Raw genomic sequence first — 72,089 nt, forward strand, 5'->3', positions numbered from 1 at the left:
TGTGTGTGTGTGTGTGTGTGTATGGAATATACACACAATGGAATATTACTCAGCCATAAAAAAGAATGAAATCTTGCCTTTTGCAATGACATGGCTGGAGCTAGAATGTATTATGCTAAGCGAAATAAGTAAGAGAAAGACAAATACCACATGATTTCACTCGTATGTGGAATTTAAGAAACAAAGGAGCAAAGAGGAAAAAAAAGAGAGAGAGGCAAACCAAGAAACAGACTCTTAACTGCACAGAACAAACTGGTGGTCACCAGAGGAGAGATGGACAGGGGTGAGGGGGTGACGCAGGTGATAAGGATTCAAGAGGCACTTGTCCTGATGAACAATGGGTGTTGTATGGAGATGTTAACTCACTAAACTGTACACCTGAGACTAATATAACACTGTATGTTAACTCACTGGAATTGAAATAAAAACTTGTATATGGGGGCGCCTGGGTGGCGCAGTCGGTTAAGCGTCCGACTTCAGCCAGGTCACGATCTCGCGGTCCGGGAGTTCAAGCCCCGCGTCAGGCTCTGGGCTGATGGCTCGGAGCCTGGAGCCTGTTTCCGATTCTGTGTCTCCCTCTCTCTCTGCCCCTCCCCCGTTCATGCTCTGTCTCTCTCTGTCCCAAAAAATAAATAAATGTTGAAAAAAAAATTTTAAAAAAATAAAAAAACAAAAACAAAAAACTTGTATATGAAAGATTTAGATCTGCTGATTGGACAGCTGAGGAAACTATGATCTGGAAGGGTGTGAATGGCACAGTGAGGGACTATTTTTGTTTCCTACTTCGGAGTTATTTGGCATTTCACATTTTTCACAGAAATGGGAAAAAGGGTGTCCACTGGTTAAGTATTTTGCTCTCAGTGTTCTAGAAGAGGAGTACCTTGGTGAGTAAATTTATGTCTTTCTCAAAAGCAAAAGTGAGAATTTGATGGGAGAAAGAAAGATCCAGCAGAGCTGGGGAGGGGAGTGGTCACTGGGCCAGGGCTCTAAGATGCTTCTGATGACTCCAGGTAGGGACTGTGTGACATCCACTGAGAAGCATGCCCAGTATTCATCACTCACAGTGGAGATGGTAGAGAGAATCACTCAATCTTGTGCTGAAAGAATCATGTGTTTAAAAACACTCTTCCTTGGGAATGCAAGCTGGTGCAGCCACTATGGAAAACGGTATGGAGGTTCCTCAAAAAACTAAAAACAGAACTACCCTACGACCCAGCAACTGCACTACTAGGTATTTATCCAAGGGATATAGGTGTGCTGTTTTGAAGGGACACATGCACCCCCATGTTTATAGCACTATCGACACTAGCCAAAGTATGGAAAGAGCCCAAATGTCTATTGACTGATGAATGGATAAAGAAGATGTGGTATATATATACAATGGAGTATTACTCAGCAATCAAAAAGAATGAAATCTTTCCATTTGCAACTACATGGGTGGAACTGGAGGGTATTATGCTAAGTGAAATTAGTCAGTCAGAGAAAGACAAGTATCATATGACTTCACTCATATGAGGACTTTAAGAGACAAAACAGAGGAACATAAGGGAAGGGAAACAAAAATAATACAAAAACAGGGAGGGGGACAAAACAGAAGAGACTCATAAATAGGGAGAACAAACAGCGGGTTACAGACGGGGGTGTGGGAGGGGGGATGGGCTAAATGGGTAAGGGGCATTAAGGAATGTATTCCTGAAATCATTGTTGCACTATATGCTAACTAATTCGGATGTAAATTTAAAAAAATTAATTAATTAATTAATTTTTAAAAAAAACCACTCTTATTTATGGATGAAGAAGCCAAAGTTCAGTGAAATTAAAAAAAAAAAAGTGTTCAAGGTCATACAGCCATTCAAAAAGAAACATACAAGTCTCACGACCTCCACCCAAAGTTTCCCTACTATGCACCATTAGTGACTTTAGTAGGTTTCCTGTGCAATTGCACTACTAGGTATTTATCCAAGGGATACAGGTGTGCTGTTTCGAAGGGACACATGCACCCCAATGTTTATAGCAGCACTATCGACAATAACCAAAGTATGGAAAGAGCCCAAATGTCCATCGATGGATGAATGGATAAAGAAGATGTGGTATATATACACAATGGAGTATTACTCGGCAATCAAAAAGAATGAAATCTTGCCATTTACAACTACATGGATGGAACTGGAGGGTATTATGCTAAGCAAACTTAGTCAGAGAAAGACAAAAATCAGATGACTTCACTCATATGAGGACTTTAAGAGGCAAAACAGATGAACATAAGGGAAGGGAAACAAAAATAATAAATAAAATAATAAAATAAAATAAATAATAATAAACCTGTAGAGGTTGGGAATGGAAATCCCAAACTCCTATATTATCCTAACCTAGATGTACTTTTTTAGAATTAATTCCAAACACATCCAGTTGACAGAAGTACAAGTTAGGATTTTCGCTAACAAAAATATTTGCGTGAAAACAATTACTCTGTTACTAGGTTAACTCCACATGAATTCAATGTAGAAAAACGTAAGCATTTTAACTTCACTGGCAAACTTTCCATGAGAGATCAGAGCCGAGTCCAAAGGTAGCATTCAAAACATAGTGTCAGGAAAATGCGTAAAAGACTTCGAAATGAGCAAATCTGCACTGCTGTGCAGGGCGCCGTTCCAGGTGATCTCCGCCTTTCCCTGTCTCTACAACTACGTAGGTGACACAGTAATGACACTGCTAGTGATTCACGCCCATAAGAAGCAACTGGCGTCTGGTGGAGAGGCGCTTGATTACTGACAGTTGACTACCTACCAGTTAGAACATCATACTGATTCCCTCGTTAATTAAGGAGTGAAATAAAATCTTTGATGCGTGTTAATTTTACGTCTTTGAGAATCATTATTTCACTGTTTCCTAAAATTATCATTTAAGAGCACATATAAAAGACAATGTCCGGTTTTCATCCAAAAGGCTAGAATCCAAGCCTTATCTCTAATTAATAAATGAAATGCTATCTCCCCCCAGAGCCCCTACAGCCTAAAGCTAATTCAGGTATAGGTGTGCTCACCACCCAAGCGATGACCACAGCCTTGCACAAAAGCAGGGTGGGGGGCTATGGACAACAAGGGTATTTCTGCAACGACAGTTTCAACATTCCAACTGGGGGAATCTGGAATTGAAACATGCCATGGTGCAACGGGAACAAAATCCTAGGCCGAGGGGAGTAGCCGAGTCTACCTGTTAGCCCTACTGTCTGATGCCACGACCATAAACTGCACGCTTCCTGTTTCCTCCCCACCACCGTCATCGCGCACAATAAGAAATGCCGTCTTCACCACCAGAAAGGAATCTACTGCACGTGAAACGCTTTATGAAACTGGTGAACATAGAGTCGTGAGGTTGTCGGTAATGGTTTAATCTCCAAGGTCCTTACTTCTTCCCCGTTTGTTAAAATAATCTCAAATAGGAGGGTCTCAAAGGAACCTTGCAACTCTACTCACAATTAATTCTATGGTCATATATAAGTGGCCATAGTCATATATGTTTTATTTGGTTTCTAAATCTGTGTGTGTGTGTGTGTGTGTGTGTGTGTGTGTGTATCATGTGAACCTGGATTAATCCAATGTCATTATGGTGCATGGAGGGATCATTTCTAACAAGTAGTTAAAAATGTACTTCTGCATGGAAGCTCCGTGAAAGAGGTATCAATCTGAAGTTCGTGTTAGAGAATATTTTCAATGGAAATAGAAAGCTAACCTAGAGTAATAAAATCCAGAGGATGGAAGTAATTCCACTTGTGATTGGCATTTCCATGGACCTTCACGTCACCCGGAAGGCAGGTACAGCTCCTCTTCCTGTGTTTAAAGGTTGTAAATGTCACTCATTCAGATGGAGGCAACAGCAAGTCGACAGCAGAAGTTCCCCAAGAGCTGGCAAAGATAATGATTATCTCAAACTCTGCTTATACACAGTGTCAGCTCTGTGTTTAAACAGTTAGAGAGTCATTTTGACCTCCTTTGGAATCTTACTGATAAGTTTTATTCGGAATATGAAAAGACTTTCTGGTCTTTTTAAATGTGGCTTGATGCACCAGGCAGAAGGGATCCAGTCTGATGGCAAATTGCCTATTTGAATCTCAAGGCGGCGGGATGCTCTCAGAAACAGATCTCAAGGACATGGCTTCCAAGACCTTTACTCTTGGGTTTCTGAGTCGGGATGCTTAGGATTATGGACAAGTCCCCCAAGACCATCCTAGCCCTAGACATTTCCAATTCCCCTATCAGGGGTCTGAACCTCAGAGACACCAGAAGGGGCTAACCTACCAAAGTCACTTTTCCTGGACAAGTGAGGGCCAAAAACTGGTAAGGGTCCCAACTGTTGCACAGAGGAATTCCATCTTCCCAGAGGGGCACCATTTCCTAGCTCATACACAGGACCATGAAGGTCTATACTCAACCTCCTCACCCGAGATCATGCCTTCCCCAGAACAGGATCACATCTAATGCCTGGTTGAGGCGAGGGTATAAATGACTGGCTACTTTAGCTAATTCAAGACAACTGTGATGGGCCATTTTTGCTTCAGAGCTCTCGTGGAGCTGGCCAAGGCCATCCTCGGGCTGCATTTCAACCCAGCTTTGCCCTCTGCCCAATCCTACTTCCCCCCCTTACCTTTCCACAGCTGTTGATCCCAAGGGACCTCCTCAATAAATGTCCTACACCCTGAAGTCTGTCTCAGAGTCAGCCTCCTGGAGAGACCAACCTGCAAAGGGAACAGGAGACGTGGGAGTCCACACGCTCAGACCCCAGCCTTGGGGCACGAGAGGAATTGCCCTGAGTAAGAGCCAGACAAAGCCTTCATTTCTTGCAGATCCCCCACTCGTTACCACTCTAGGGGGAGCCTGGAACAACCTTCACCCAGCATAGGATCTGGCACACAAGGATACTTTTTTGGAAGAAAATAATTTGGCACCTCTGCTCCAGCTGCTTCCTGATGAGAAAGCTGGGCTGCGAGAGATCTCTCTCTGCCCTTATGGCCCCCAAATGGGGGTCACTGCCGCGGTGGCTCTCCCAGATTCTCCAACACCTGCCCCTAACGTGGCAACTCAAGCAGTTTCTTAGGCTTTGCTTTTTCATTCTTTATAAAATAGAGATATGGAGAAAAAAATAATCTTTAATTACAATAATATTAGCTGATAACATACAGGAAAAACCAATTTCTCCTGAGCTAAAGACCACAGTATGAAGGGTCAATGGTCTCCAAAGCCATGCTATTCACTGAACAACACTAATAAATGGAAGCCATCGGTTTCTCCTATCTCAAATGCAAACAGCCAAGGTCAAAGACACATTCACTTTAGGAAAAACATATGTTGAGTAAAAGCTCACGCATCGTTATGTGACACATACAGACTCTGTATGTGTATAGATCTGTTAGCCATGGTCAGTAAAAAAGCCAGTGGTAAGCATCCATGATATTGTATGTCATTTGTGTTATTTACAATGCATAATAAGAAAGGTTTTATATTTCCATTGATATTGAGACTGTAGGAAATTTATTTCAACAGATACAATTCCTACGTATTATTTATATTACACAACCTCATAGGATAGTATTAAGAGCATCAAACAAAACAGCTTAGGCTAAAATGCTGTAGGAGCCATAAAACACAACAATCGTAGATTCTATCTGAAAGCATGTGTGTGGGTGAATAGCCCTATGTCACGTGAGAAAGCGCCGTGCGGTTGTAATCTGACAATTCTAGGGGAGGGTTGCCACTTACATATATTAACCTACTGATGCCATATATGCGTCACATCCTATTTTCAAAGTCCCAAGAGAAGAAAGGCACCTCTCCTGTACGCAGCGATACTCAACAGTCAGAGACCTATAGCAACCACACAGTGACTTCAATTCAACAAACACTTTCTGAATAAGGACACAGGAAAGGAAACATAAAGCAGAGGGAGGAAAACCCCCCTCAAACTTTAACGGGGAACAAGTTCTATCTCTTTAGAAAAAAACATGCAAAGTTTCATAAACAACAAACTATTTAGCAAGGTTTTGTAGGATGAGTTCTATTTCAAGGGGTAGAATGTTTTAGGGGAAAGGGGACGCATTTTAGGAAGGAGACATGGGTTAAACACAGTAAAGGTGAAAGCAAACTCAGGGAAGCTAATCCTTCCAGAAGGGCAGTGGGTTGGAAGTTGGGGGGAGGACATGAAAGGTGGTTTGGAATCATGCTGGAGAAGACTGCGTCTTGCCCTCTAGGATTTTAACCACAGAAGGCACAGGAGAAGTTCTAAAGGGTTTTGGTCAATAACCTGACATGATTACTTGAGATTATCAGAATACAGAATTAACTGGAGTGGGGCTAGCCTGGGAGACAGAAACTAAATAAGACGAAAAGGCAAATCTTAAGCAAGAGGTAATTAGAACGGTGCCTGGTTCATGACATAAACTCAAGAAATAGTTGTTGGTCACTGGAATTAGCGGTAGAAAAGGTGAGACAGATCCTAGGGAGACACTGAATTTGGGGGACCGCCCAAAATAATGCGACTAGAGCTATTTTGACTTGGGGAGTGGTCAGTCTTTCCAGGCTCCACATCCATCCTGTAGGACCTGGTATTGACAGTGATGTGATGGGTCTTTCATCAAGTAGCCATAGAAAAACTCTTCCAGAATCATTTTCTCTTCCTCAGCCTAAGCTCCAGCCCTCTATTACTGGTGTCACTTAGGAGCTGTTTGTTTTCCCTCGGGTTCCCAGAGCCCATTTACACGCTGTCTAAAAATGGTCACTTCATACAAAGGCAGGCAAAAGTTTTTGCCCAAAGCATAACCTGGACATATTCTGGAAGCAGCTGGAATGTAATTACAGTTGAGGAAGCAGAAACCTAATCTGTGGTATAGTGTTCTCTCCTGATAAACCACGTGGGCAGGAGAAAGTATTGTGCAGGGCTCTCACATCATGAGTGTGTCCAGCACCCCTGGTCAAAGCCCACCAGGTTGCTGGTAGGCCCCTCAGTAGTGATGGAAATAAAAACCACCCTATTCCTTTCCAAACACCTCCTACGAGGGCAATAAGTCTCCAAATAGGAGCCAGGAGCACACAAAAGCTAGGACAAAGATCCAGAAGGTAGCTGGGTTTGTCCACAGCTTTCCAAGGAAAAGACTCAAAATCCAAGGGAGACATGTTATTGCCACTGGGGAAGTGAGAAATTGGGTGATGCATCATGATTCGTCAAGTCTGTGGTGTGCAGATTTCTAAAATGACCCAGCAATGGCTCACACACGCCCTGTAGAACCCCCTCCTCTTGAGTTGGGAGGGCCCTGTAACTATGGTGGGGCAGTGGCCAACTGATGAGGTGTGGAAATGGCACCACTAACCTAATCAAGTGAGCCATTAACATGGATACGGTTCTTCCTAGAGAAGGATGTTCAAAGTTGAAAGGGATTTGATGCAAGAGAAATTCTTCTCTGCTGACTTTGAAGACGGAGAGGTCAAGTACAAAGGAACATGAGCACTGCTTCTGAGTGGATAATCCCCAGCTAACAGCCTGCAAGAGAATGGAGACCTCAGTCCCACAACCACAAAGAACTGGATTCTGCCATCAGTCTGGATGAGCTTGGAAGCAAGTCCCTGCCCACGTGTTGGCATGTGTCAGCGGCTCTTTTTTTCCATGAGGACCCAGCTGAGTTTGGGCTTCAGACCTACAGAGCTAGGACATAATATAAATGGGTGTTGTTCTCAAATACTAAGTTTGGTTTGTCATGCAGCAATAGAAAACTAAAACAAAGGTCTTGATGAAATAGTCTTCAAGAGAATTCACCTCATTTTGCTATAATAATAATAAATAATTACTAAAATACTATGTTAAATATTAATAATTATTATAATTTATGATTATGATTATGCTGCTCAACTATGTCAGTCTGGGTCCCCACAAGCAACAGCATGTCAACAAGTACTTGAAGAAAGCTTGGTAGGGAGGCATTTGCAGAGATGTGGGCAGAGGTAAGAAAACCCAACAGGGGAAGACCCGACACCCTGAGCCTGGGAGCACCAGGAGACCCTAACAACTAGACCCAAGGGCAAAGGGCTGGGGTGCTTCCAAAACCCAGAGAGAAGTTAACTGAGATGCTGAGTGAGACCTCCTAGGTGGGAACCAAAAGACCATCTGCCAGCGCCAGCGGCCAAATCCAGTGGGAAGACGGAGGAGAGCTGGTCTAAGTGGGTCCGTCTTCTCCAGCACGCGGCAGGTGGAGAAGGGTGGAGAGAGGAAACAGAAAACCAAGTAACAGCTGCCAGGATGGCAGAGACGCTGATGCCAAAAAGGGGCCTGAACTGAAGTAGTCAGAGCTCGGGAGATGTGTGGCATCTAAAGAGACAGGTGACCCGCTGTAAATGAAGAAACCAGCAGTGCGTGTGATGCACGTCACTCCTCTACAGCTTGCACAACCTTGGACAAGGGCAGAGTTGAAGGCCAGGCCCTGGCAACCCCAAGGCCAAGGGAATGCAGAGCTGCGGGGTCAGAGTAGACACGTCACAGCAGGACTCCCCTTTTCTGCCCCCAGGGGAGACCGGCAAAATGACTGAGAGTGGAGACAAAGGAGCGAGTCGTAGGAAAGAAGGGATACTGGCAAAAAACTTTGAGTTTGCAAGACACAGGAGGAGGGAAAGATAGTCCAGACAGAGGGGACAGTGTGTGCCTCTTCGGGCATCGCGGGGCCCAGTGTGATCGGAGCAGACAGCGCGTGCGTGGCTGTGTGCCGTGTGGGCGCCTGGTGGACGGAATGCTGGCGTTAGACCAGGGGGAGGTCAGGATTAACATCCCAAGATTCAATTCCCTTTCGCTCCTAAGTGAAAATCCAGAGAAAGGAAAATAAAAAATTTCTAAGCCAGAGGAATTAAAATCCAAAACCTAACCTCCAAGGAAAATTGTAAAAGCTGAAGAAATACTTTAAAGAAACACTTAAGTTTAAAGAATTTAGAATGGGGGAAAAATACTCTAGTTTGCTCCATTCTCTCTCAAATGCCAGCAACATCAGGCTCTTTCCGGAAGCCGGGCCTGAATCATTTGCCTTAAAAGTTGTCATGGGTCCTTCAAGACCTCAGAGACTGGGTCCGTTCAACCCCAATGTGCTCACAATCTTCACTCTTTAAAGAATCTGAAGAGGGGCGCCTGGGTGGGTCAGTCGGTTGAGCGTCCGACTTCGGCTCAGTACATGATCTCACTGTCTGTGGGTGCGAGCCCCCCGTAGGGCTCTGTGCTGACAGCTCAGAGCCTGGAGCCTGCTTCCGATTCTGTCTCCTTCCTTCTCTGCCCCTCCCCTGCTTGTGCTGTGTTTCTCTCTCTCAAAAATAAATAAACATTAAAAAAAAATTTTTTTTTTAAGAATCTAAAGAGTTAATCAAAGCCATACGACCATCTCAGCACTGGTGGCACACCAGAAAATTCAGAAAAGTCAGAAAACTCTCCCCACCCATGGAGAGTCCATGAGAATTCTGGCCTCGTGGGCTCAGCCAACATTACACGTGATGAAGGTGGCTGGGAACGGTGTGCTCGCCGCACAGATTTTCTCCATTCATATGCATGCTTCCCTGTCCCAACAGATTTCACTTACAAAGCGCACGTTCAAATATGAAATGATTAGTAATTCCAAACCAGTGACCACACAGAGCATCAGAACAAGTGCAGGCCCCTTCCGAGCACAGGGCACGTGCAGCCAGCCCTGAATGCCGAGTCTACAGCCTGTGACCTGAGCCCGCATGAATACAGTCCTCTATCATGCTTGCTTTGGACACCGCATTTACCAAACTTAGGGGGGGACATGTGTCCTGTCTCTTCATCTCAGACAGTCATATTTCAGACACATGTCCCTTCTGCAAAGATTAGAAATTGGCAGCGGTGGGGAACCCATCTCTGGGTCTCATCTGAGAGGCCCCTTCCCTTCCTGCACATACAAATGCTTTCAATCTCCATTTTCCTCCTGACGTCCCTCTCCTTCCCGTCCCAGGGTCCCAGCGATGATGGGCTCTGTCTCATATGTAATGGTTTCTCTTATGAGTTCGGCTGGGTCACAATGATGGCCGTCGTCCCTTCCTGCCGTGGAATTGGAAGACTGTGAAACACTCCCCACTGGACATCTTCCCCTCGTCCCCAGCTGTGCTCCTGCTGAAGAACCACCCCCAGTGGACTCATGAACCAGTTATCAGTGCCTCTGGAGTCTGCCCCCTCTAAGCCTAGAGACACCATGTGCTCTTAGAGACACGTCCTCCGCTCCCCGGTGGCTCTGTTTAGCATGTCTCCGTGACATCGGTTCTGTTCCTGAAATGGGGGGTGGGGGGGTAGGCCTCTTGTGTTTTATTTCCCTCTTCTCTTTGCCACTATTTTCAGGAAAGTTCAGCTGAGTTTCTAACACTTCAACTTGCTTCCTCGGTTATTTTTTGCCTTCCCCATGAAATGGAAAATTAGCACCGTTTTCCAGAAATCCATGTCTTCCTTCCTTTCACCTTCTCTTAGCATTCCACACTGCAACATTTGTTTTTCAAGCACATCCCACTAGATTTTGTCTGGTGAAGTATCCCACCGCGGAAGAGCTGAAATCAGGAAGTTAGGCATCTGCCGCTCACAGTAACAATGCCTACGTGTCCCCGAGTTAGATAATCCTACCGGGGACGGTCCCCGTCAGAGCCAATCCAATCCCTTCCTAATGTCATGTTACACATTCTGGTGCACCTTGAATGGCTCATCTTTATTGTGTCTCCTCTTGAGGTCCTAATTCCTGCCTTGGATAGGCCATTGCGGAGCAAAGACCTCAGAAGAACTGGATCCCACCGAGACTTTCTCAGACAAACTGTGCATATTATGCAGACCTCCCCAGTCTTGCCCTCTTAAATCCTCACTTTCTGGTTGCCCAGACTGACCCAGTCCCCCAGTGACCATCACCCCCAGTGACTCTGCCCAGACCTCCCAGCGGTGGCTCTGAGCCTTGGCCCCAGACCCCGGGCTGATTTCCCGAGGCCCCCCCTCTCCTGTCCCCTGTTAGATTCCTCTGTCACCATTCCTGCTTTGACAAAACCAAGGAATCTTATTTTAAATATTCTTCTTAGGAGAAGTTAGATTGAGGGCATCTCCTGCATAGCATGGCTCTGCTTCTGTCCCCTGCTGCTCCCCTCGTGACTCCCAGTCACAGGGACAGGCCCAGCGTCCCTGCGGGTTCTCGTTGGTCCCCGAGACAATGGACCACGGGCATGGCAGCTGTTTCTTAGCCTTTGGTGTTGCAATCACTTAATTCCATTTTTTGTCCCATCTTAACCACATCCTCTTTATTATCAGGACCTTGTAGTTTTATTTGTAGGTGAATGAAGTTGACCACCTTGTGTGGCTAAAGCAATCGTTTGGGGGCTGGGGTTTCTGAAGGCACAAAAGTCAAGCTCTCCATCTGTACCTTCTCCCACAACGACCCCTTCCAGGCCCAAGGCCTGGAACCGCACCCTCAGACTGGCAAGTCTCAACATTTCACCCGAGCACTACACCCAGGGCTGCCTTCTCAACCCGCCTGCCAGGACTCGTAATCAGCATCACAAATCAACATGCCCAGGACCACAGGCTTAATCCCCTCACTGCAGACTTGCCCCTCCCATGCCTGTCCCCCAGTGAGCTGTCCTCAGTTCCCAGTTGCTCAAGCCGAAAACTTAGGTTTCATCCTTGATGTTTTTCCTCCCACGTCTGCCATCATGTCTCTGGCGTGCCCTCTGCCCATCTCTGTCCCCTGTTCAAATCCCTCCCCTTCTTTCACCTGACTTGTCTCCCTGCGCCCACTGCTGCCTTCCTACAACCCCGGGGCCACAGAGGCTAGAGAGAATTTTTTTTTTTTAATTTTTTTTAACGTTTATTTATTTTTGAGACAGAGAGAGACAGAGCATGAACGGGGAAAAGGCAGAGAGATAGGGAGACACAGAATCGGAAACAGGCTCCAGGCTCCGAGCCATCAGCCCAGAGCCCGACGCGGGGCTCGAACTCACGGACCGCGGGATCGTGACCTGAGCCAAAGTCGGACGCTTAACCAACTGAGCCACCCAGGCACCCCTAGAGAGAATTTTTAAAAGCATAGATCAGATCAGGCTATTCCTCGAGGAAGTCTTCGATGGCTTTCTCCTCCCCCTAAAATATAACTCGTCATCCTCCTACGGCCAACCAGTCCACCCGGAATGTCTCCCATCTGATCTCACCTGCTGTCTCCCACCCGGTCCACCATTTTTCAGCCACGTGGATTTTCTCTCTGTTCCTATAATGTGCACCCGGTCTCACCTTCTTCTTGGGGGCTGTGCACGAGCCAGTCCCTTGTCTGAAATGTTCTTTCCTTGGATAGTTATATGGCTGGCTCTTCCCTGCAGATCTTGGCTCAAATGCCCCTCTTTAACGGGACTTGCAGTGACCTCTCAGTCAAGGTTACCCCTCTCCCACCCTCAGTCCCTTTCCATCAGATTACTTCACTGTGTGCCCGGCATCACGCTTATTCCACTAGCTAGAATGCTCTGGGCTGTTTATTGGTTCACTTGTTTATTACGTGTCTTAGAATTGCCAGCTTCAGGAGAGCGGTTAGCTGGCCATGATAGTTGCCTCCCATTGCCTACAACGGTGCCTGGCAGGGCAAGAAAGAAGGTCATCCTTGCAAATCTCAGACACAAAGGGCTACGTGAGCCGTGAGTATCCCAGTTGCAAGAAGTGAGGCAATTCAGGGAAGTTGTGCTAAGAAAGGAGAGGATCCAGAGAACCGAGGAGACAACACAGAAAGAGCCCAGAAGAAGAGCACCGAAAACGGGTGTGGTGACACTGCCACTGGAGGCCAAAAGAGCAAAGCCAAACCCCTTCCTGTGTTTCCTGTCCCAGGAACCAACCACGCGTCCACCCATCATCACAGAAACCTGCTCGTCACATACAGCCACCTCCTCCCCTCCTCCCAGCACCCCCGGTTCCTCCTCCCTTGATGCCGCTGACTTGGCCTCAGCCTCTTCATCTCCAGCCCGATCAGTGCCACAGTCGCACCTTTCCACACCCGTCCATCCTCTGCATAGGGGATCTTTCCAACACGGATCTTGTCACGTCAGGGGATTTCAGTCATGCCACTCACTGCTTAGAAAGCAAAGTTAGCGAGGGGCGAAGGAAGCACAACGCGACATGAGTCTGGAGCACTTTGTGGTGCCATGAGGTAAGAAAGTGCTCAAAAATGAAAGAAGGAAGGAAAGGAAAGGAGAGGGGAGGGGCGGGGAGGGGAGGGGAGGGGAGGGGAGGGGTGGGGAGGGAAAGCGATTTTATGAAATACCTGACCAATAGTCTCCAAACACGTCAGGGAGATGAACGAGGTATGAAGGATGGGGGAGCACGAGGACGAAAAGGTCATGAGCCCCTCACGGGATCCCGCTACAGAAAAGGACATACGTGTGAACCTGATGAAATCTGACTCATCTGTAGCTGAGCTAGTAACATCAGACCGGGGTTAATGTCTTTGTTGTGTGTGCCAGCCTCACACAGATGTGGACATTAGACGGAGTCAGAGGAGGGGTGTGCGGGAACTGAGTGCTATCTTTGCAACTCTCGCGTAAGTCCAAAATTACGTCAAGTGAAAAGCGTTTTACAAAGTTGAAAGGCCATCAACTAGCTTGCCAGGGTCACTAGAATAGAATCTGAATTGTTTGCTGTGGCACTGAAACCCCCCCCCCCGGGATCCCGCCTCCTGTTGCTGTCTGTCTGCTCCCCACCCGTCGCGATCCCTGATGAAGGGCCCCCCCCACACACACACATAAGCAAATGCTACCACTATCCCCAACCACACTAAGCTATTGACAGGCTCCCCGAAGGCAGCACCTGCTTCATGCCCGTGGTCCAGGGCCATCATCGCTCCTTCGTCTTGGGGCCTGGTGTTTCTCAAGTCCTTTCTCATAATTCGACCCAAAAGTCACTTCCGGGTAACTTTTCTGAGCCTCCGCTTCCACCAAAGGCAGAACTGACGACCCCCCCCCCACAGCCCCCACCGCTCAGAGCCTGTGCTGACTTGCGCCGTGGGCCCTACTGCCTCAACTGCACAATCTCCCTCCACCGACTAGACCCATGGTGCCTGACGACGGGACTGATGTGTATTTATCTCTGAGTCAGTGCTAACTGTGTGCATGGGGCTAGTTGGGCAGGAGGGTCTTCCTGGAGCTGGAAACTTCTCTAGCTAATCAGCAGGTGAGACGGCACCTCTGGGGGTTCTGGCAGTGGGTCCTGGGAGCTGGTGCTCATCCGTCACTGTCCTCGCCATCCAGAGCATGGGACTGCCAGCGGCCGTCTGCAAAGGGCTGGCACAAAAGGTCACTTCCTGGGGACCTGCGAAAAAGCAGTGTCTAAGCTAAAATGTGTAGATTATGAAGAAAAGCTTGCTACTCAAGAAAGTCAATTGTTCTCAGACGTATCTGAACAGGCCATTAATGTAAATAGGGTTGCCGAAATATGAACACGAATTAGAATTATTCCTCGTTAAGTCAAGCCCTGTAATTAAGTCAAGCACTTTCTCTGGCCAGCTGGGGCTAATCCATATATTTGAAAGTAGGAAGCCTGAGTTCTTTTATAAAAATCTGAGGTTCACTTTTTTGTCCAAATTTTTACTAGACCTGCTCCTTCATGCTCCCATGAGCCCCAGTGACAGCGGATTCTGGACCAACACCGCTCACGCACAGCACAGGACTCGGAGGTTCAGAAAGGAGGGCGTGGGTCTTGTGGTTCAGATTTGATCGCGGCATCACCCCCAGACCGCGCACCAACTGTGGGAACACTTTAAGTCTGGCGTTTTCAGGGGAGTGAAGAGATCTTTTAACGTTGTTCCCGGCGTATATACTTTTCCGTATTGATTTCTCACAATTCCAAAATAGAGTTCACGTAGCAGCGGGGCGATGGGTCTGGGATTTCAAAGCCTGCTCTTGATTCGAGGCACAGAACGTTTCATTTGCAGCTTCCACCTTGGCATCAGTTTCCCCAAGTGCACCTTCAGTATTTGATCACAGGCATGAGAACAACTATATCTATTACCCCAGACTGCAGTGCGAGGCTCACCCTTAATTCTGTTTCCTGTTGGTGCAGGATAAAAAGAGAAAGAAAGAAAACAAAGGAAATAGCATCTATTTCTCCGAAGAGAAGCCTGCCGCGTTTTGAAAGTGAAGCTTTTATTATTGAGTTTCTTTGTCCCACAAAGCATTGCAGCGAGACCTATGAACAACTCTGCTGCTGGTTCCTTGTGTCTCCTGCTCAGTCTCAGCAACACCCGACTCGTCCTGCCTGGTTCTCTGTCAAGGAGAAGGCAGACGAGAGAAGCCTGGCATCTACCTGCTCGCAAAATATCTCCCAGTGACCTGTTTCGATGGGCCCTTTCTCCACCCCCCTGAGGTCACCCTGTAAAATCACTGATGTGATCACGGCCATGCTTCTGTTTTAGCTGCAGCTGCCCGCTTGATATTCCCATCATTGTGGAAGTATCTACCCATTCATCAGATACGTTCAGGGCATACTTAACCAACGATCGGTCCACCCAAACAGCCTAAAGTCCTTTCTCCTACTTTGCCTATACCCCAGTCACCCTCCTCCCACCCCACTGGTCACCAAGTCCTGTGGCTGCCCCTCAGAAAGACCTCTGTGCTGTGTGTCCCCTTTTCCCGTTTTTAATACACTAACGCAAGATCAGCTTTGCTCTTTCTACCCTGGAACTACAATTAAGAATGGCTTTTATATCCCTTTCTGGAAGGCTACAAGGGAAGGGACTAGGGAGGGGAAACAGATGGGTACCAGCCCCAGAAGCAAAAGGAAGCTCGTGGAGGATTAAAGGCCAGGATGAGTGGGAACAAAACAAACGCGGCTGCTCTCAGTTCCGTCACTCCTAAGATCCAGACTAAGAGGGAGCCCAAATTCGGCGTAGCTGTGCAACTTTCTCCTTTGCTGAAAACCAAAAACTTTGCTTGGACCTAACAGAAACATTGAGGTGGAAGAAAAATTGATTGGACCATCCCCAAATCTGGAGAGACGGTCACAACCGGAGAGATGGGCAACCAAGATCTGTTTGCCTGGAGGAGGAGCCCTTGGAGCCGTCAGCCGGAAGACACGCTTACACGGCGATTTGAACTGCTGGAGGCGAAGTGTGGACTCCCAGAAGAGTAAGAAATCCCCGGAACCCACACCTTGGGGGGTGGGGGGAGCACACTCTCATGGGCTTTACTACCCGGAGCCACGCCAGGTTTTTACGGTGAGGCCCTGAGAAGGATCCCTCGCCAGGGCAGGGAGAAGGGAAGAATAATCATCACGAAATATGCCCAGACCTTCTCCCTGGCAAAGGTGTACTCCCCAGGGGACAATGCATCCCCAAAACTTTATCCCAAATGGGTCAGGTGCTTCTATCCTGCTCCAGACCCCTGCGAGCCTTTCTGCTTCACGAGGGGGAAAAGCAGCCAACAGGGCCAAACTTCCAGAAAACAAAATGAGGGAATCGAGGAAGAACCGGGGGGGGGGGGGGGGGGGAGGATGCGTCCACGGAGACACAGTGGTGAAAGTCACAGCCCCTAGACCCAGGCCGAGTCACCGAGACCCAAGCAGACCACACAACACGTGAACACTCCCGTCCCCTATGCCTTCCCCCCAACCGCACCGGGACCCCAGCGGAACGGCGGAACAGAGCCAAGACCACTGCGAAACAGACCCCAGGAAGAGTTCCAAGGGACGCTAGAGACAACAGCAGAGACAAAAACACCAAAACTAGAGGAATTTTCAGACCCTAACACCTACACTTAGAGCAAACATGGAAAAAGAAGCCCAACTCCTAACCCGTTTAACATAAACCTTCACACCCAAGACCTATTTGCCTCCATTCCTCTTACCCAGCCTTCAAAAAACAGGCAAGGTACGCAAAGGAGCGAGAGAAAGTAGTCGAAACAAGGAGAGCAACATCATGATCAGACTCAGATGTGACAAAGATGTTGGAATTAGCAGCCAGAGAATTTTAAATAACTGTGATTCGTATGTTGAGTATTAGCACGTTTCAACAACTCTGATTAGGATGTTAAGTGGGTAAAGAGACAACAGGCAGAAGTGGATGATTCTATGGGCTGAATGTTTGCGCTCTCCCAAAAGTCCTATGTGGAGATCTTAACCCTCCGTGTGATGGCGTCTGGAGGTGGGGTCTCTGGAAGGTGATCGGGTCATGAAGGCAGAGCCCTCCCAAGTGGCAGAGCTGCCCCGATAAGAGAGACTTTACACAGCTCCCTTGTTCCTTCCACTGCATGAAGTCATGGCAAAAAGATGCCATCCTGGGGGCAGGCTCTCATCAGACCCCGAATCTGCTGGTGCCTTGATCTCAGACGCCCAGCTTCCACAGCTGTGAGAAACGCATTTCTATTATTTAAAAGCCACACAATACACGGCATCTTGTTACAGCAGCCTGGAAAGACTAAGACAATGGCTAATGTAAGCAGAGAGATGGAAATTCTAAGAACTGAAAGGAAATGCTAGGAATCAGAAACACGGTAATAGAAATGAAAAAACACTTTTGATGGGCTCATCAGTAAACTAGACACAGTCAAGGAAACAATCAGTGAGCTTAAGAATGTGCAAACAGAGGGGCGCCTGGGTGGCTCAGTTAGTTAAGCGACTGACTTCGGCTCAGGTAATGATCTCATGGTCCATGAGTTCGAGACCCTCACCGAGCTCTGTGCTGACAGCTCGGAGCCTGGAACCTGCATCAGATTCTGTGTGTGTGTGTGTCTCTCTCTCTGCCCCTCGTTTGCTCATGCTCTCTCCTCTCTCTCTCTCTCTCCCTCAAAAATAAACAAACATTTAAAAATTTTTAATAAAAAAAATAAAAATAAAGTAAAAAAATAAATAAAAAAGAATATGTCAAGAGAAACTTCCCAAACTGAAAGAGGAAAAGAATTAAAAAAAAAAAAAAATGCAAACCAGAAAAGAACATCCAAAAGTTTTGAAACAATTTCAAAAGTTGTAATAGCAAGAGAAGAAAGAATTGGGCAGAAGAAATATATGAAGTAATAACGGCTCAGACGTTTTCAAAATTAATGTCAGTACCAAGCCACACATCGAGAAAACTCTGAAAGTACCACGCAGTACTAATACCAAAATACATGTGTACACACACACACACAGACACACACATGACACACACACCTTGACGTACCACACTGAACCTGTATAGAACCAAAGACAAAGAGAAAATCTTGAAAGAAGGCAGGGGGAAGTCTTGTCTCTATGAAAACATGGATAAGAATTGCAGTGCTTCTCATCAGAAAACAGAAGTGAGCTATTTCAAGGGTTGGAAGAAAAAAACCAACCAGACCTAGAAATCTGTCCTTCAAGGAAATTATCCTTCAAAAGAAAGGGAAAATGAAGACTTTCCTAGATAAACGAAAACTGAGGAAATTCACTGTCAGGAGATCAGCGCTGGAAAAAAACGTTACAAGAAGTTCTCTCTCAGGGGCGCCTGGATGGCTCAGTTGGTTAAGCGTCCGACTTCAGCCAGGTCACGATCTCGCGGTCCGTGAGTTCGAGCCCCGCGTCAGGCTCTGGGCTGATGGCTCAGAGCCTGGAGCCTGTTTCTGATTCTGTGTCTCCCTCTCTCTCTGCCCCTCCCCCATTCATGCTCTGTCTCTCTCTGTCCCAAAAATAAATAAACATTGAAAAAAAAAAGTTATCTCTCTAGGAAGAAAGAAAACAATATAGACTAGAAACTTGGGTCTATATTGTTTAAAAAGGAAGAGCATCTAAGAAGAAATAAACGACAGTATAATATTTTTATTATTCTGATTTTTGATCGATCTGAAAGGTAATTCTTTGCTTAAGGGAATAAGAGTAATTTGGTATTGTTGTGATTACAGCACTTAAGTGACACGAGTGTAGCAAGGGGTAGGTGTGAAGAATTACACTACCTATAAAAGTACCTGTCCTACACATAGAAGTATTTCTACTCTACATGGTAGGCTATAGTGCTGTTGGAAGATTGATTCAGTTTACTTAAAAATGTATATTGGAGGGGCACCTGGGCGGCTCAGTCAATTAAGCGTCCGACTTCAGCTCAGGTCATGATCTTGCAGCTCATGAGTTCAAGCCCCACGTCAAGTTCTGTGCTGACAGCTCAGAGCCTGGAGCCTGCTTCAGATTCTGTGTCTCCCCCTCTCTCTGCCCCTCCCCCACTTGCTCTCTCTCTCTTTCTCTCTCTCAAAAAAAAAATAATTAATCAATAAAGGAAAACAAAAATTTTTAATGTATATTTTAAATGCTAAGGCAGCCACTAAAAATTATTAAAAGAAGTAACACGCTGACATGCCCAGAGAGGAAATAAAATGCTCAATTAAAACTAGAGACGGCAGGAAAAGAGAGAAATAAAAGAAATAATAATAATAATAATAATAATAATAATAATAAATGGTTGAAAACAGTAAAAACTAAACCAAATATATCTATAATCACTTTACAGTGTATGGCCTCAAATTTAAGATGCTAAACAGATGAGTATAAGCGAAGGGAAACAAAAGTAATATAAAAATAGGGAAGGGGACAAAACATAAGAGACGCTTAATAGAGAACAAACAGAGGGTTGCTGGACAGGTTGTGGAAGGGGGGATGGGCTAAATGAGTAAAAGAAAAAGAAAATGAAAAAAACAAATAAAATAGAAAAAAAGTGGCTTCAGAAATTCCTTAAATGACAGAGATTCTCATATGGAATTAAAAAAAAAAACTCAACTCTATATATGTCTACAAAAAAGAAAACCTACATAAAATATAAAGAAAGACTCAAGTTAAAATTGAAGGGATGGAGAAAGTTATATCTTGCTAACACGAACAGGCGGAAAAGCTGGAATAGCTATAATACTTTCAGAGAAAGTAGGTTTCAGAACAAAGAAGATTAACAGAGATAAGGACATTAAATAGTGAGGAAGGAGCCAATTCTCTAGGAAGACATAATGATAAGCATGAATATGCCACATGACAAAGCATCAAAAGATGTGAGGAAAAAATGATAGAAATGAAAGAAGAAATAGTCAACTTCACTATTATAGTTGGAGACTTCAATACCCCCTGCCTGTAATTGATATATCAAGTGGGCAGAAAATCAGTAAATATATAGACAGCCTGAACAGCACCATCAATCAATTTGATCTAATTGACATGTTTTAGAATACTTCATTCAGTGATGCTAGAACACACATTCTTTTCAAGTTAATGGGAAACATTCACCAAGATAAGCCACATTCTGGCCATGAAAAATACCTTAACGAACTTAAAAAAATAGAAATCATACAAAGTATATTCTCAGACTACTATTAAATGAAATTAAAAATCAGTAACAGAAAGATAGCTGGAAATTTCCCCCAAACAATTGGAAATTAAACAGCATACTTCTTGAAGATACCAGGTTTGCTAATGGGTTAAAATATCATAATTGGATTTGACCTTGGCTACTGAGCTAGGGTGTTTGTTTTTTCTTTCTTTTTTTTTTTTTTTGGATAAACTTTGGAAATTGTTTTTAAATTTTTTCAGATTATACCTTATGGTCTTAAAATTAAGACTGGCAGCAAGAAAACATTAGATAATGTAAGATGTGATAATTTTATAACACGTTTGGACAAGATTGGTCTAACAGTCTCCCTGACTTTTTAGGTTTTTATTGTAAAAATTCTGGAATGTATTAAAAAAAAGAGACTCCCTCACTAAATATTCATCTTGCAGATCTTATGGTTTCAGTTCTGTCTCCCTCCTGACAAATGAATTTAAAAGCATGTGTAAGTCTTATATTTTAAGCTTTGTTTTTTATCATTATTTACAAAAGCATTTTTCTTGAGTTGCAAATATAGTTTCCCAACTTAAAGAATATCAAACTAAATGTATGTCTTTCTAGATGCACCTTTGTTCAGAAAAAAGAATATAAGTACATTTAAATTAAAATCTTAATTCTTCTATGAAAAATAAATAAACAAACAAACAGACAAACAAACAGCATACTTATAAAAAGCCCATAGACCAAAAAGAAGTCTCAGAAAAATTTTAAAATATTTTAAACTAAATAAAAACGAGAATTCAGCTCAGCAAAATTTGTGGGATTCAGAGAAAGCATCAATGAACCAAAATCAAAGAATCAAACAGCTGGTTTTTTGAGAAGATAAATAAAATTGATAAACCTTTAGCCAGGATAAGAGAGAGGAAGAGAGGGAGAAAAGAGAGAATTCAAGTCACCAATATAAGGCTGATTCCTTGGGCAATAAAAGGATAATAAAGGAATACTATTAACAACTCTTTGTCCCAAAATCTGATAACTTAGATGAAATGAATGAATTTTTTGAGAGGCACAAAATAACAAAACTCACACAAAGGGAATAGTCAACATCATTATCCTTATATGTACTAAAGAAATTGAATCAATAACTAATAATCTTTCAAAAAGGAAAGCACTGGTTCCAGATGGTTTCATTGGTAAATTCTACCAAACATTTATGGTAGAAATAATACTAATTCTCCATAATATCTTCTAGAAAATAAAATCAGAAGGAACACTTCATAACTTGTCTATGAGATCAACATTACTTTAATACCCAAACCAGATAAAACCATTTTAAAAAAGACAGTTAAGAAAAATATTTCTTATGAATATAGACACAAAAATGCTCAACAAAATGTTAGCTAATCAAACCCATCAATGTATAAAAAGAACTATATACCAAAACCAAGTGGGATTGATTGTAGGCAATATGAGTGTGGTTCAACATTCAAAAATCTATCAATGAATCAATACAATTCTCATATGAACATGCTAAAGAAGAAAAATCATTTGATCATAATTTAACAAAATCCAATGCCTATTCATGGTAAAATTATCAACAAACTAAGAAGAGAGAAGAACATCCTCCAATTGATCAAGAACCTCTATTAGGAAACTAAAGCTAACATCCTACTTAAGGATGAGAGACCAGACACTCTCCCCCTAGGACCAGGAACAAGGCAATGATGTCCTCTCTCACCATTCGTGTTCGGCATGGCGCTGGAAGTCTTAGCTGGTGCAACAATGAAAGACAAAGAAATATGCATATGCAGATTGGAAACAAATAAGTAAAACCGTCTTTATTTACAGACATAACTGCGTATGTAGAAAAGCGCAACAAAAACAGGCCTACAATTAATACACAAGTTAAACAAGGTCTCACAGTACATGCTTCAAACACAGAAGTCGATTGCTTTCCTATAAGCCGGCAATAAACAACCAGAGTTTCAAATCTAAAAGCACTCTGACGGTTAACTCCACTTGGCTGAGCCACAGTGTCTATATATGTGATCAAACATTATGCTGGATGTTTCTGTGAAGGTGTTTTGGGGGTGACATTAAGACTTAAGTCATTGCACTTTGAGTCAAAGCAGATCACCCTCCCTAAGATGGGCGGGCCTCATCCGATTAGCTGAGGCTTTAATAGAACACGGTTTGGGCTTCTCTGAGGAAGCAGGAACTCTAGCTGCGGACTGCCTTTGGACTCAAACTGCAACTCTTCCCTGGGTTCCCAGCCTGCCAGCCTACCCTTCACATTCTGGACTTAACAAGCTTCTACAATCACGTGGGCCAACTCCGTAAAATAAACCTCTCTCAATAGATGATAGGAAAATAGGTAGATGATGATGATGACGGATAGATACACAGAAACACAGATAATAGATATAGATAGGTGGTAATGACGAAGACTGAGAGAGATGATAGAGAGAGAGAGAGAGAGAGAGAGGAAGATAGATAGAGACACACACATCCTGTTGGTTCTACAAACCCTGATGAATATAAACACCAACTAATACAATACCAACAAAAAATTAAATAATTATGTATAAATTAACAAAAATATATATAGGGCCTACGTGCAAAAAGTTATAAAATACTGACGAAGGAAATCAAAAAATATCAAAATAAATGGAGAGATACCCCATGTCCCTGATGGCAGGTCTGAATATCATTAAGATGACAATTCTTTCCAACCCAATCCATAGATTCAAGTTACTTTCAATCAAAATCCCACTAGGCTATTTTGGGAATATCAACAAACTAATTGCAAAGTATACAGAAAAAGACAAAAAAACTAGAATAGGCAATACAATACTAAAAAAGAAGAATGAGGTTAGAGGACTCACACTATTTGATTTCAAGATTTACTATAAAACCACATAAGTTAAGACAGCATAGTATTAATAAAAAAAACAGACAAATAAGTCAATGGAACAGAACAGAAAGACAATAAATAGAGCTACAAAAATATAGTTACCTGATTTTTGACAAAAAAAGAAAGGGAAATTCAGTATTAAAAAGATAGTTTTGTTCAAAAATGATGCTAGAACGATTGGATGTCAATATTGAAAAAAATCTAACAGAGATCGTACAACTTTAACAATAATTAACTCATATTAGCTCTAAATGAAAAATGCAAAATCATAAAACTTTTCTAAGAGATTATAGGCGAAAAACCATGAAAACTTGAATTTGATGATAAGGTTTTAGATTCAACAGAAAAAGTATGATCCATGAAAGAGAAAGCTGAATTCCTAACTTGGACTTTATTAAAATTAAAAACTTCTGCTGTGATGGGGCGCCTGGGTGGTGCAGTCGGTGAAGCGTCCGACTTCAGCCAGGTCACGATCGCGCGGTCCGTGAGTTCGAGCCCCGCGTCGGGCTCTGGGCTGAAGGCTCGGAGCCTGGAGCCTGTTTCCGATTCTGTGTCTCCCTCTCTCTCTCTGCCCCTCCCCCGTTCACGCTCTGTCTCTCTCTGTCCCAAAAATAAATAAACGTTGAAAAAAAAAAATTTAAAAAAAAAACTTCTGCTGTGTAAAAACACACATTAAGTGAATAGAAATATAAACCACAGGCTGGGAGGAAATATTTTCAAAACACTATCTGATAAAGGACGTCTACTGAAAATACACAAAGAGGCTTAAAAGTCAAAAATTAGAAAATAACCCAATTTTTAAAATGGATAAAAGATGGGGCACCTGGGCGGCTCAGTCAATTAAGCTTCCAACTTCATCTAGGATGTTAGAACGACCCAGGTCATAACAGTTGAGAGTTGAGACATACACTCATGGTTAGCTTAATATAGATGCAAATGGCTTCACCAAGAAATATTTACAGATATGTGTTTATGCACAAGTTGATATTCTCACATATTTTTCCTTTCTCTGTCAGATGACAGAACCCAGGAACACCACCACCCTGTAAGAAGAAACACATCCAGCACCACATCCTGGTTTCTAATACCGTTCTGTAATGAGACGACCCAGGGATCCTTGGAGAAATGGCTGATTCTAGGACTGGGGCAAGAAATACACAAGAGGAGCCTTGAGCATCTTGTAGTACAAGAGGCAAGGAAGTGTTAAATAATAATATAATCAATTAATTAAAACTATGACTCAGGGTGGGGCACCTGGGTGGTTCAGTTGGTTAAGCGTCCGACTTCAGCTCAGGTCATGATCTCACAGTCCAGGAGTTTGAGCTGACAGCTCAGAGCCTGAAGCCTGCCTGGGATTCTGTCTCCTTCCTTCTCTGACCCTCCCCTGCTCATGCTTTGTCTCTCAAATATACACAAATGTTAAAAAAAATAAAATAAAAAATATAAAAAAACCTATGTCCAGGGGGTATATCAAAAAGTCACCGGAGCCAATTAAAATAGCTCTCAATGGTCAAAGCTGGACCAATTTGAGCAACAAAGTGAGTAAAGTAGTATTAGATAATGACCCAAAGTATAGAATATCCATGAGTCCACACTGATATAAAAAAAAAAATAATCAAATACATAAATTAATGGAGGAGAATAGAAAAGTGTCCCATGCACAAGAATTCCAAACAACTTAAATAGATAACTCTGTTTTCTAAGAGGTAGAGCATAACTCTCCACTCAAGCATGGGCTTGCCTCCCATAGAGTAGAGTACGCAGGGATAGGGGTAACTTTAAAGAAACAAAATTATGACCTCCCCAAGTGCTCAAACTTAACATCAGCAGTCACAAGTCATGTTGACAGTGTGTCCCCTTGATATGATGGGGTACAAATGGTACTTGACATCTGTGGTCTTTCTCCCCCAAACCTATAACCCCAGTCTAATCGTGAGAAAAATATTAAACGAATCCCAGTTCAAAGACATTCTACAAAATACCTGACCAGCATTCCTCAAAACTGTCAGGGTCATCAAAAACAAGGAAAGCCCGAAAAAAAAGCAGAGCCCAAGGAGGTAGGATAGCTAAATGAAATGCGGTATCCTGAATGGGATCCTGGAACAGAAAAGGAACCTTTGGTAAAAACTAAGAAATTCTGAAAAAAGCGTGAGCTTGCGTTAATGATAACATCAGTATTGGTTTGTTTAAATAAGCTATAACAATATACAGTCGAGAAATTCCTTAATCTGTCATTTATTTTATCTACTTAATTCTTACTTAACTCAATTGTGTAAGCTCTTTTAAATTGTTCAATTCTGGAACATTATAAAGAAAACCAAATTGACAGAACACAGCTTAATTTACTCAAATCTCTCTTCATTTGAGACTGTGTCCTAAGTCACAATGGGCATAATTAGTTTTAGAATCATTAATACACACTCTGCTTCAGAGTGCCTGGGTGGCTAAGCTGGTTAAGCATCTGACTTCAGCTTCGGTCATGATCTCACGGTTTGTGAGTTCGGGCCCCACGTTGGCTTGGTGCTGACTGCTCAGAGCCTAGAACTTGCTTTGGATTCTGTGTCTCCCTCTCTCTCTGCCCTCTCCTGCTCTCTCTCGTGCTCTCTCTCTCTCTCAAAAATAAATACACATAAAAATGCACACTCTTTTTCATACGCATGCAAACATTTTCATTTCTTGGTGCTAAGTTTTCAAGTTTTGTTGGACTGGCACCTTCCATGCATGTATCACATGAGCAAAGTCCACTTTTTTAAACAAAAACATTTCAGAACTATTTATACCTAAATATGGATTTGGATTTTGTGTATGCTTTTTGCTACATATCATTAGCAAGCATGAGTTCATACCCCATGACTGTGTAGGATGCAGATTCAACATTTATTTGATTTGTGTGCTAAGAACCATATTAATTTTTAGTTGAGAGTCATTTGTTGTTTTACTTAACTCTTCTAATAAATATTGTAGCTCGTCAAAATAAAATCTGATTTCTCTACCGGCATCTATCTGGTATTCCCTTCAGGTGTTTGAGAATGATTGAAAGGTCAAATTTGATAAGATATTCCACCTCTGGGAAGATAAAGAAAATCACATATATAATTATTGCATTCATTGCTACAAATATGTCACTGTGGATATAATTGAGTCATGACTCCCAGTAACAAATGGATTTTCAGCTAAAATTCTGGTTTGTAAGCTCTCCTCTTGACTAATATAGTCTTGGTGCCTTTACCATAGTCCCTCAACTCTCTTTTAAACCAATGCCTAAAACTCAAAGTATTTATCTTGTCTCTTACCTAAGTCAAAACCTATACATTTTACAACAGATATAAAACCAATGACATAACCACTCCTTTTCAAGTCCCTGTTTTCTTTTGTATGATAGTTAACATCACATACCAGAAACGTTAGTTGTTCGACAGGACATGTGTCCTTGGTACAATCTAGTTTAAGTGAGTAGTGTTTACTTTTTTAAACATTTATGTATGATTTTTTTCTCTCACTGTTTTATCCATTAAAATATGGATCTCACTTGAATTTTCCATCCTTGATCATGTTCATATGCATTCATTTTTTTCTATATTCCACATTCAACCATTCTATCATCTCATTTTGAAATCATATGTACAAAACTAAGAAATGTCTATCATTTTCTATAAATACTGTACTAGTGGCATCACACAGAAAAAACATTATCATTTTTGCTAAATATTGGACAGAACATTCTTTAAGAAACACCACCTCCGTGTATTTCAATGTTCACGTGTCTTTCTTGAAGATTCTTGGTTGTTTGCTGTACAGATTTCTTTTCATGGTAGTAATTACACTTGTGTGATTTTTATGTGCAAGGGATGTTTTGTGTTCTTTTTAAAAATTTTTTTAATGTTTATTTTTGAGAGAGAGACAGAGCATAAGTGGGGGAGGGGCAGAGAGCAAGGGAGACACAGAATCCGGAGCAGACTCCAGGCTGTTAGCACCGAGCCTGACGCGGGGCTCAAACTCACGGACCGCAAGGTCAGGACCTGAGCTGCAGTGGGTCACTTAACCAATGAGCCACCCAGGAGCCCTGGGATGTTTTGTGTTCTTATAATTAAGAACTCGGATGTTTCCAGCCACAAATAACATGGTGGTGAAAGCTAAGTCATAAAAAGTAGGAAAGTTACAAAATACTTTGCCTTTTTTTTTATTACTTTTTATTAAATTCAATTTTGTTAACATACAGTATAATATTAGTTTCTGGTGTACAATTTAGTGATTCAACACTGTTTTTTAACATAGTACTGAAGTCCTAGCCACAGAAATCAGACAACAAAAAGAAATAAAAGGCCTCCAAAATGGCAAGGAAGCAGTAAAAATTTCCCTATTCACAGACAACATGATATTCTATACAGAAAACCCGAAAGACTCCACTAAAAAATTGCTAGAAGTGATATACAAATTCAGTAAAGTTGCAGGATACAAAATCAACGTACAGAAATCGGTTGCATTTCTATACACCAATAGTGAAGAAGCAGAAAGAGAAATCAAGGAACTGATACCATTTACAATTGCACCCAAAACCATAAGATACCTAGGAATAAACGCAGTCAAAGAAGCAAAAGATCTGTACTCTGAAAACTATAGAACACTTATGAGAGAAACTGAAGACACACAAAAAATGGAAAAACTTTCTATGCTCATGGATTGGAAGATCCTATATTGTTAAAACGTTGACACTACCCAAAACAAACTACACATTCAACGCAGTCTCTATCAAAATACCACCAGCATTTTTCACAGAGCTAGAACAAACGATCCTAAAATGTGTATGGAACCAAAAACGACCCCCAATAGACAAAGAAGTCTTGAAAAAGAAAACCAAAGCTGGAGGCATGACAATTCCAGACCTAAGCTATATTACAAAGCTGTAGTCATCAAGACAGTATGGTACTGGCACAAAAACAGACACATAGATCAATCAAACAGAATAGAAACCCCAGAAATGGACCCAGAACTATATGGTCAACTCATCTTCCACAAAGCATGAATGAATATCCAATGGGAAGAAGACAATCTCTTCAACAAATGGTATTGGGAAAAGTGGACAGCGACATGCAAAAGAGTCGGGCCACGTTATTTATTCCTTTACTTACTTGTTTGTTTCTTTCTTTGTTTGTTTGACAGCACTAGGGACTATCAAGCTGTGCCTTAGCGCAGGCGTTGGGGCTGGCCCATGGTGCTCTCGATGTATAAAGCCCGGACGTTCACCAATTCACAGCTAACTGGATGTTGTTCACAAGCCCATCATCTGTCATTTTCACATGGCTAACGGCCAAGGCCAGACACAGCACCCTCTTCATCTGGGATTTGATCGTGGACTTCACTTCATCCCCTTTGGCCGTGATGTTCTCATGGGAGGTCAGCAAAGAGGGGAATTTGCCAGCCTTATTCAGTCCTGGACCAGGATTCGTGGGATCTGCTTGAGCACAGATTCTGAAGCCAAAACGGCATCATACTTCTAATCCAGCTTCTTGACTAAGTTTTTATTTCTGCTGAGTTTCGTTGGTGCCCTGATGTCCATGTGGGGAATATCCACAGCCTTGGCCTCATTGCAGTGCTGCTGGTCCCCCAGAACACAGACAGAGAACATAGGGCAGGGAGTGGACTTAAGCCTGATGATGCCTGAGAAGCATTTGTTCTTCTGAGGTCAGAGTTCTTCAAGCTGACCTACAGCTCCACCATCTCCAAAAACTTCCTGCGCTTGTGCTGGTTGGCGTGAGGGACTCACCATGTCACCTGGTACAGGGTGCCCTGGGGGGACTCTTCTGCTCACAGTGACTGGCTCCACAATAACCGGGAAAGACTGGGCCACTTTCTTACACCACACACAAAAATAAAATACTTTGCCTTTAAACCTAAACTATAAAAGTTGGTCTCTGTACTTTCTTTTTCCGCTAGAAATAATTTAATTTTGATGTAAAATACTAAGTGTTCTGTCAGACCTACCGAAGGGAAAATCTGATTCATCAATTTGTTTTTTTTTAATTTTTTTTTCAACGTTTATTTATTTTTGGGACAGAGAGAGACAGAGCATGAACGGGGGAGGGGCAGAGAGAGAGGGAGACACAGACCCCGACGCGGGGCTCGAACTCACGGACCGCGAGATCGTGACCTGGCTGAAGTCGGACGCTTAACCGACTGCGCCACCCAGGCGCCCCTGATTCATCAATTTGAATCAGACTGTTTGCTAGAAACATTCACACACTATCAAGACGATGTGCGGAGGTCTCCACATTCTTGCCCAATTTACCAATGTCGTGAATGTCACCTCATCACGGCAGCAGGCGGGGCTCTGTCTGCGGCGTCTGGTTGCAGATTTGATAAGAGTTACTCTTTTCCATTTCCATTGTTGGATCCAAACTTCAATCTTCCCTTACTAACAAATAAAAGAGATTTTTATCTGACCTCTTTTTCTATTTGGTGAGAATAACTTTATGCTCATTTTCATTATTGTTTAATTAATTAAATCTAATTATAAAATTTATAATATCCTGTTTGTAAATTTCATGTGAGTCACACTTGACAAAAGTCTGCTTAATTTCCTTGTTTCCAGATTGCTTTTTCAGTCTAAGCAGGGCACCCTCTGAAAAACTTACTTCTTTTTTTAGCTTTTCATTTCTGAGCCCTGTTTCCATATTCTGTTTCCACAAATACACAAAAATGAATTTACATTTTATTCTCCATGATCTAAAGTAACTTTTTACCTTATAATATGTATTTCAGATTAAAATATACAATAAAATGTTACTTGAATGTATACATTTGAATAAACTTCCACCAAAATATAAATTAAATCATGAAATATGGAAGTCTGTAAATGTTTTGAAATAATGTTAGGAACTTATAATTTGGGGGCACCTGGGTGGATCAGTCTGTTAAGCGTCTGACTTTGGCTCAGGTCATGATCTTGCAGTTTGTGGATTCCAGCCCCACATCGGGCTCTGTGCTGACAGCTCAGAGCCTGGAGCCTGTTTCAGATTCTGTGTTTCTCTCTCTCTCTGCCCTCCCCTATTCGCAAAAATAAATAAACATTAAAACTTTTTTCTTAAAGAATTTATAATTAAAAAACACGTTTTTAGTGTTTATTTATTTTTGAGAGAGATAGAGAGAGAGGGAGAGAGAGAGGGGCAGAGAGAGGGGGAGACACAGAATCTGAAACAGGCTCCAGGCTCTGAGCTGTCAGCACAGAGCCCGACGCAGGGCTCGAACTCACGCACCATGAGACCATGACCTGAGTCGACGTCAGACGCTTAACTGACGGAGCCACCCAGGCGCCCCAAGAATTTATAATTTTAAAATACTTGTATTTTCCCAAAGAGTTCTTTTCCTAAAATATTTACACTAATTTTTCAAAATATTTTTTAATTTTATTTATTTACTTTGAGAGAGAGAGAGAGAGAGAGAGAGAGCAAGTAGAGGAAAGGCAGAGAGAGAGAGAGACAGACAGACAGAGAATCCCAAGCAGGCTCCACACTGTTAGCACAGAGCCGGACACAGGGCTCTATCCCACGATCCTGGGATCATGGGCTGAGCCAAAACCAAGAGTTAGACACGTAACCGACTGAGCCACCCAGGTGCCCCTAAATTAATTTTTTAAATTAGGTCAAACACACATTATAATTAATAAAGTCAAGAATTTTATATCCAAGTTATACAAATAAAGCTGTAATTATATAAATTTCTAAACTATAATTTAATCCTATTAAATGGTTTATACATATAAAGCTACTCACAATTCTTGCATTGAAATCCTTCCACAAGCCATCATGGCTCACTACACCTGCACTCTGCCAAGCCCCTCTAGCAGCTCCCTCACTGCAAAGCCTGGGGCAACTCACACCTCCTTTCTGGCACTCAGAGCCTTTTCTTTGCTCTTAAAACACAGATCCAATGTGAGGAAGTTTATGTGGGGGCCTGATGGTGTCAGTCACCAGATAAGAGGTCTGGGATTAAGGGTCATGCTGCACAGAGCGACAGGTGTTGAATGGGAAAGATGCCGTGTGTCCCTAAATAAATGTGTGGTTTGCTGTGGTTATTCTATGCACAGCCCAGCACGGGGCCCTCTTGCCCTGATCCAGGGGCAGCACTGCCTGGGTGTACCCTCTACAGAGCCACACGCACAGGTGACGAGGGGCCACACAGAGTGACGCTTAGGGAGGGATCTTTGTAAGAGCCAAAGCCATGATGTCCACAGCCCAGATGTCCATTAACAGCAGGATAGCTGAATAATTTGTTGTGCGGTCACACAACAGAATACCAAACAGCCACGAAAGCTAAAGAAGCACACACAACAACGCAAGTGACCATCACCCACGTGCGGGGAACAGAAGAAGCCAGACGCAGAGGGAAACATACTGATTGATTCCATTTACCGAGAACGGCGTGTGGGCTCAGGATGCTGCCTGCCAGGTGTACCCGCAAAGAGGAGCTGACAAAAGTCAGCATGTTGATGGTCTTTTTTTGAAAATTTTTATTTTATTTTTGACAGAGAGAAAGAGAGAGAGACAGAGCATGAGGGGGACCCAACTGAACCACCCAGGCGTCCCGCATGTTGATGGTCTTTAAGGGGAGGGGAAGGGCAGTGATCTGGAGGAGGAGAGGGGCTTCCAGAGGGCTGCAAACATTCTTGCTATGATCTGCATGTTTGCGTCCCCCCAAAATCCGTATGTTGAAAATGAGCAAGGTGATGTAATTAGCGGGTGGGGCTTTGGGGAGGTGATGAGGTTCCTGAGGTGGAGCCCTGACCAATGAGATTAGTGTGCTCACAAAAGAGGCCCAGAGAGCCCCCTCCCCACTTCTTCCAGGTGAGGACAGAGCAATTAAGTCTGCGATCTGGAACGCCTGGTAGCACACTCGTACCGGGAAATCAGACTTCCACCCTCCAGAGCATGGAAAAATACATTTCTGTTGCTTATAAGCCACCTGGCGGGTACTTTTTTATAGCAGCCTGAGTGGACCAACACAGTCTTCTCTCTGAATTAGGTGGCCGGTGACAAGGTGACACGGGGATGTTTCATAGTGTCATCTCCTAAATGCCACATTTATGGTTGTGCACTTCTCTGTGTGTGCATTCTACTTCAGGAGAAAAAAAAAAATTTTTTTTAAGTGAATGAAGGGTTAAAAAAAGGAGAGACACTCTAGACAATTTATTTATTCATTCAGCAAATATTTGTCGACACTGTATGCCAGGCTCCTTGTAAAACGTTCAGAAGCAAATTCAACATCTGAGGCTCTGCTCTGTGCTATAAGCAGATATCCCTAAACAGTCCCTCACTCCTCTCAGCTGTGTCCAGAAATACTGCAAAGGACAGGACACACAAGTCCGCACCTTGCAACTTGGAGCCCTCCAGAATCAGGGCTCTTTCTAATCGTATCCTGAACAGAAGATACAGGCGTGTGTCACAAACTGTCAGCATCCTTCCTTAAATAACCTGCGGCCCCATGCCCTCCATTCCCCACAGGGGCAGGGGACGGGAGGAAGGCACAGCCACCCTCCCAAACTGGCCTGGTACAGGACCTTCCAGAACAAGGAACACCAGGTTTCTCAAATCTCCCTTGTTCTTAAAAAAAATCTGTCGGTTTTGGGGTGCCTGGGTGGCCCAGTCAGTTAAGCGTCCAACTTCGGCTCAGGTCACGAGCTCACAATTTGTGAGTTTGAGCCCCATGTCGGACTCTGTGCTGACATCTCGGAGCCTGGAGCCTGCTTCAGATTGTGTGTGTGTGTGTGTGTGTGTGTGTGTGTGTGTGTGTGTGTGTCTGCCCCTCCCCAACACGTGCTCTCTCTCTCTCTCTCTCTCTCTCTCTCAAAAATAAACATTAAATTTTTTTTTTAATCTGTCAATTTTAGGCAGGGTTTCTACCAACTTAATTTTGAATTTATTATTTCAGCAGGTGATCGTGGTGAAAAAATGTTAAATACAACATAAGAAATCATTTCTCGTATTTCCAGTGGGACAAAATACCACACATCAGTTACTCTTCTTAAATCAATACGATGGACAGCATATTTTCTAATGGACCAAGCTTCTTGATAATTCCAAATGGACACCAAAAGCCAGGCTCCAATGAATGTGTTTGTCATAATCCCGACAGTAGAGTGAGGGTAGCTGAAATTCATAGACCAGAGCCAGTGGAGGTGATCAGCTCGGCCTCTGCCAGAGGAGCAGACAACATGAATTCAAACCCTCTAAAACACCACGAAGGGGTAACTTCCATGAACTAGCTCCATTGTACGCGGCCACCTTGGGACACTAGCGGGGAAACATTATGCGTGCTACTTCTGCTCAGAAAAGTCCAAACAAGCAAACTTCATGTACGTGAACCACACTTGAATCTTCGTAGCTTATCTGCTATTATTGTTTTCCTGTAATTCTCAGTGTCTTTCTCCCTCAGAGAGGGAGACAGCTAATTGAATACCTGTGAACACCCCCATGGACAGCATAAAAAGATTGTGCAGTCTAGGGGATGAAGTACATTTTATTACAAAGATACAGGCTCAAATACCTATAGAAGCCTATTATCTGAAGAATGCTTTCTCTGTTTAAAACTCTGCACCTGGGGCGCCTAGGTGGTGCAGTCGGTTGAGCGTCCGACTTCAGCCAGGTCACGATCTCGTGGTCCGTGAGTTCGAGCCCCGCGTCAGGCTCTGGGCTGATGGCTCAGAGCCTGGAGCCTGTTTCCGATTCTGTGTCTTCCTCTCTCTCTGCCCCTTCCCCGTTCATGCTCTGTCTCTCTCTGTCCCAAAAATAAATAAACGTTGAAAAAAAAAATTTTTTAAACTCTGCACCTATAAAGGGTTATTTTACAACAGAACATTATTACGTTAAGGCATGCCACCATCAATAAAGTAATGTTTAGGCACAATTCAAAGATTTAAAAGTCAAGAGAATTAGGAAGAAAGTTCTAATTTCAGCATAATGCTTTCCTGTATGTATAGAAAGCCTCTTTTAATGGAATTATTACTCACGTAATCTTGGATTTCTTTTACACTGTTTCACTAAGATTATCCCAATTAGAAGTAGTGTCCTTGTTCTTTTGTAGAAGTTAAAACCACTCCTTAGAGGACCTCAAGGTAAATAAGATTAATTAAGACCAATCTCCACAATCCCCACTGAAGTATAACCGAAGTGGGCCTTCTGCTACATTGTATGTAGGAATGTGTATCCACGACAGGAACCCCACGTGAAGATAAGGACCTGAGCAAGGTGAATGTGTCATAATGTGTTCCTGGGTGCTTTCCAGCCACTGGGTTAGTGCTCCTAGGTCACACGATTGCAGTTCATCAGCAAGCACGATTTACCCCCAGGGGCGAATTCACAGCAACAGGTGGTGAGGGTACATACACCCTTGCACAGAGGTCTCGCCTCTCAGAAGCCCGCGCATCACCTCCCAAAGCCACATGTTAGACCAGCTCTGCTCACTGGGGTCCAGACTGTGGTCAGGAGGAGGGGACAGAAGGGAGAGGGGTAGCGGTGGGAAGGTGAGCAGGAGGGGAGAAGAAGCAGAAAAGGGAGCAGAAGGAGCAGGGCGTGGGGAGGAGAGAGGGGAAGGCCTCATTTCACCCCTGCCCATTTGCAATAGAGTTCCCAATCCCAGAAAACAGACTGCTGAATGGGCAGCCAGCCTAGCCTGTCTCTGTGGCTCATATACAGCAATTAAAAAAAAAAAAACAAACAAAAAAAGCTTTTTATACATTATCAACCTGGCTATCCTTATTACAAATTCTAACCATCTATTTATGTACACAATTACATTATCTGGAAGGAAATTCTTATTTTCTTATTTTCCAATCTTCGCAATTTTAAAATTCTCAAGATGATGACTACTTCTGGTATCGTTGCTATTGAAATGCAGATGCAATCGTGTATCTGGTCTATCTGTGTATAAAATCTCTCATGCGGCACCATGACCTTGAATAAGAAAAACACTCACTGATGTTAACTAATGACTCCCCAGTGAGCGGCACGTGCGTGTGGCCAGTCCCATTCTCACAGACCAGTCGCTGGTACCATCCCCACGAGCCCAGTGACATTCTCAGTGTTCCAGAGCCAACAGCTGTTCCACCAACACTGGAGGTCACAAAGCAAAAGGTGGTCCCCAGAGGACCAGGGAGGAATTACGAGCACTCACCCCGTATGAGGTGGTTACCTGGTACTTTATAAGTTGAGAAAGCTCCACCCGAGTTACCATCCCTGTCACTCAAAAGAGGCTCCAAGTCATGCCATTGGCAGGATTTGATGTCACCGGATATAGGACAGGATTTGATGTCACAGTTTATTGGAAAATCGACAAGCAAGGAAGTGATAGAGCACGTGTGATCCTTTGAGCTCAGTACCTGCAGAGGGTGTGCCCTTCCCATGCAGTAGGCAGGGACACCCCCCACCCACCCACCCAGGAAGCTCCATGCGGCTCTCACCAGGGGACATCTATGCCACTCTAGTGTGGGAAGCAACCTGGTCGGGGAAAGGTGGGCCTCTGGAGCTCTCAGGACACGGTAGCTTGTTCATCTTGCCACACCCGTGAGAGCACCTCTCTGCCAGCTTCCAAAAAGCATGAGGAAATGAGACTCCAAGTCACCCAGATCTGATGCCAGAGGGCAGTAAACAGACACATCGACAGAGGTGTCCTTCAACTAAGCCTTCTTCTAACCAGAGCTTCTCTCCGCATCTCAAGACGTAATGCCTCCTTATGTTCTGTTTTGAAAAATAAAGAACCCCTAGAAGCATCGACGTGGTAGCCAGGAGCCAAAGCTGCCTTTGGAAACACTTTGAAATGACCCTTTTGGGGGGGATCCTTTCCCAAGAAAACAGTCAAAAACACAGACACACATTTATGTACAAAGATGATCACAATGGGATTGCTTCTCAAAGGGAAAATTAGACAAAGTTTGAATGCATGACCCTGGGTTGGAAGCATCGCAATTTATCCTCAAGATGAATCCCACGCAGCCGTGGTATTTCCAAACGGTACTGAAGGACACAGTGCGCTCACGACACATTGTTAAGTAGGAGAGAGGGTGAAAAATAAACTTACGTGAAATGACTCTGTGTCTACTTTGCAAAGGTATAATATATGTTTGGAAGAAAATTAAGTATTTCAAGATGTAATAATGATTTTTCTCTGCTGGGAGAATAGTTGGTGCTTATAGTCTTTTTGTACGCTTCCATGTTTTCCAAATTTTCAGTAACGAGCATTTATAATTTTATCGCCGAGGAAATGTGATTTCTAAGAGGCCCTGTGGATTAATGAAATGCTCTGTGTGGAAGGAGAAAGCAACTACCTTGGATCCAGTCTCTGTGGACCTGGGTTCAAATCCCGGCCCCACCCTCACCAGGAGTGTCCTGACCACCGGCTTGCCCCATGCGCTGCCGACTGCAAAGCAAGGACAAAAGTCATTCCATGTCACGGAGTTCTGAGGAGGGAACAGATAATGTCCACATAAGAATTAGGGAGAGGGTGGTCACTCAGCTATTCTCTGAATGGGACTGAATTATTCTAACAAAGATGAATAAGTCATGTTTTCAGCAAGAGCTTGACAATGGAATCAAAGCAATAATCCTAGACATGTCTCACTGGACGTGACCAGGACCAGTTAGGTTTCCTGAAGGTGTGAAGAGGAGTAGGAGAGCCAAGTTCTGGGGCTTGGGCCCTTCATGGAAAGGAGAGAGAAGGGGGGAGACGAGAGGGACAAACCCAAACTCAGTTTGCCCCAAGCCAGACCCACACTGGGCTCTGAGCCTTTCAGGGGCGTCAAGGGTGTCCTGTGGCTGGTGAGTGGTGTTTCTCCTGCCCCCAGGCTCCCCTCTCTGAGTGGCTTAATCAACAGAAATCTATTTTCTAACAGTTCTGGAAACCAGGCGTCTGAAACCAAGGCGCTGACAAGGTGGGTTCCTTTTGGAGTGTCTGAGGGGGACTCTGCTCCATGCCGTCCTGTAGCTTCCGGTGTCACTGGGAGCCCTTGAGGCCCCTTGGCTTCCAGAAGTGTCCCTCCAGTTTCTGCCTCTGTCTTCACATGGCTTCCCCCTCCCTGTCTATGTCTCTTGCTCTTTACTCTCAGGACACCTCCATTGGATTCAGGGTCCACTCTAATCCAGGGTGATTTCATCTTGAGATCTTAGCTACATCTGCAAAGACTTTTATTCCACATAAGATCACATTCTGGGGTTCCAGTTGGCCATGCATCTTGGCGGGGGGGGGGGGGATTAAGGGACACCATTCAACCCACTACACCTGAGAAGCATCAATGCTTCAAGGGGAAGCAGAGAAGCATCACGCATGCCAGCTGCCCAGCCCTGACCTCAGCCCCATCCTAGACAGCTTCCCTCTTCTCCTGGGCTCAGTGGTTCCGTGAGAACATTCCGCCAATCCCTTCCCTTTTGGATCCAGCCTTCTGGAAGCCTCTTATATATAGTTTGTTCACCCAGGGCAGCCTCCGGGCCCTAAATTCGCCCCAGACTCTGTGAATCAGGGACAAGGAAGAGAGTGGAAGCCAGTCAGGTAAGAAGAGAAAGAATGGAGACAGGAAATACCTGGCCTCCCACACAACACTGTGTGTTCTCCCTCCGTCTCTCCTTCCTCTGCCACACGGGCTGAATATGTTTGCCTCCAGCTTATGCCGGCTTGAATCGTCAAGCTGCATTTAGTGGGAGTGCAATGCCACAGTCGATTTCACACCACGTGAAACTTCACCATAACTCTATCTACTGTGCTGCCGAGCTGGGAATTACACAGCCTCCCTAATTAAAGAAATGAACCCCATAAAAGCCTTATTTATAACTTTTCTAGAGTCCTCTGGCATTGATCCCAAGCCCAACGTTAGAATCCAATTCTTCAATGTCAAAATATTAGAGTAATAATGAAGTTTGGAAACCTCAGTTGACCCAAAGGTATATTCCCTCCGAGTCATAAGAGTCATTATTTTTCTTGGACACACTTCTGCAAGGTGGGGGATGGTTCCAAGGTGTCAAAATGAGCGATTTTCATGCTGGAGCCTCAAGAACATCCCCTGGCTTCAGGAGCTAACATCCCCCAAACAGATCAATAGGGCTCAGCGCCAGTGCCCTGAATCCTCGCTGTTCCTGCAGAAGCAAATCCAATCTCCAACAATAACTCTGACATGTGAGCCTCAGAACGAAATCCCAGGAAAGTTTCCAGGCAGCCCGTCCAGCTGCCACTTCATGGAGGGAAGTCCATCCTCCATGGCTGCTTCAGGCTGGCTTCTCAGCCAGCACGCATTTAAACCTTTCCGTTTTCCCAACTTTGTCTTGAGAAGGACTTTTTTTTTTTTTTTTTTTGGATGGGATTCTTTTCTACCATTGCTTCTCATTCATGAAGTACAACTCAAAATGCGTGATGGTAATTAGAGGTGAGAGATGATGCAGTGTGGATAACTGAACTACCCAGATAGGGAAAGATGTTTCTGGAATCTTCTTTAAAGAGGCCACTGAGTTTCTGAGATGCAAGGGACTCTGGGCCATATGTTGAAAGCGAAAGTGAAATAGAATAGTTCTTGCAGACAAAAAGGGAGAATGTGCCTTAGAAGAAGGCAGCTCAAGCTCTTCCCTGAGTGTTTCAAAGTAACTGTAGTTGAGTAAAACTTATCATTTGAGTAGCTTGCACCAGACTCTCTTAGGAAGGAAAGTGTGTTCAGGAAAAAATTTTGATAAGCTGCTTGGAAGAAACGTAAGACTTTGAGGGCCAAAGTCTTGAAGAGATTCAGCAGAAATGAAGAGGAATTTGGGGCGCAGGGTGAGAGAAAGAGAGCAGGAAAGGTGAAGGTTGGAGATAATGTGGCAGAACAGTGGGGGCTGAGTTGAAAAAGTGCAGAAATCTGTGAATACAACGATGGAAAATTCAGTTTGTGTTAGTACAATAATAACTCTCATGCTCCCCAAAGTTTCTATAAAGTCATCTACATATGGAAATGCTGGGGTGAGTGATGAATTTCATGTCAAGATCAAAGCTACCCAGATGGAGGACCACATATGCTAACCGATTAAGATAATTGCTACACGCGACTAAGTCAGTAGAAGCAGGTTCCTGCTGGACCAAAGGCAGCCCTGAGGAGGTATACCTCCAGAGAACTTATCAAAATGTTGGTGAAAGCACTGTACCCGCCACAGCAGTGAAATAAGGATTTAAGCAACTAGATCGGCTTTTTAGGGGTGGGGGAGACGTAAGGGTAATATGGGTAAAGTGATGATGATGCTGATGATAGTTAATATCTTTAAATGTGTATTATGTGTTAGATCCACGGCATCCAATATGGTTAATGGATTTAACCCTCGCAATATACAAGGCTGATTTATTGCTATTGCCATGTTGTAGATGAGAACTACAATAGGCCTAGTTACCTAGCTAGGAAGAGACAGAGAGGATATTTAGACCCAGATGAGCCTTGAGTCTGGAGAATTTGCAGTCTCCCATGAACAATGAGAGGTCTGTTCACGTGGGCACATGCCCTGGAATCACAGGTGAGCCCTGAGCCTCTGACATGGGGCCAGTTACCTGCAGAGAGAATGGAGCAGAAACCCCTACGACTGTTCAGGCAGTACTTAGTGTAAGCACTATGTAGGTACACACTACTTAACTCTCTCAAGGAGGACTATTACCTTAGAGGAAGCAAGGAAGAGGCAGAAAGAGAGGAAACAGGATGAAGGAGAGGGGGAGGTGGTGAGTGAGAAGCTTCTCTAGAGCTGTTTATCCCTAAATAGGAGGAGCTGGACACAGAAGAAATTGGCCCCAGCAGATCCATCTGGAGCTCTGCCCTTCTCACCTCTCCTCACTCAGAGTCCCCATTCTCCTACCTCTTACTCTGATCTCCGGAGGAATCTCTTGTAATTTTCAAAAATCTAGTGCACCGCCAAGATGCCAACCACAGCCAGGGTTGCCAGACTAACCACAAGGTGCCCAGTTAAGCTTGGATTTCAGATAAATAAGACATCTTTTTGGTGTAACTGTGTCCTATGCAATATTTGGGAAATTCACATTTAACTGCGCATCCTACATTTTTATCTGCTAAATCTGCCAAACCTATACTTGACCAAGGCCAAACTCTTTCTATTTATTGTTCTACATCTCTCCACTATTCACTAATCCAGGGGGGAGGAGAGCATAGCTAATTCACCGTGGTTTCCCTCAAGCTCAGATTCTCTAACAACGAAAGGCAGGATAGATAGGATGAGGCCTGATTCTTGTGTGGTTGGAGCTGTCTCAAGACACCTGTGAGTAGTTGTTTTTCAAGGTTGCCGCAGGTGCATGAGGGCAGTGGGGGTGATCTCAGGTAATCAGCTTTCATTCATTCATTCTTTCTTTCTTTTATTCATACATTCGGCTATAGCTGTTAGGCACTACCTCTAGGCCAGACAGCATGCTAGGTTCGGGGGCTCCCCTGAAAATAACAACAAACAAGTTCCCTTCCTTCATTGAGGAGGCAACATACTGCTATCGGCTGGCTCATGTCCCCTAAAAGTTCGTATGTTGACATCCTAACCACCAGTACCTCAGCATGTGATCTTACCTGGAAATAGGATCTCTACGAGATCAACAACTTAAAATAAGTCCATTAGGTTTGGGCCCAAATTCACTACGACTGGTGACCTTATAAAAGGGGAGATTTGGACACAGAGAAGTGCCGTGTGAAGCATGTGTGACGACAGAGGGTGGGATGATGCGTCTCCAAGCCAGGGACACCTGAGGTCACAGGGAGTCAGAAGAAATGCCTGGGACAGACACCTCCCTCATGCCTCCAGAGGGAGCACAGCCTCGCTGATACCTTGATTTCAGACTTCTGGCCTCCGTGACCGTGAGACAATAAATTTCTGTTGTACCAAGCCACCCAGTTTGTGGTACTTTGTTACAACCGCCCTAGGACATTAATACACACATTAACCAAAAAAACCCAAAATGTGGGTAAAATTATGGTGGCTGGGCACTATGGTGGGGGGGACAGTGCTGTGTGGGTCAATATCAGAGGGTCTTTCCTGGTCAGAAGACTCAGGGACCACCTCTCTGAGGAAGTCACACTTGCATTGGGAGCTGATGGGCAGAGGGGCAGGGGTGGCGTCCGTGAACCCAAGGGGAACAAACAGACCACCTGTCCCCATCCAGGTTGGGAATGTGGGTCAGCAGGGTCTCACTTCCCATCGGGAAATCCGGGACCTGACACTGGAGGTCAGATTCACTCATCAGCAAAAATCTTCCAAAAGCAATCCGTTGGATGACAAGATCTTTGAATGCATCATTGATACAATGAAGGCTCCTCAAGATGTCATGCCAAGGGGATGAATGAAGTGCGATCCTGAACCCGTAATGCACGCGCTGTGACTGCCGCAGTCTGGGGTGAGCAGCGGAATATTGTATAAGGAGGCAGGGGAAGGAGGTGTGTGTTCACGCTCTCCTGGCCCCATCAGGGAGGGCGGATGCCCCAATTTTAGATGCCCCCTCTCCGTTCGTCTTCTGCAAATAGCCCCAGAGTTGGAAAGGGCACTGTATCTTGCTACCACAGCACATCGGAGACATCCCGTAAGAATATCCGGCTCTCTCGGCTCCAATTTTATGCTTGCTAAGCAGCCGTGTGAGTTGTTCTGTTGAGGTTCTGACTCGGTGATTTTTTCCAGGCCCTGAGCCAGAACTATTCTCAGAACCAGCGTTCAGGCTGCAAAGGAACAGAGAGGATGGGAAGCCCACACTTTGACAGTGGACGGGCCAGCCAGAAAAGGGGAAGAAGGAAGAACTGAGTCAAGTATGAAGAGCAGGGGAGCCCAGGCTACCCCCGAGGTCACAGAGGGCCAGCAGCCCAGCTGGCAGCCATGGGGAGGCTTGGCTGACCTTCCCCGGCACGTGAACAGGACCTGTGTGGTCAGAAGAAGCAACTGGAACAGCCCTGGGAGGGGGAGGCGGACGGGAGGCAAGGCCACTGTCTCCAATCAAGAAGTATGGCGCCTGTGCTTGGTGGGACCCAGAAAGCAAAGCGGGTGTCCGTCAAGCCCTATAGCCCTGCTTCCAGAAGACTCGTGGACATCCCCCACTCTCCACAGCCAAAGCCCCTCATCCCAATGGTACCCGAGACCTCTGGCTCTAACACTGCACACAGTGTGCTTCTTACAGTTCAGTTCGTGCTGTACAGCCACTGAGAACCAGCTTCAGATACTTCCCTCGGCCCACGTTTGCTTTGCCATAAGCCAAGCACCACTGATGTCCACAGTGGGTGTTCTTGATGCAAAATATATCATATATCAAGGTAACTGAGAATTCTCCTGCCAGACCCAGAAGACTGTAAGATTGACTGAAAGTCTCATCCAATGGCAGGTAAGGTAGTTTTGTGCCAACTAGTAATGTGGCAAGGTCGAAATTTGTGGTCACAAACTTGGAAGCTCAAAACTGGGTGGTTCTAGCTCCATCATGGACCCCGCGGCCTTGACACTTTGTCCTGAGCACCTGTGGAGCCGGCCCCACCCACACCTCCTTCCTCCCTATGTGCGTGACACCTGGGCTCCTGTGAACTTCTGTAATGACGTCGTGATGCCAAGAAGAGGGACAACTTGATCTGTGGCTATTTCGTGTCCTGGCTGGCATCCACGGCAGAGTGCCTTCTACACCATGGTGGGAGCACACAGTGGTGCTCCCATGGCCTCTGCCCTGCTCCCTCTCCAGTACTCCTACATTAGCAGGTGCTCCCATAGTGGGTGCTCCCATGGCCTCTGGTCCTGAGCCCACATGCCTGATACTGGCCATTCTCCATCAGCACCTGTCTCTCCTGGGGCGATGGATGTTTGTGGGGAACCTTCAGACCCTGCTCTGTGCCCAGTGTGAGGGCTTAAGAGTGGGGTCGGGGATAGGGCTTGTGACATCATTCATCTCTGCTTAGATCTGCCTCATACAGTGGTGGTTGTGCCCCACGGATGCCCCTCTCCAACAGGAACTTCCCCTTCAGGAGGGAGGGTCAGGTGCCCACAGCACCTGTGGCCTGAGGGTCTGTGCCCCCTCCATGCAGGGGAATTGCGCAAGCACCCCCACTCCCACTGTCTGTGTGGCGGACGGCAGAGCCTTGACACTCTGAGGCTTCTGGACGTCACTCCTAATACTGAAGGCCAAGCTTTGGCATTCAAAACCCAAAACCCAATAAATAAATAATCATCCTTGTAAAATCCATCCTTGTCCTGAAAACCTCTTGCGCTCTAAAGCTAGAGTTCCCCCAAGACAACTCTTGAATGCAAAGCCACGATTGTAAATCTGCGTGTCCTCCCTTCCTGAGGCCACAAGCCTTGGCCTCACTCGCTGTCCAGGTCAATGGCAGAAGAATTAGAGTGAAAGGGAATCACAAGGACAAACACGTGTCAGGTATGATTTCCAAGTAGTGTCCTGCTCCCGTCCCCTGCTGGGGGCTGGGCGTGAATGTTCGTGTTGAGAGACAATGAGGAGCACGGGCCAGTAGGGTGTGGGTTTTATTCCACTGGGCAGGGGCTACAGGGACACCCAGAGCTCTGAGCCTGAGCCAGACTGCATCTAGGGCAGCTGGCGTCGTCCCCGTCCTCTCCCTCTTTGCTCCGCCCCCAGGATGGGCAAGATGGAGACCCTGAAGAGAGGGCCCTGGGAAGGCTGGCTGTCATGCCTCCCTCTACCCAGAAACAGACCCCAGCTTCAGAAGACACAGCCAACAACCCCTCATCCCACACTTGCCCTCGATTGTTCCACGTCCCAGGATTTGCCATCCACTCCAGCAGCAGCCAGAAGGGGGACCCAGATCCTCGCACCCCGTGCTTTAAACCCGATTCCCAACCAGGGTGCTTCCCTGACAAGACAGCTCATTACCTGCCTCTCCCTCCCACTGCCCACTGCTTTGCGTGCTGTTTCAAACACAAAGCAAAACAAAACAGAAACAAACGGACCCGCTGTGCAGTTAAAAAGAAAACGAAAATCTTATGAAGACACAGGGGACAGTTCAATGTGAAGTGATGAGCCACCCAGAGCACTTTGGCTGATCAGAACTAATAGGACCTGAACGCCCAGGAAGGGTGACGCTTGATCACATGGCATGGAGGTGGCTTAACGTCACCACCGCATGCTGGGGCTCTCAGCAGTCACCTTAGGGGCTCACCCAGCCTCTGCCACTGGGCAGCCACTGTCTTCAATTAAAAGGTGACCACTCTGTGGAGAGTCACTTGGCAAGTCTGTCGAACTCAAGCCCGTCTCTCTTGGATTCTGCTCCCTTCTGACCGTGACCCAAATACAGAAATTCAGGGTGGAACTTGAGGAAACGCCAGGCTCCCACTTTTGACACTTACACGTGGCTCTTCCCTGGGAGCTTGAAGAAAACATCTGTCCCCTGAGCAGACAGCCCCGTGCCCCTGACCGGAGAGCCTGCCACCTGCAACCTCACCTCCCCCATCGTCAGCCACGTCTCTGGGAGCCCCGAAAATGATGGTGTAGGCTGTGGCGAGGTCGTGGCTGCGCTATTACTGTTCCAAATTTACGACCCCCTGATTTATTCCTCCCGTTTTCAGAGAAAGAATAAAGCAATTTCAGTGTGGCTGCACATTATTTTGCTTGCACAGAGGGGCTCTAATCTAGCCGCTTCCACCTGCTGTCTCCCAAGACGCTAACAAAATAATTTTCTGCCTGAAAGAAAGAACTTCAGAGAAAAAGAAACCCTTGCGTACATTCAAAAGTCATCTGAATTATGTTGCATTTTACCAGAAAGCTCTCAGAGTTGTATTTCGCTGGTGTGAGGGATTGTGAGCAGTTCTTAATTCCAACGTCCCGAGCAGGGGTGAGGGGCGGATGTCTGCCGAGGACCTGTGTCTCTTGTTCCCTGGGCAAGCTCGGGATTTCACGCTGGATTTCATAACTCCTCCTAACGAGAGGGCAGTGCCTGTCAAGGTACTTTTGGGAGCTCTGGGAGAGAGCTGACACAAGAGAGACAAGGCCCAATGGAGCACGGAAAAGTGAACCTCTCATCTCTGGATCTCTCTGCACGCAGGCCAAGGAGGGGTTCTGAGCAAGAGGGATGTGTGAGGGGAACTTTGTATGGCACCTTCAGACGTCACCCTCCCTGCCTCAGCATGGCCAGCAGCACCCAGTCGCTCAGATGCAGGAAGGAGGAGGCAGGTCTTGGTAACCATGTTTCAGGTGAAATTGCACGGCCGGCCCAGACTCTAGTGAGACTCTGTGTGAGTGCGTGCATGCGTGTGTGCGTGTGTGTGTGTGTGTGTGATTGGATTAAAGCTGTTTCTTTCCAGGCTTCTCTAGTTCCTTTTCTATTCAGCAGATAACGAGCATTCCCTTTTGTCCAAGAATATCCTCACTTCCCTTTGCCCCTAAACATTATTTAGCATCTAAAATGATATTTGTGCAGCCAGTGGACGCCAGTCGTGAAATGGGTGTTGAGCAATTGCGTCTGTGCTGAAATGCTGGGTCATGCCACGAACGCGCCATGGGCATGGGCGGAGAATGACAAAGGCCAAGGTGTACCAGAGCAAACAACGCACCATCAGGAGGTAAGGTGCCAGGAGCAAGCTGAGTCTTCCCCCTCTCCTTGTGTTTCCTGGGCCCGGTGGCATCACGTGTAGACAGCAGCTGTGGCACTGGGAAGGAAGAGAAGTGGGGAAGAGGCATTGGGAAGGAACAGAAGTGGGGAAGACACGGTGGCTTGTTGCAGGGGTGGAAGGGAGCGTTCTCTGTCTTTATTCACAATTTCAGAATGTTGTTTTTTGAGCCAAACCAGAGACGACGACTTTCCCAGCTCCTATGGAGTCCCAGTAGACAAAAAGAAAATATTCTAAAGCCGGTATGTATTATCCTTTAGGTACCCAGAACCCAAGTGGCAGACAGTGGCACCGGCCCAGGGTGGCATTTACCAGGATGGGTGAGGGCGGTAGGAGGGACAGATTTACGAGGAGCCACAGGGCACTGATGGCAGAGAGGTCGGGAAGCTTACTGTACTGTTGTCACTCCATTCGTGCAGGAGACGGAAGTGCACTCGGGTGACAGGGACGGTTTGTGCTGGCCTGGACACCTGGTGCCCTCCTGGTGGGGACCCCATGGGTGGCCGAGTCCTGGCTAGAGGATCCCGGTCACATGGCCACTCATTTCTTCTAAAGCATTGTGGGGAAATGTGTGCCCCCCCGTCACTTCATGACACAGAGAGACGACCTAAGCAAGCACCCACGTCTGTCTCTTCAAGGTAGAGAGCAGCTCACACACGCGGGTGAGCAGACTGGAGCCTGACACCCACCCCAGTTCCTGGGATCTGCTGACCAAGTTAGCTGCCTTTGGAATGGATCGATTCCAGCAGACACACACGTGCCTTTGCTGATGGAGCTGTTTCTCCTCACCAACACGTCCTTGAAAAACGTCCCAAATGGGAGAAAGAGAGTTACACCACCATGGCCCCTATTAGAATAAGCAGGGGAGGCGCGTGAATGGTCTGAGAACTTAGTTTCCAAGAATGTTTCTTCAGTGTCTGGGGGGTCTCTTCCCCCACTTCTTTTACTTTTCTTTCTTTCCTTTTTTCTTGTTTCTTTGTTTGTTTGTTTGTTTTTAGCACAACAGTGTTTTACAGGTTCTCTGTTGCTTAGGGAGAAAAACCACAGCCCATTTAACAAGTTGATTTCTTCCATGGCTGTGCAATTTCTTTGTAGTTTATGAACAAATTCTGTCCACAGGGACAGCAGCAAATATTGGTTACAATGTAATCAGATGGATAGAGCCCAAGTAGGAAAACAAATCCTTTGAATTATTGCCACAGCTTCATCGCAGACCTTGTGATTCTGAGCAATTTGTGAGCCTGTGATGGCCAAAGGTCAGACGCATCGGCAGCAGAGAAACATAAATAGGAAATTCAGAAACTGTGTTTCAACACTAGTGTTACTCCCAAAATCTAATGGTGGGGATAAATGGCCTCCACCCACATGCATGGCGTCCTCACTTGTTGAATGAACGTTGAATGATTTACCAGCCGTGGTGTATCAGTCAGCTCAGGCAGCCGTAACAAACACCACAGACTGCAACAACAGAAATTTACTGCTCACAGTTCTGAAGGTGGGGAGTCTGACATCAGCTTGCTGGTGTGACCAGGGCTCTCTTCTTGGCTCATAGATGGCCACCTCCTCGAGTGTCCTCCCATGGTCCTTCCTTGGAGCATGGGTGTGGGGAGAGAAAAAGAGATCTCTTTCTCCTCCTCTTCTTATAAGGCCATCAATTTTATTGGATTAGGACACCCACCTTGATGACCTATTTAAACTTAATTACCTCCTAAAAGCTCTATCTCCAAATACAGTGACAATGGTGGTTGATGTTCCAATGTATGAATTTGGGGAGAACACAATTCAGCCCATAGCGTATAACCACTCTATGTAAAGTAACGTGCAAAGATTTGAGCTCAAAGACTGAGAATTTACTCTATTCATATACTATACTACATACATACAATAGATAGGTAGATAGACAGGTACATAAATAAGATAAATAAATAGACACGTAGATACAGATATGGATATATGGCTTGGGATTCTGTCTCTCCTTCTATCTAACCCTCCCCAGCTTGTGACCTCTTTCTCTCTCTCAAAATAAAAAAAAATAAACTTAAAAAAATAATAAAAAAATAAAAAGCAGCACAGAGGTGCCCACATCCCTGGAGAAGTGAAACACACACCGTATCACCTCTGCTATGGATGACAGGTGCTACAGATGTGAAATAGCCCATCAGATATGTTGTAATTAACAGTAATGACGACCAAGGGTGTCAGTTGGGGCCACCCTCTAGAAATATCCCTGGTGGTACTGAAAGTCACACCTCCCTTACAGCAGGGTAAACCAATTTCCTTTGCACAACAGACAATTCAGAAGGGGGGAAAAAACATGTGTGAACCCCTCTTTTAAACTGAAAATGAAATGAGTTCTATGAAGGCACCCAATGAGGGTAGAAATATATCCCCTTAAAGTCAGATGACCTCAGCGACTGAATGGCAGCATATCAAAGAAAACAAGTAAAATGGGTTTTTAATCATGGCAAGCAAACACCTGAGCACATCTGAGAAGTTCCAACACATAGTCAGCTTTCTCCAGGCTAATCCTGTCACACTGGTTCACCTGCTTGCCACCCCCGGGACCCTCCCTCATTCATCACCAGCCTCAGCCAGGACGGGGCGGGGACAAGAACCTGGAGCTGCCTCCTGCGAGGCCTCGACCTCTTCACTGTGAACACTGGCGTTCTTTTCCTCGGCAGCCCCTGTGCCCTCCAGCCCTCTGACACATGAGGGCATCCATGTGTGCTGGCGACGAGCATGATTATTTTCAGATAGCACCACAAGGGAGGCCTGGAAATCACCAGGGAAAGGAAATCCGTCAGTGAAGAACCAACATACACACCATGGCATTCCAATGGAGCATACCATTTCGCTGTTCACATTTCCTTACCTCCTCACCCCCGGGACTGGTTCACACGTCCCCCAATAACTGAGATATTGGAAGGCCCATGAGGTCTTACCCTGAAGTCTGTAATGTCTGCAACGAATAGAGCAGAGAGATGGGAATCACCTTGAACAGCGGAAGCTCTCGGGCCACGGGCCTCCTGGAGCCAACTCAGCAGAAGGGAGCAGATGTGAGAAGAAACACGGAACGCCAACCAGAAGGCAGGTAGGGAAGAGACCCAGAGAGAAGCTGGCCACTAGAAGGTTGTTTTGCCTCCCTCCCAGTGGTGAGAGGGTACCCACTGTAAAATGGATGCTAAGCCTGGCACCTTTGAACCACTCAGCCAACCGGCTTTGGATTCCACCGCCTGTGGATATACAGTGTGCAAACATCCACTTCAAACCACCCACACTGTGCACCTGCTGTGCCAGAATTTTCACTGTCAATTAAACAAATCAGGCTGCCGGTTCTACGCATCAGTCTTGCTAGCTTGGCTCCTGTGAGTCTACCCCTGAAAGACGGAGCCACTCTCTGCACGGCTGACCAAAGCCACCTGCGAGATCCTAGAAGGTTCCTTGGAACACTGCGTACCATGACAGACCAGGAGGGAGAATAGTCAGCTACATCCCCACGTGGCTGCAGGGACAAGAGCAGGGTGGTTTCCTCTTGACATGGCTACCACAGTTCTGATCTCAGACTTCAGAAGAGAAGGTACACAATGAACGGGCCCGCCATCCTCCGGATGGTGAATGGGCCAAGGACACTTCTCCCTACTCAGCTCCATCTGATCCACCCCCCGAGATGTCCCCCACCATAACTTCACTAGAAAACCCAAGGCTCTGAAGATGCTCTGGAGTTTTCTTTTTTTTTTTTTTTAATTTTTTTTTTCAATGTTTATTTATTTTTGGGACAGAGAGAGACAGAGCATGAACGGGGGAGGCGCAGAGAGAGAGGGAGACACAGAATCGGAAACAGGCTCCAGGCTCTGAGCCATCAGCCCAGAGCCCGACGCGGGGCTCGAACTCACGGACCGCGAGATCGTGACCTGGCTGAAGTCGGACGCTTAACCGACTGCGCCACCCAGGCGCCCCTCGAGGAGTTTTCAAAGAAACTGGAGGTGTCTCAAAGACAGAACAAAACTCCAACTCATCCTTGCAGGAACGGGCTTCTACTTCACGGCCAAATCCACAGCCTTGCAGGTAAGCAGAGAAGAGACAGATCTGAAAGGATCACACATATGGGTCATTGGTTCCTCAGAAGCTACAGGCCCCGAATTTTCTCTACCTGGGTGAATGAGACGCTTTAGTGTTAAGGTTGGTATGGAAGGCTGAATCGTGAGAAAAATGGATAAAAATAAAAATGGATAAAAATATTTTCATTTAATAAAACACACCATGCGTCACCCAGAGAATGGAGAATTAAGCAAACAGGTGGCAGTCTCAGTGTTTTGCAAGCTGTATCAACGATCACATGAGGATGTAAAACAATGCCTGGCACAGAGTAGGTGTGAGGTGAGAGCTTGCTATGTTCCGTTATTACTGTTAGAACAAATTAACAGAAGAACAACCACATCTTTTAAATGTTTATTTATTTATTTTGAGAGAGAGAGCAAGCGCAAGTGGTGGGGGAAGGGCACACAGAGAGAGGGAGAGAGCATCCCAAGCAGGCTCCATGCCGTCAGTGCAAAGGCTGATGTGGGACTCGAACTCATGAACCACGAGATCACAACCTGGGCCGAAATCAAGAGCCAGAGGCTCAATGGACTGAGCCAGCTGGGGGCCCCTCAGTCCCGAGGTCTGGCACCCTTCTGACACAGTGTGTCTCTGCCTGAAGCTGCTGTTCCTCTCAACACTTGTGCAACATGGTGGCCACAGATACTCTGTCACGGGGACAAGAATACAGCAGAACACCCCTCTGGCTGGAACGGCACTCTCTCTCCCATGTGCTCTTTGCCTCCTCCTCATGAGAACCGAACTCCCCGCTTTGGGTCCAGAAGGACTGGTCCCAGGGCACCCCTGGCAGGTGGCTGGTAGACAGGAGACAGAGGCAGGAAGGGCTAACTCGGCATGCTCAGTGAATTCTGGCCCTGCCCCGTTCCCCACCTGACGGTTGTTACCATCACAATCATTTTAGTGTTCTTATATTGTTTTTTAAAAATAAGATTCTAGGGGTGCCTGGGTGGCGCAGTCAGTTGGGCGGCTGACTTCGGCTCAGGTCATGATCTCGCGGTCCGTGACGAGCCCCGCGTCGGGCTCTGTGCTGACAGCTCGGAGCCTGGAGCCTGTTTCAGATTCTGTGTCTCCCTCTCTCTGACCCTTCCCTGTTCATGCTCTGTCTCTCCCTGTCTCAAAAATAAATTAAATAAATAAATAAATAAATAAATAAATAAATAAATAAATAGAAATAAAAAATAAAAATAAAAATAAGATTCTAGGGGTGCCTGAGTGGCTCAGTCGGTTAAGCATCTGACTTCGGTTCAGGTAATGATCTTGTGGTTTGTGAGTTCAAGCCCCGCGCCGGGCTCTGTGCTGACAGCTCGGAGCCTGGGGCCTGCTTCGGATTCTGTGTCTCCCTCTCTCTCTGCCCCTCCCCTGCTCACGTGCTGTCTCTCCCTCCCTCTCAAAAAGATAAACATTTAAAAATTAAATAAAAATAAGATTCTAGTTAGGGATCGATTTTGTTTTAATTACCAAAGTTACAATATGAGCCTTGGTTATTTAAATCAAATCCTGAAATATGAGAGCCTCCCTGAGGAAGACAAGCGATTCGGAGCCTCCAAAAGGAAGTGTTCCTCTACCTGCTGCAAGACATTACAACCCCTGACTTGGGTTTCAGCTGAAAACTGCAAGCCAAGAACGATTCCAGACTCAGAAGCAGGAGGGACGGTGGAAGTGTCATTTCACAGACTTCCAAGATGGTATCCGAACGGGTAAGGGAAAAAGCCCCTGTTGCTTTTGTCTAAACCACACTACTGAGTTGGACAGGCTGTTTCTCTGACCCGGGAAATGGAGACCAGATATCCACCTGCTCGTCCCTTTCCACACTGGCCCCTGCAGAGCTCTGAGCCCAGGGCTTTTTTTTTTTTTTTTTTAGTTTTATTAAGATATAATCAACATACAGTGCTGTATAAGTTTAAGATGGATAGTATAGTGACTTGCATATATTGTGAAATGATCACCACAGTGTTTAGCTAACTCCCATTATCTCACATAGATACAAAACAAAGGAAAAGAAAATGGAAAAACGTGGTTTTGTTTCCCTTGAGAACTCACCATCTCCTCTCTTAGCAGCTTTCAAATACACCATCCAGCAGTGTTAGCTCTATGTATCATCAAGATGTACACTGCCTCCCCAGAACTTACTTATAACAGGAAGGTAGCACTTTTGGCCATCTGCCTCCAATCCTCCCCATCTCTCGCCTTTGGTAACCACGAAACTCATCTCTTTTGCTGTGAACTTCGCTTTTTTTTTTTTTTTAATCCACCTATAAGTGAGCTCATACAGTATTTGTCTTTCTCTGTCTGACTTACCTCACTTGGCATAATACCCTCAAGGTCCATCCACATTGTCACAAATGGCAGGATCTTGATTTTTTTGTTGTTGTTGTTTAACGTTTATTCATTTTTGAGAGACAGAGCATGAGTGGGGGAGGGGCAGAGAGAAAGGGAGACACAGAATCTGAAGCAGGCTCCAGGCTCTGAGCTGTCAGCACAGAGCCCAACATGGGGTTCAAACTCATGAATCGTGAGATCATGACCTGAGCCGAAGTCGGACGCTTAACCGACTGAGCCACCCAGGTGCTCTGGATCTCAATTTTTTTAATGGCTGAATAGTATTCCATTGTGTGTGTGTGTGTGTGTGTGTGTGTGTGTGTGTGTGTGTGTGAGCACGCGCATGGCACATTTCCTTTATCGATTCAACCATCGGCGGGCACTTAGGCTGTTTCCATGTCTTAGTTATTGTGAATAATGCTGCTACAGCGGTGCAGAGACCTCTTTGAGATAATGGTTTTGTTTCCTTTGAATGTAGTTCCAAAAGTGGGATTGCTGGGTCCCTTAGTATTTCTATTTTTCGTTTTTTGAGGGCTCTCCATAGTTAAGCCCAGCTCACTGTTCAGTGGCAGCAAGTCTGTGGACACTACACCCTATAGGTCTCTATTTTGGTTTTCCCACTGACCGTGGCCTCTGAGTCTAATGTGCATTTTGCTTGACCATTGTATATAACCTCTGTTTCTATTTTACTTTTTAAAAACTGTCCATGCTCTCTGCAAACTGTTTCTGATATTGATTCTAGTCATGCATTTCCTGCTTACTCCCTAAAGATTGTCTGCCCGCCCCCCCCCCACCCTCCACGTCTCCACGGATCTGGCCCACTTCCCAGCCTGCTCAGGTGCCTCAGTGCACTGCCCTGTGAGTGTGGCCAATCTTACCAGCCCTTGGAGGCTCTCGCTACACACTGAGAAATGAGTGCTCCTCTTTGTCCCCTCTTGGATCATGAGACATGTGACTCTCAGGAAGAACAGTGCCTGACACATAGGAGCCACTCACTATTAATGGGATAAGGAAGGAGGGCATGAGGAAATGAACAAAGAAAGCAGGCTACCAGCTTGCTCTGAGGCACAAGTGTCTGTTTCACCTCCTCATGGAGGCATCAGTGAAATTGCTCAGGAATCCATTCCCTTCTATGGATGAATTCTCCTGGGCCCCGAGGCTACACCCAGAGACAGCTGCGAGAAATTCTGCCATAGGAAAGCTTCCCGTTCACCAACTGCCCCTCTGATCTCTGCCTGTCAAGCAAACAAGCCATGTGGAAAATTTGTGCAATCTTAAAACTTCATAGTAGCAGTGGCAGTAACAATAGTAATGAGAGAGATAAAAATAATAATAATAACAATAATCACAGGCATCTAAATTTGAGTAGCACTTGAGAGCTTTCAGAGTGCTTTCAGATGCATTTGCTGCTGCCTTCCACACCTCCACTGACCCTGCAGGATACAGGTAATCAGTACCGTGGCCACATCTTTAAAAGTTCCTGTGATTTAAAATCAAGATTCATGAGTGCAGGGAAAAGGAAACTTTTTTTATCACCATATTGAAGGGGATTTATATAGTCCACTCACTGGATCATCCCAGAAAGGATAGGCACCTTCCTTCACAGCCAGAGACCCTGGACACAGGGACAGAGGTCAGGACTGCCACCCCCACTGTCCAAGGGGCGAAGGTCAGGATGCCACCCCGACTGTCCACAGCTGCTAAGGGTGCTCAGTAATGGTAACAACGAACAAGGGAGACTTTATAGGCGCAGAACTACCAGGGAGCAAGTGACCTTCTAAGGCTGTGTCACAATCTCATTTCTTTTCTTTCTCACTGGAATTTTAATCAGTCTGAGCATCAGTTAATGACTCTTTCTTATCCATTTGATTAAAACACAAAGTCATTGAGGCAGTAGCAAATTGGATTTTTTTTTCCCTGGCCCTCAATGCACTGCAGTAATGAAATCCATGACTTCCAACCTCCACGAATGAAGAACAAACATGTATAGTATGAAAAGCAGGAAGGCTCATTTGTCTCCTTGCTGATGTCCCTCCCCGAAGAAGGCCCTCTGGGAGCCATGCATCTCTCCAACAGAGCACCTTTGTGGGTAGGGCTGAAGATTGAACGCCATGTGCAATACAATTTCATTTCTTTAAAAGCAGCTGCAGCTTTTATTATGTGGATGAAATCATATCCCACATACTAATTTAATAAGCTCTTTTAAGCTTACATAGAGTCGTTTCTTGGGAAAGGATGCATTCATATCCCACTGGCCTGTGCACTGAAAGATTTCCATCGATGACCCAAGGGAGAAAGAGTAATGAAGATAGAAAACAAGGCAAAGCCACTCCAATTCATATTCTGATTAAACCTTACAGATGCTGATTATCACAAATTTGGGTTGTAAAAATTAAATAGCAAGGTGAGCATCCAAACATTTGTCACCCTAATATATAAAGTGGTTCCCCATTGACCTTGGTTAGGACTTTCCAATGTCGCCGCCCCCCCCGGGGGCTGGGGTTGCCTTGCGGCCAGGGCCAAGATCACCACCTACAGGCGAAGACTGTCTGGTTGGAGTTCAGCAGTAGTCCTGCTGGTGGGAATGATTTAGAGTAGTTGCTCTGGGTGAGCACAAGAACCTGTGGCCCATCTTTCCCACCCCTTTTCCTCTTCAGGAAGAAAAAAAAAATCAAGTGACGAAGAACTAGAGACAAACAAACTGCTGAAGTAGACTTCTTCTTGGCAACACACAGAAAAGCCTTATTATTTACTTTATAAGAGGATAATGTGAGCTCACACAACTGATTTTATGTTTATTCATTCAATAAAAATGTATTGTTTTCTTTATGTATCAGGCACAGGAGATACATATATAAACAAAACTTTTTTTAAAACCCTATGTCCTCACGGAGCTTTCCATTATATTATAAAACTATGCCCTATAATCTTAAAAGTAACCAGGTAGTTTTATTATACCTGTGTGGTATTGATCCTCTGGCCCAAGAAACTTCAGCACCACGGTTCTGGACAGCTCTACATCTCATTACTAGTGCTCCCAGGCTAAGAGCACTAGTATCTCAGCATCTGGTTTCTCTGCACCCCAAAGCTGCAAGAGGTGCTGGGTAAGTTACCTGCAGACGGACATAGTTTGGAAGTGGGAAAATCCGTGTCCCAGGGCAATCCTTGGGAGATGCAAATCCATGGGAAAATGTCCTCATGCCACTTGTCCTCTACTGAAAGAAATGTGAATCATGGTTCCTCAAGCCTCCAGTGGGTTGACATTCAGCCTTTCTCAGTGGTAATCCATACAGTAAGAAAACCTTTGTTGATGTTTCTCCTTTCCCTGAAGTACATTCTCACTCTCTCACTTCTATTTCCCTGGATGGTCCCTCTTATTAGTCAGGGTTCTCCAGAGGAACTGAGCCAACAAAAGGAGATATAGACATAGATGATATTGATACAGATATTTGCTTGTAACAGAGTAATATGAGACAGAGATAGAGGAAATGAGCAAGAGAGAGAAAGAGACTGATTCATGATAAAGAAATAGCTCATACAATTATGGAAGCTGAGAAGTCCCATCATCTGTAGTCAACGAGCTGGAGCCACAGGAGACCCAGTGTTGTAGTTCTAGTTCAAGTCTGAAGGCCTGAGAACAAGGAGAGCCAATGGTGTAAATTTCAATACCCGAGCAGGAGAAAACCAATGTCCAGCTCAGTCAGAAAGGTGAAAGAAATTCCTTCTTATGCAGTCGTTTTGTGCCATTCAGACCCTCAGTTGATTGGATAAGGGCCACCCACATTAGAGATGGCAACCTGTTTTACTTAGTCTACCTATTCAAATGTTCATCGTATCCAAAAACACCCTCACAGACATATTCAGAAAAATGTTTGACCAAATGTCTTGGCACCCCATGATCAAGGGAAGAGTAGGGAATACTATTTAAACTGTAGTGTGTGTGTCCTTAAGTTTCCATATTGGGTTTTAAGAAAAGAAAATATATAACTAAATTAAATGGCAACACCACATGCTGACAGGTTAACAAAAAAAAAAAAAGGTATGGAATAAAACCTATATTAATAAAGACAAATCTGAATAAATAGTATTTTATCATCAAAGTCAAGAAGAGCAGCCAGTTAAAACCATCAAGCAACTCGAGAGACATCAAGCAACTCAAGAGACATCAAGCAACTCAACGCACCATCCGTCTTGACCACCTCACCTGCAGAGGGAGATTGGTCATGGTGCCCAGTTGGTGGACCAGCCAGGTTTCTCAGGAGAAGCTGTCTTAGTCCTCAGTAGACTAGGTAGAAGCCTCAGCACTTGGCCAGAATCTACTATTTAGCTCATGTTTGGCCTCTAGAAGGAAATTAGCCAAATGCCTAGTACAGTATCATTGTTAGATCCCTACACTCGTGACAGCTTGACAGTCACATGAGTCACAGGTTACCATCACATCCAGTCAGCACAAAAATGCCAGCAATGTGGACAAATCACATTATTTAGATGTACTGTCAGTATCCGAAGATCGACTTTCAAAGTCAAGTATAACAGATAAAGCTGGGAGTTAAAATCCCCCAATGGTTTCCTCATGTTAAAAGTCTGTCACTCAGTTGAAGTGTAAATTTATATTTCAAATCATAAAACACATTGCAGGCAGCACCACCCTCAGCACCAGGGCCACCAAACCACCTTCATGGCAGTGGCTATGGTCAGCAACACCTCACACTGGTCACACTTGCACTATACCATTGTCAGCAGAAAGCAATTGAACACTTCACATCACAAATGTACACAGCAGGATGACCACAAAAGCAATCTATCAAGCTTAAAACCTGACCACCAAAAAATAACAATGATCGTATTTGAACAAAATTCAGACTTATTCTTATATCCTAGACATTTACTCTGTGATGGTAATACGCAGCAGATGGTTGAGTTTCAACACTTGGCGTGTTGTCATTCGATGCCTCTCTGATTGAAACACCAGATTTTATTGGCCCTTAATAACTTAGTAGGGTACTAATAAGTAGGCCTTAATCACACATAAAAATAGAAGTCTACCAAATGCCTTTCCATTCATCCATAAGAGCAAAGAAATGTCTTGCATTCAGGATGGGTATACAGCTCATAACTGTGTCTTACAGTCCACCTCTGGGCCACAGACCAGATGCTGACGATCACTGCCATCCAGTCCCATCCAGGTAACGTGACATGCACCTGCCTGTCGTTGAGAGACAGTTCTTTATGGGTCTCTCAGGTTCCTACTTGCTTTGTGATCAGAGACACCGACTTCCCTTTGTTCTAAGAATGCCCATTCTTCTCAAGGATATTTAAATAGTGAGAACATGTTTTACATGCTACAGAGCAGTGATTCCCAATCAGGGGCAATGTTGCCCCTCGGCGGACACTTGGCAATGTCTGGAGGTATGTTTGCTTGTCACAATTGGGATAAGGATGCTAATGACATCTGGCATGTAGATGCCAGAAATGCTGCCAAGCAAACATCTTATAGTGCACAAGAAAGTCCTCACCAACAGAGAATTATCCAGCCCACAAAGTTCATGAAGCCTAGGTTGAGAAACTCTCTATAGAAGTAGTCTCTCCCTCCATACCAAAGAGCAGGCATGCTTACTGCCATTACTAAAAGATTCTGGTCCCCTACGCTCAGGTTCTTCAGGTATAAAACACCTACTGTGTGAACAGGCATCCATCATCCATCCAGACTTACTTGCCTCGTGCCCATGGCACTTGCAGTCAAGGGGAACTTCTCCGCCATGTTTAACAAACTCCTTTGTCTCTAGGCCAGCAGTGTTGTATCTTATTCCAGCCTCCAGGAAACTGTGCCAGGCTAACTTGTGCTCTTGCCAGTAGGATTAAAAACTCAGACCCTTCACAGTCCTGACACCCTTCCGGGGACAACGGTTGTGCTTCAGATCCAATCTGTTGATGTCCACCAGCTGGGATGCTTAGATTTGCTAGAAGAGCAACTTCAGAACAAACAAGGTCCAGGACGTGTCAGCAGAGGCAACAAAAGAGCTTTGCGCCCAGTATGCCTCCACCCCGCTTTACATGTAACATTTGCTAGGGATGCAGAGGGTGACAGGCTCTCAGAGCCAAGAAGCAGTCCCTGGAGCAAGAAGGGATTCTGTTATAGCTCACTCCAAAGCTAATAAGCGACCAGACAAAGCAGAGGCTGTGGCTGCCAGGTGTGACTGCATCAGGCTTTGGAGTCCATCAAAATAACTCAATAACTCAATATTATATTCCCAGCTTCAATTCATTTTTCTTTTTTTTTTTTTTTTAATTTTTTTTTCCAACGTTTTTTATTTATTTTTGGGACAGAGAGAGACAGAGCATGAACGGGGGAGGGGCAGAGAGAGAGGGAGACACAGAATCGGAAACAGACTCCAGGCTCCGAGCCATCAGCCCAGAGCCCGACGCGGGGCTCGAACTCCCGGACCGCGAGATCCTGACCTGGCTGAAGCCGGACGCTCAACCGGCTGCGCCACCCAGGCGCCCCTAATTCATTTTTCTAACAGGCATCTGTTTCTATTTGATCTGGGCAGAGGGAATTAAGTAAGGCAAGTTAGCACTGGGCAAGGGAAGCCACAGTGGCCACACACCCAGCTGCAGCCTAGGGAGGGGTCCACTCAGGAGGACATAGGGGTGGGGAGGAGAGAAGCCAGGCTTTGAATCCGCGTCAGAAGGTCAGGTGCTGGAATTGCCTTCGAGGCCATCAAAACCCACCTCTGATTTCCAGAACAAAGTAACCTGAAAGCATTGCTGGGTGTTCCCACCCTCCATGTCAGGGTACTGACCCCTCAACTCACGGTCTCTCAAATGAGCTTCCACTGACGGACAGTCCTAAGGGTTAGTCAGAATACTGCACTCAAATCTCCTCCCTAATTCCACTCACGGGCCCTCAACAACCAGCCAGGAATCAAGGCCCTATGCCTTGGGGTTCGAGTTCGGGCATAGGCTCCAATCCTTGGGTGAAATAAAATGGAAATCAAGTTCTATAACTTGTTATCCAGGCTGTGGCTGAGAGGAAAGATAATAATTTGGTGAACAGTGGAGTGCTCCAAGGGCACCCATGATATATTCTAGAGCAAGGATTGGCAAACTATGGCACTCAGGCCACATGTGGCCACACCCTCTCATTTACCTACTGCCTGCCCGTTGTCACTCCACACTGTGGTAGCAGCTGACTAGTTACAACAGAAACCAGATGGCCAGCAAAGCTGAAAATATTGACTATCTGGCCCTTTACAGAAGAAGACTCCTAAATTCCCAAATGCTTGGGTCCAAGGAGAGAAAAGGTGAAGCCTCTGGTTGCAGATCTTCAGTGGGTCCACATGGGTAGGCCCCATGAACACCAGAGCAGGCACAGAGATATCAAAGTCCCCCCAGCACAATGGTGACGGACATCTTTGAAGTCTTAGGGAGAAATCGGCAGGCAGAGCCAGGCTCTGAGACAATGAGACACTAGGGGAAAATGTTCGATGAAGAGGCTGGTGGAGGGACAGGTCAGTAGGATTAGGGTCCTTCTAGCAGAGAAGAAACCCTAAGCCAGTAGGAAGCACAGTCCAGGCCTGGGTAGCATGGAAAGTGAGGAGCAGGAACCCCCAGAGACCATTTATAGGAGAGCCACGAAGAGGGACAAAGAAGATAAATATAAACCTGTCCTTCTCTGTAATTTTTTTAATTTAATAACATCCTCAGACCCTGGAGATTAGGGCTTCCCAACTGATACCCATGAGGCCCCCAGTCTTTCACATCAGACTCAGACACAGATCATGGATGTTTGGGACAACATGAACATCACAGGCCACTGTACTTTAAAGACTCTAAAAAGTCCCACAGCAAAAGGACAGGGCCTGTCCACCTGAGAACTTCTGTCTATACTCTGGCACTGGTATTCCTGAGATTATCCTTTGGGGAATGATGTATTCCAGCCCAGCTCCAACCTTTACAGATCAGACAACTCCCTCCACACCTTGTATGACCCCCAGTGTTCACACCACAAAGCCATTCATGGACCAGCAGATGCCCATCAGTGGGATGGGGGAGAGTTAGAAGCCAGCACTGATGCACACTGATGAGTCCCTCCCACAAAGAAAGGACTGCAGTGCACTTGGTGCTCAAAATGTCCTCTCTAGAAGATGGTGAACCAGAAGGTTTAGGAAATATTAACCATCCAAGCTACGATAATGGCAGAAAGCTACTCCTGCCACCCAGGACCCCATCCTGTTCTAAAACACTGACCCAGTGTTCACCTTGGCATTGACTGACACAGAAGGAGAGAGCGAGCTGAGAGTGGATGGTCACTAAGGTCTTTATCTGCTTTCTGCAGAAGAAGGAGCTAAGTGGCCCCTCCGGTCAGGAGGCTGGCTCCAAGAAGCTTCCACGGGCGTCTGACTCCGGGTGTGTCTGCCCCACCCACCACAGGTGAGGTTTGGGCCACAGGCTGACAGGGACAAGCATGCTCCCAGTTCAGACCATGCACAGCCAGGCACGGAATGAGCTCCACAGAGGCCCTGGGAGGTGGGGGGAGGCAGGGAACACTGCGCATTTCCCACCTCAGAGCCAGTGTTCCTGTTTATGAAGCCCCTCCCTTCAACAAGCAAATGTGGAAAAACAAACAACCTGAGACCTACGTTTGGCCATGGGACCTGCCCTTCTTGGAAATTCACTTAGCTTCGGAAAATGCGTTTTTTATTTGACCTTTGGACCACTTCTCCAAAAATATTTTTATTCCTGTATCTTCTTGTTGAAAGGTGGCTTTGTGCAAATTGTTTAAAGAAAAAAGTCCCAACTACAAAAGACTGTAGTTCTCTGCCACCCCTGAATCTGAGCACTCCCTTCGTCTCTGAGACAATGACTCTCACCAAGTTACCTGTCTAGGTCAGTTCTGAAAACAAGCCAAAAAATTAACCACCGATCCCCTAGGGGTGGGGAATGGGGTTGGAGGAAAACAAGGAGCCACCCTTTGTCGAGGAGTGCTCTCTGTCAAGGGCACTGCCACTGTGCATATGGAAACCCAAGCTCCCGATATAAGCAGCAGATGGAACCTGTTCTCTCTACAAGTAAGGAGCCTGACGTTCTAAGCTCTGATTGCATCTGTCCACCAAGGCCATGCAGCCAGTGCTTCAGGAATAGTGTCTGTGCATAAACAGTCAAGCCACAGTTCTAGACTATTACATACAGTCCATTCCATAGCATAAAATCTATTCATAAATCAGATTTAGTGATTTCTTGATGCAGAACGAATTACGCCGAGGCTTAGTGTCTTAAAACAACACCTATTTCTTTTGTTCACTCTTTTGCTGAGCAGGGGCTTAGCCGGGAAGCTTGGCTGTGCTCCACGTGGCATCAGTTGAAATACAATTCATCTGTACCTGCTTCTAAGGTGGTGCATCACAGAACTGGCAAGTCGGGGCTGGCTGCTGGATCCTCTCCCGGTGGGCGTCTCCACAAGGTGGCTTGAGCTGCCTCACAGAAAGGCAGCTGGGGTCCCACACTCTGTGTCCCAAGAGGTGGAAAGCAGAAGTTACCAGTTTCTTGAAGCCTGAGAAATGACACAGCCATCATCCCCACTGCTTGGCCAAGCAGAACAGACCCAGACTCAAGAGGCGTGGACAGCAACTCCATCCCTCTGTTGAAAGCGTGTCAAGGAATTTTGGGAACATGTTTCCAAGCCTCCGCAATTGTTTATTTGTTGTATCATTTATGCCTTCGTTTATTTATTCTTTAAAAGCTACTTTGAACATAATTAAAACTGTCATTCAGCTCAGGTACCCCATTTCATTAGACCATGCTCAAATGTTAACCAGAGCAGCCCCGAGTTTGTATCGGGAGACAGATGCAAATCCTCCCAAAAGCCTGTCCCCGTGGCTTGGCGGTGGTGACAAAGAGGAGACCACAGCTGGAGAAAGTAGCTTCTTTTTCTGAAAACTGAGGAGAGAGTGCCCTGTGTGGTGTCCGTGTCAGTGGCGGTGGTGGTGGAGCTCACAGCTGAGACACATTCCTCACAACAAACCTCCATTTCATCACTCTCTGTGCTGTTGTCTCCGCTTTCTCGATCCTCTTCAGGCTCAGGGGAGTTTCAGCCTCCCAGTGTACTCAACCTCCCATCTGATGTTTCATTAACAGTCCTTCCCTGTTTCCTTGGTACTCTGACACCAGCTTGGCCTTTCTACCTCTTCTTAAAATAGGTATCTATTAACACACACTAAGTGAGCTGGAATTCTGTGAGCTGCGGGAAGAGCAGGCACCCCCTGAGAGGGGCCGTAGAACCCCCCTCCCACACCCATCCACTCAAAAGGCTAACTGCCCTGAATGGGCACACATTCAATACTATTGTTGAGAATTACAGGCCTTTCCATCCAGCTGTCACTTTGCAACGATAACATTTACAAACAAGCAGGTGTGATTATCACAGGAACACAGGGCAATTATGCACATGTGGGCTAGAGGGAGCCCAGGGAACCCTCTAGGCTGAACCTTGGAGTCAGTCCTGAGCATTTTCCATAGCGCTTCCCCCACCCCCGCCCCAAGGGAGGTCTTCACGGTCTCCCAGTCCGAGCCTCAAGTGTTCCAGTGCTGCTGCAGCCCCGTCATGGAGGAGTCAGTCTGTGCACGTGTGCGCCCACGCGCACTAGGGTCCCATCGCCTGGGGACCCAGCAACTGGGGGCCACGGGTGCCCCTGTCCTTACCCTCTTGTCAGGTCGGGACTCTGCGAAACGCAGGGAGGCTGGGAGCTGTAGGGACAACTCAAGAGGACAGAGCTGAGAAGCTAAGGAGGCATCTGGAAACTCCCTCCTTAATGCCTCCTGACACCAGGCCTTTCTGCTTGGCCGCACATGCGCAGCACAGCCTGTGAGCACAGTTTGGCACCGCGTTCACGTGCACGTGCTCATGAGTGTCTCTGGAGGGCGCTGATCTTAAAGCTTTTTGGATGCCTCATGCCACGGCATCTGGGCACCACGGCCGCAAGGGGTTCAGTACCTCCCACGCTGAGCACTTCGGACACCTAGCAGGGACTTGACCGGTGTTCACTGAGTGCAGAAACGGGCAGCCACTGAGCCATCTCCAGGGACAGGGCCGCGCCATTCAGACCCTCCTCTGTCTCAGCCCTTGTCTCCGGGGGCACCTGACATGTCAGCTCAGCTCCGCACGGCAGGCAGCCCCCTCTCTTGTCAGCCCCATCCGTGTCCTAGAGCGCCCCCGCCCTCCAACCTTCCAGTCTTCCCCTTCCGCAGCAGAAACCTGCCCTCCCAGCCTTTCCCCTACCCTGTCTTCACACTTTATCTCCCACCAACTGGCTTTTTTGCCACACACACACGTGCGTGCACACACCAGCTCCTCCTTTAAACCTACATATCCCCCTGTATATGAAATGCCCTCCCCTCCTAGCATGAAACAGATCAACCTCCACAAAGGCGAGACCCCCACCTCCCTCGGGACGGCCTCCTCCCACATTGGGATGCAACCCTTCCTCCTCTCTTACTCCTAGGTCCCCTTTTACAGAACAATTTGGATCGCTACTGTGATGCTCATCTCTGCCTTCTGCACAGAAGTTGTGCGTGCTCTCTCGCTCTCGCTCTCTCTCTCTCCTGCTCTCTGTGCAGCTGCCCTCCATAGCGTCCGGTCCCTGGGGAGAAGCCACAGTGCATTTTCCAGCTTGGCTCTCTCTCTCAGGGTCCCCAGCAGAAAGCACTGCAGTAGGGATGTGCTCAAAGTCTACCGAACTGGGAAGGGTAAGGAGCGCTTGGACCAGAGAAGAGGGCAAGCCCAGCTGCCCGCTGAGCCCCAGTGCTGCCACCGCAGAGTCCTGGCATGGGCAGAGGGCAGCCCTGCCTCCTCTCCACCAAGGCTTCCCGCCCTTGTGTCCAACAGTGCTCCCTCCAGCAGCCTGGTGAAGCTATTAACCCTGTGCAGAACGTTGTTCTAAAAGGCATAAAACAAAACACTCAGATTACAAAGGACCCAGTGATACTGAAAATCAGATAGCTGCATGCACTTGAGCAGGGGAGCCTCACCCCAGCACTGTGCGTCCACGGGCTCTGCCCTGGAGCCCATCCCCCCCCATACCTCTTCCCCTGCCGCGCCCCCCCCCGCCCCCCGCCGTGGGAAGCACCCTCGAGGTGATGGGATGCAGAGGGGGGTGCCACGGGGGAGGGAGAAACCGTAGGACAAGGGAGTCTGAAACAAAAGGCACGCTCACCAGGGATTCCTGAGAGGCTGTGGCTGCTGTTCATACAGAGAGGTCTGAATCGTGATTTATGGTTTGCAGAGCTTGGGTGCACATGGAGAGAGAGGGGGAGAGAGAAAGAGACAGGGAAGTGCTCTCATGGACACAGCACAAGAAATAGCCGCCCTTAATTACAGCTGGTAAACAACTGTTCCTACCGCAGCGACAATGTTTTCAAATGAAATCTGTGGACTCTGGAGGTTTCTTCCTTGCTTTCATCGTCTCCATTAGACATACTGAGCATTAAAACCACCCGCGACCTAAGTAATATGAATTCAAGGACCACACTACCTGGAAATAGGAAAAAGAGCTTGTGGTTTTTTCTTTTTTTTTTTCCTCCTAAACCAGCTGCAAAGCAGAGGAAATCGAGTAATTTTTTATATTATGAGATTTCAGGGGTTTTTTTCATACTGTGTCTATTTCCTTTTAATGACAGTTGTCAGAAGTCACTCTTAGGAAAGTACTTGGAAACGGAATAGAAAATGTCTCACACATGTACTTTCCCTGTTTTGCTGAAATTCAAATACGATGTGAGCGACAGGCACTGAGTGCTTGTCCCCCACGCGCAGCGAATGGAAGTTTGCTTCAAACCTTTTGTTCGCAGAGGTAGGAGGGGAGACCAGGAGTCCGTCAGGAGGCACCCTGCCTAGGATTCAGCCCGGATAGGCCAGGACTAAACGCACCAGGTGAGCTCCTGTTTTGTGGGGTGGGGTTGGATGCGGGGGGGGGGGGGGGGGTGCTGGCAACCTTGAGCACCCCCACTTCAGGAGTTAGAATGGAAGCAGACTCAGCCCCTCGTGAGAAGCCAGATCCCAGGCTCCGGCCCCAACAGGAGGCAGGGTCATGTTGGGCTCTGCATGGAAACTTTGTGTCTGTCACTGGGAAGCAGGCTTGGCAGGAGGCAATCCAGCCAGCGTGGTGGTGCCCCCACGCTCAGTTCCCAGGGGCCCAGGAGCTGGGGGTGTCAGGGACTGGGACCCGGCTTCGGCTGGTCCCTCAGAGCACTTCTGCAGAAGGCCAGGGGACAATGCTCCTGTTTGGGGCCCTGCAACCCCGTTCGTGGATTCTGCTAATGACCGAAGACCCATTCTGGCTAAAACTAGTCAGGAAGAAATGTTCTCTTCTTTATACCAAGATCCTGGTGAATGCACACACCTTCCACGTGGAGGCAAAAATCCCGAGTTCAAATCATGGCTGGGCCAGCCATCAGCTCTAGAATTCTGGCTACACGGCATAAGCACTCTGGGTCTCTGTTTCTCAACAGCGATATGCGAAGGCTCAGGCCCGCGTGCGTGGTGTTTTGCACTGGGTTGTCGAGGACTTCCCATGTTCACAGAAACATCAAGTAAGCGGACAAGGACCAAATCTGCTGTGTTAGCTGGCGCTCTGGGCCTCCGCATGGGGCTGTGTGTGAACCCAAGTTCAGCGGTGACCCCGCCTGTGTCAGAAGTCCTGTGAAGGTTTAGAACAAAGCCCAGGGGGGCAGGGAACCACCTCAGGAGAGGGGGCGCTAGGAGTGGAGACAGAGAGGAGAAAAGACACATGTCGTTCCCAGTGGGGAAGCCCACCCCTCACCCAGCCCCTTACCACCTTCCCAGCCCCCACCTCTGCCAGCCAAGCCTTCTCCTTCCTCCGCCCCTAAGTAGAGCCTTATGCATCTAGGCCAGGAAAGATGCCGGGCATGAAGTCGTGTCTGATGGAGCCATCTGCACATCCTTGGGAGATGCCCCTATCTGTAGAGCAGGGCTCAAGCAGGGGAAAGCAATTAACGTTCTGCCCTGAGGTGTCACCTTCTAGAATAAATCCTGTGGCCCCAGCAAAGGACAAAGGGTCCAGGACCCTGATACCAGAAGGAGGGGACAGCCAGGTGTATGTGGCAATTCCATACCGACCCCCACCCCTGCCCAGGTCCTCACGGGCACAGCAGCCTCGCTGAGGCAGGAAGGCAGGACTGCTGACCCCATTTCACAGACTGGGGAGGGAGGCCCAGAGAGGGCCCCTCACGCGCACACGCACAGAGCTCAGGAGAAGTGGCCCCAGGATGGGGGGCCCAGCCAGCTGGCCCCTGGACTCCAGGTGCCCCTCTGCTCCTCCTCTAGCGCACTGGAAACAGCCTTCCCGCGCTGGTGGGTGAGCGCTGCTGGGCAACCCAGGTGTCCTCGTCCCGCCTCTCTGACTCAGCACCCACCAACAATGCGCCAGACAGAGTGGTGGGCAGAAGGTACCCCCCAAATGCTGACTCGCGTCCTAATCTCTGGGGGCTGTGAGTATGGCGGGCTGTCCAGCAAAGGAGAACTGAGGTCACGGATGGAATTAATGCTGCTGATAAGCTGGCCTTGAGTTAGCGAGGACATCTTGGACCACCTGGGAGGCCTCAGTGTAACACCAGGGTCCCCCAAGGTGTGGCAGGCAGAAGCGGAGCCGGGGGGCCGGGGAGTGACCGTGGAAAAAGGCACAGCGGACCACGGAGCTGGCAGCGAAGCCGGAGGAAGAACCCAGGAGCTCTAGACAGACTGCAGACGGGGAAAAGGCAAGAGACCGAGTCTGCCCTGGAGCCTGCCGAAGGGTATGGCCCTGCTGGCCTCGAGGGCGGTGAGATCATCGAACCGTGGCAGTTGGTGAGAGCGGCCACAGAACACGAACAGGTGGCTGGCACGTCATCGTGGGGGTCAGAAACACTGCAGTCTGAGGTCCGGAGACCTGCACTTACAGCCCCTTGGAAGCTGTGTCCCCTGAGCAGCTATGTCAACCTCTCTGGGTCTGGTTTCCCATTTCTAAAATGTGCCATCAGGCCTCCAGGATTGCTGTTAGTGCCGCCAGAAGTCAGGCTAATTAACTGTCAACAAGAAAAGTAGGGGTGCTTTCATCGATTTGCCAGGGGCCCGAGGCGGGCGGGGAATTAAGATTTTTTTGAACCCGAGACAGAAGTCGCTAGTTGTTGCCCACAGAAATTGCTTGAATATCTGTAAACATTTACTTTGCTTTTCAATAATCACGTATATGGCTTTAAATCAATATAATGAGCCCCCTTGGGAAGGACTTCTGCAAGTCAGGAAGAATCCCAGCGCGGGGCAGCACCAAGTCAGGACCCCGAATCATCCGTGCTCCAGGACTGGAACACAGATCACAGGACAGGAACTGCCCCACCGGCCCGGCTCACACGGAGCACAGGGCCACCCGGTAAGCGACAGGGTGGGAAACATATGCTCTGCACTCACCGGCCACGCGGCAACTGAAAGCTGCTTTTGAGCTTTCTGCTATTGGGGTCACATTATAATGGGATAGGTGGTGTTACCGTTAGATTCCCAGGGGTGAATTCCTCTATGGAGAAGCATTTTTATAATTCCATAAATCACCTGGCTTTCACTTATCGTAGTCGCGTCTTAGAATTGTAATGCATCACGTGTTTATACAGGCACCACACAGCAGAACCCGGAATTGTTTACGTAGGGAGCCAGCATTTACTGAACATCTCTGTTGGGCTGAACACCACACCAGTTCCGTATAATCCCTCACACTCAACTCCTTCCCTTATGAAACATTTGTATATATACATTAATAGATGTATATATTTATATATATGTATATAAAGCTTATTTATCTATATATATAGTTACGTATATATAACTTTATATTTATAGAACCTTATATTAATAACTGTACAAATATAAAATTATATATACTACATATTATATATTAATTGTATATTATATTAATTATATTGTTATCAATATAATACATAATTATTTATATCATTGTAAATATATACACATATATAAAATACCTACTTCTGAAGGATATCAAGGATTAAGCTAAATAGAATAACGTAGCCAGGGACACACATCTGGGAAGAAATAGGACTGGAGTCACCCCCACTCTCCCTGGTTGTCACCCCATGCACTTTGTTGGCCCTACCACATTGCATGGCCCCTCCTTATGGAAGGTGCTAGGTCTTTCCTCCCTGTGAGTTTATTCCTCATCCTACCATTGGACCTGGCTTTTGATTTCACAGTGTGGCAAACTCCCCACTCCCACATTCACCTACAACAGCACACTTTAAAAAAAAAAAAAAAAAGTACATTAACAGTTAGAGAAAATATCGTGTCATGGATCCCATTAGGAAAGTTTAAAATTCATTGAGAATATTCACCAAGTCCTGGTAGTTTGCGGGAACTCTTTTGGGAACCTGGGACACCAAAGGCTCGGCGTTCTCGATTCCCCGGCAAAGAGTGGAGAGCACAGGAAATAGACAATGAGCAACCAAGAAGGGAAAAAGAGGGGCTATCAACCTGTGGGTGAGCGCCACCCAGAGAATGCCCTAGACCAATGTCCAATAAAACCTTCTCTATACAGATGAGACCAACAGGAATATGCTCCTGGCAAAGGAAACAGCTGGTGTGAGGCCCCTAAGGCAAGACTGAGTATGCTTACTGGGGAGCGTAAGAGAGGAGAGCCGCCCAAGACGATGTCAGGAGAGGGGCAGAACCAGATCTCATCGGGCTTTATGGTCAAGGAGCAGGAACATGAGTTTTTGTGAGAAGCCAAGGGTGGCATTGAGCAAAGGAGTATCATAGCCTGTTTTGCATTTTGTTGGGTTGTTTTTAGATCACTCCAGCTGCCGTATGCAGAATGGACTGTGGGAGGTCCGGTGAACAGTGGAAGCAGAGAGAGAGAGAGAGAGAGAGACAGACAGTATGGTAGCTTCTCTGGAGGGTGGTGGTGGAAGGGGAGAGAAGAGAGAGGTGGGGGCTATGCTCTGGACAGACAGGCAACAGGACTTGAACCGAACCATGGCTGTGGTCAAGTGAACCACTTGTTTACAGGGAATCTATCCCCGCAGAGCATGGCGGCCCTGCGGGCACAGTACAAGTCTCTCCTCATTTATTTTGGACTTGGCTACATGACTTCCTTTGGCCAATAAGATCTACACGGGAGAGCCAGTGTATCAGATATAACAGAGAGTGTAGAAGGCACCACTTATTTCTGCCGTCCTTCCTGAGTTTGTCCTCTACACTGTAAACCAGGCACATCCCAGGGAGTAACTGCTCTGCCAGCCTGGGTCCTGAATGGGAAGACCTGTAGACCCCACCTAAGCCCAGTTGAGGCCATCTAACACCAACAGACCCATGAGTGAGGAGTAAATGTTTATCACTGTGAGCTACAGAGATTCCAAGGTTATTTGTTACTATGACAGAAGCCGCCCTCTACAAGACTATCACCTAGATCCTTGGCTTAACCCACAGTGTACATAGTGGTTCTGTTTACCAATTTGGGGGTTGACAAGTGGGATAGAAGGTGGGAATTGAGATTTCATTTTAGGACACATTTAACAAACAGGAATACCAGCTATTTTAGGGAAGACACACTCCTTGCATCTGTAGGAGGATCACATTGTTTCCGTTTGGAATTTAACATCCCAAATAAATTTCTAGGTCCCTTTATATGCGATCTGTTCACTGTCAAACATTTTACTCCCCGGAACTGTTTATTTGACTTCTTTCCAAAAAGAAAGTGCATTTCAAGTTAAATCTAGTTTCCCCCAAGAGGTTCTAACGAGATGAAAGATAGAAACAGGGTCACAAAAGGAGCAAACCCACTGCCCATCACACTGTCATTCAGCTGGGTGACATTTCCAGGGAGCGAGCCTGATGAGATCAAGGTGGGGAAGGGACTGCCTTTAAAAATCACATCCGGGTCATTGTAAGTAATAAAATCCACATGGATAGCCCATTGTGAAGACAGCCAAGGGAATCTTCCCCGGAAAGCAAATTTAAGACAAATCCATCTTAAACAAGACGAGGAACGTATTTTGTTTGGATATTTGGTTTTCTGTGAATAATTGTATTCGTGTTTCATTTATTGACAATCATATCTCCATGTCATCATATAATCTTGCCAATTCAGGCTTAAAATTTTTAATTCCATCATAGTTAACATACAGCGTTATATTAGTTTCAGGTGTACAACATAGTGGTTCAATAATCCTATACGTTACCCGGTGTTCACTAAGGTAAGTGTACTCTTAATCCCCATCACCTGTTTCATCCATCCCCCTACCTACATCCCCTCTGGTAACCATCAGTGTGTTCTCTATAGTGAACGTTCTGGTTTCTTATTTCTTTTTTTCCTTTGTTCATTTGTTTTGCTTCCTAAATTCCACATTTGAGTGAAATCATACGGTATGTGTCTTTCTCCGACTGACTTATTTCATGTAGCATAATACCCTCTAGCTCCATCCAACCATGTTGTTGCAAATGCCAAAAATTCATGCTTTTTTATGTCTAAGTAATATTCCATTGCGTGTGTGTGTGTGTGTGTGTGTGTGTGTGTGTGTGTGTGATATTCTTTATCCATTTATTGATGGACACATGGACTGCTTCCATAATTTGAGTATTGTAAATAACGCTGCAATAAACATAGGGGTGCATGTATCTTTTCAAATTACTATTTTCATGTTCTTTGGGTAAATACCCACCAGTGAAATCACTTGATCATACGCTAATTCTATTTTTAATTTTTCGAGGAACCTCCATACTGTTTTCCAGAGTAGCTGCACCAGTTTGCATTCCCACCAACAGAGCAGGAGGGTTCCTTTTTCTCCACATTCTCATACTTGGTGGTTCTTCTGTTGATTTTAGTCATTCTCACGGCATGAGGTGATATCTCATTGTTTTGATTCTCATCTCCCTGAAGATGAGTGATGTTGAGCATCTTTTCACGTGTCTGTTGGCCATCTGGATGTCTTCTTTGGAAAAGTGTCTATTCATGTCTTCTACTCATTCCTTCACTGGATTATTTGTTTTTCGGGTGTTGAGTCTGTTAAGTTCTTTATAGATTTCAGATACTAACCCTTTATCCGATATGTCATTTGCAAATATCTTCTCCCATTCTGTCGGTTGCCTTTTATTGATTGTTTCCTTTGCTGTACAAAAGCTTTTTTATCTTGATGGGGTCCCAATAGTTAATTTTTGCCTTTATTTCCTTTGCCTTCGGAGACATGTGGAGCAAGAAATTGCTGCGGCTGAGGTCAAACAGGTTGTTGCCTGTCTTCTCCTCTAGGGTTTTGATGGTTTCCTGTCTCACATTTAGGTCTTTTATCCATTTTGAGTTTATTTTTGTGTCTGGTGTGAGAAAGTGGTCTAGTTTCATTCTTCTGCATGTTGCTGTCCAGCTCTCCCAGCACCATTTGCTAAAGAGACTGTCTTTTTCCCACTGGATCCTCTTTCCTGCTTTGCAAAGGTTAGTTGGCCGTACATTTGTGGGTCCAATTCTGGGTTCTCTATTCTATTCCATTGGTCTATGTGGGACAATTCACATTTTAATGGTTTCCCAAGAAATATCACAACATATTTTTAGCTAATCTTTTATAATAATATTTTTCTATAAAAAATAATATACATTCGCAGAAGGTTGTTAAATACGTACTATTAGGTAAAAAAAGACAGAGCTATAATGCCTTCAGTATAATACAATTAAAATTAAAGTCAATAACAAATAGTATATACATGTATAAAAATAGTGTGTATACTATATACATAAAGATATCTGGACAGATTACTGTTAAATTACAAACAAGAAGTAAACCTCTGGAAATTTCTATTTGTTATTATTCATTTCTTTTTTTTTTTTTTTCTTTTCAAATACGGAAGGCGTCA

General features: G+C 45.8%; 1 pseudogene; it reads right to left on the reverse strand.

Annotated features, from left to right (window-relative positions):
- Nucleotides 1–28,230: 28,230 nt before the first annotated feature.
- Nucleotides 28,231–57,956, reverse strand: LOC121041426 (60S ribosomal protein L10a-like; annotated as a pseudogene).
- Between the last annotated feature and the right edge of the window lie 14,133 nt (nt 57,957–72,089).

The sequence above is a fragment of the Herpailurus yagouaroundi genome, unplaced genomic scaffold (genome assembly GCF_014898765.1).
Source record: "Herpailurus yagouaroundi ecotype Mexico unplaced genomic scaffold, PumYag 29, whole genome shotgun sequence".
In the NCBI taxonomy this organism is placed as follows: domain Eukaryota; kingdom Metazoa; phylum Chordata; class Mammalia; order Carnivora; family Felidae; genus Herpailurus; species Herpailurus yagouaroundi.